The sequence below is a fragment of the Perca flavescens genome, chromosome 15, assembly GCF_004354835.1.
Source record: "Perca flavescens isolate YP-PL-M2 chromosome 15, PFLA_1.0, whole genome shotgun sequence".
Classification (NCBI taxonomy): Eukaryota; Metazoa; Chordata; class Actinopteri; order Perciformes; family Percidae; genus Perca; species Perca flavescens.
The window spans coordinates 16,764,958-16,837,046 of NC_041345.1; the positions used below are offsets into that span (position 1 = coordinate 16,764,958).

General features: G+C 38.8%; 1 protein-coding gene across 1 annotated transcript; it reads left to right on the forward strand.

The window, feature by feature from the left end:
- The first annotated feature begins 30,414 nt into the window (after nucleotides 1-30,414).
- elfn1a (extracellular leucine-rich repeat and fibronectin type III domain containing 1a) lies at nucleotides 30,415-32,760 on the forward strand. Its single transcript, XM_028599268.1, has one exon. The coding sequence runs from the start codon at nucleotides 30,415-30,417 to the stop codon at nucleotides 32,758-32,760; it is 2,346 nt and encodes a 781-aa protein (XP_028455069.1).
- Nucleotides 32,761-72,089: the final 39,329 nt, after the last annotated feature.

Here is a 72,089-nt window from a genome sequence, read left to right on the forward strand (position 1 = left end):
AAAGAGCCCCCAGGTGAATTTGTCTTTGTTTGTGTTTATGTTATATGAGATAGGTAATCCATCACAGTGAGCAGCATGTCATCTTTTATTTACATCATAGTAATCTGTTGCATGCTAATGAACAATTGACACATTAGCAGCAATTCCACCAATAAACTAGGATTATGAACGCTTAGAATTTTAAAGCAATACTTTTTTGTGCTCAATGCATTTGTCAGTGAACACCTAGAGCTTCACCCAACTTATTATTGTGCCATGATTAATTCATTTAACCTAAATATAGCAAATAATAATAGTATAATACAGTAAAGCAAACCAGAAAAGTAATGTATGAAAATACTAGATTTTTCAATTGAGTCAAAAGCATGAAAACGCATTGCAGACAAGTGCTACAATAAGTAAACATTTCTACTGTTTAAGAAAGTGTCTCATTTTGGCATAAAAAAGACTTGTTTCTAAAATAACCCATAACCCAACTGCAGCTTTTTTTGGGGGGGGGCTTTTTCCCTTTATTACAAGTGACAATGGATAGACATGAAAGGGGGAGAGAGATGGGGGATGACACGCAGCAAAGGGCAGCAGGTTGGATTCGAACCCGCGCCGCTGCAGGACTCCACCCCCAACAACGGCAGCTTTTTGAGGAGTTGCTAAATATGCAGTTCAAAAGACAGACCATCATCATTTAAGATATTTGTATTGTGGAACAGACTCCATTACATTACCCAGAAAATAATAATAGATGGAAAATATAGGAACCCGTTTCCAGAATTAGAAAACACCAAAAGTTTAGTTTAAAACACCAAAAGTTTAGTTTTGCTGAACTATATTGAACCCACACTATGTGAATGCTTTAACTACAAATTTCAATTAGAGCATCACACAAGGAAGTTGAGGGTTGGGCATATTTTGGTCTATTATTATTATTATTTGTATTTCAGATATAGAGTACAGCAGATACACTCATCAGTGAGGTCGACTAAATAAGGCTCAGTAAGATTGAATTTTTGTGTTGGTATTAGGTCACACTCACAGTAACCGAGGAAGATTGAAAAATAATTGCAACAAAATTAATAACAACCACTTAATGACAATCTCTAAAAAAAACAGAAAGTAGGCTACATTTAATGGTGCAACAATACAAAGTAAATACAAAGTGTATGAACTTAATGTGCTATAACAAGCACTTCCAAAAGAAGTTATAGTAGTTGAATTCATTCTGCTTGAATAACTGAGTGAATAATTTCGAGCAATGAGTTGGCTGCTGCACAGAATTTAATAACAACTTCAATCCTTGGATGACTCAGATACTGTTTTATGACTATGCACTTTCTTTATATACTCAATCAATTCATTTCTATAAGCATTCTTCATTGCAGCAGAATGCACAATGCAAAGACTTGAACTGACTGCTTGGCTTCAGTGTTGACACTTTAGCTTCATCAGACCCCAAAGTGCATAACCAGCTGCACTCAAACACTTTAATGAATCAACTCTGGCAAGACCCATCAATATGAAGACACTGAATAATGCCTTTAGTGCAGACACTTAACTTGTTACCCTATCCATTCTATAAGTGCTGATTGAGGAAATGGGGGAAATAGCTGCAGTGCACAGGTTGTTCTCATTTATGACGTCAACCTAAAATGCAATTATGGTTAATAGAATTAGTTTGTTTCATGTGATGTGTTATTTACATGTATTTACAGTGCATGGAACAGTGCAACATAAAATGCTTTTGCAAAACTCATATTGAGATTTTTTGTCTCTATGGCACACTGTAAATCAAACCAGGAAATGTTACTGTATACCAGTTTTTTGACCAGGTATCTCACAGACAACAATACCTGTACATGCTTTATTGAGTAGGCCTACTGCAGAGGCAAGCAGGGATAATAAAATGCTCTCACCTGGAAAGTGAGGCTCACTTGTGTGGTCAGGAAAGATTTTCCAAGGCTACGCTTCTCACATTACTGTAAAAAGAGCCAATGAGGTCTGAATGATTCCATATTCATGAGTGGATGAATGAACAGTCGCAGGAATCGTGTCTGCAGAGCCAAATTGATTGTTAACATTTTCCAGTGTTGAATATATGAATGGGCAAGAGCAAGCGTGCAGGAGGTTGGAGCTCGAACCACTTTCTAATGAACATAGAGGGAATGTGTACTGCAGTATCTCTCTTCTGCACGTTCAGTTGAGTGGCTGGGACGTTCCCCCGTAAACTGCTTGAGCGTACTCTCAGTGTGAGGGCACTCTGCAACACTATGACTGCCCTGGTTTGCGGCCTTGCAGGTCTCCGTGTTAACATATGTACAGTGCAGCTCTATGGACCCGACACTCACGCTTCGTGAGTTGAACAGGGTGAGATTACTTGTGTTATTCATGCCAGATCATTTCCCAGATATGCATCACCTACCAGTAAATGTCGGGTGTCTTGCTCAGTTGTACACAGTGACGGTTTCAATCCGGACTGGTTTTGGGATTATATCAATTTAAACATGAGGATTTTACAGCACTCTGTCATCTTGACAAACTATGCAAACAACTCCAAGGCCTTAAGGCTGCTCAACAGCTATGCAGCAATTCCAGGTTTTTACATATCACAGTCCTCCAAGTCTCCTCTGATCTCATCAATTAAATTGCAAGCTCCTTTTTATGGCGGGTTTATACCTTTTGTCCTTTACACAGTAAAGCATGTCTTTAAAGCTATCAACATAACCTGACTGATCACAACAAACATAAGTGTTTCTATTTCAATTTTAGAATATACCTGTATGGCCACTAGCAAATAATGTGAACTGAAAATAAATGCATTAAATGTAAAGAGGGCATCGTATTGAAATGCTGAAATAACCCTGTTTGAAGAAGAAGAAAACTGATATTTTAAACAATTTTTATTAAAATGTTGATTTCACAATGATGCTATCAATTAGACAGGCTATGAAATGCCAAGAGTGAACTGTGGGATTCTTAATGGACTTGTTTTGCAAGCCTCAGAATCACCGTTTGAATTCAGGTCTCATGATGGCACTGATGATTGGACTCATTTTAAATTAATGCTGGAGCTATTGGTGAGATTTTGCTCTGCTGTAGGTCTTAATTTAATCGTGGCATCTGTGCTCGAGATATTCTGCCGCTGCTTCTTGATATGATCTTTACTTGGAAGCCGCTGGACAGGAAAGTCACTGCAACATCAGTGTTTCATTGCACCATATGTTTTTTGCAGATGCCTTTAACGTTCGCTCATGAGAATATCAGAGAACGTGCTAAACATTCAGAGATATGAAATGGGATTATTTCCTGGTAAAATAAAGGTTAATAAATAAATACTGAAAATTTTTAGTGCTGAAAATGAAAACAGTTTGCGCTTTACATGACTTCATGCATCTTTGTAATGAAATTTCACAATGTATCATGAAGCCTTTCTTTTCCTGAAGAGAGCCTCCGTGCATTAGTCTGTCTTTCAATGTGCACTTGTTCAAAACTGTTCTTCTCAGTCAATTCCAGAATACCAGCACACAATGCCCTCTTCAGCTGGTCCTGCCCTGAAGAAAATCTGCTATAAGCATTAAAGGCAGTGGAGTAAAACCACGCAGTGCCCCTGTTATACTTGTCATCCTTTCATTCCACCTCACTTATTCCAAATAATAACAAATTACAGCCTGTGTCACTCAAGATATCTGACTTTAATAGAGAATAAAAGTCATTATGATGCTTCACAAGATGTTCCTGATGAACAATCCTGGAGAGCAAAAGCAGACACGGGAGTACATGTCTTTGTCACATGCATGTGTGCAAGGCCACTTTTGGTCACATAGTGCCATTCTGTTACTATTCATTGCTATTCAGAGCTCGCCTGGAAGCAAAAAAGAAAAAAAATACTGTACGAGGCAAGGATCAGACATTAAATGAATGATTCCCCATGCAAAACAAAACAGCCCCAGAGTTACTTAGTAGGTTTTCTACGTTGTACCCTGGGGTCCACTCTGTTCACAGAGGATAGAAATGGCTTGAACAAAAGATTGTGAATGCACTTCTGAAATGAAATGTCAACAACAGCGTTTCCCTCAATGTGGCAAAGGTTAAGTGCCCAGCTTTTATATGTTAAAACAACACAAGCGGCATCACAATTAGAGTGCCAGGTTCTTAAAGAGATTATTGTATAATAAAATACTGACACAAAGTACTGTACTTTACATTTTTAATATGATGATAAACACACCTTCAAATTCAGGGTCTCTTCAAAAGTGTGCTTACTGTACTTCTCTGAGGATCTAAAAGGCTGTAGATTTTAAAACAACACACGTATAAGGACTGTACAAAAATTACTAGGCAGAGCATAAAATAGGGAGGGTAATGTAATTTTAATTTTTGGTTTGCTGAAGGAAGGGCATTCTAAGTTTTTTTTCCTTTTCCATTTAAGTCCATAATTCAATTTAACTTCATATTTGTGATTTTTATTATATGAAAAAAATACCAAATAATAGCATCAGAAGATGGTTTCCATGTGCTTTTAGGCATATGCAGAGGATATAGGGTGGGGTGAGAAGATATTGTAGTGAACGAGCCTTTGAGAACAGAGCTGCTACCTGTTCGTCACCATTTTGTTATATTTCCCATGAATACATTATTTTGAGATATTAGGAGGGTATTGTAGTTTTTTAAGTAAAAATGTGGTCCAAAGAAAATTTTGTAGGATGTAGTTGTCTTACAGTCCCTTCATTATTTCTTATTTAGAAAAGGAGGACAACACATCGAACAATTGTAGAAATACTAATACAGTATAATTAGGTGAACTATTAGCAGAATCATACAATTTAATATAAATTATTATTTAAATAAATTGCATGTAACTCTTGTAGGATCTTGTAAGATTGTTAAACCACAATGTGCCTCTATCCATCTATTTAATTTTATTTTACATAAAGTAGCATGTACAATTTAACTATGGCAGTTTCTTGCATTAGCTGTTTTAAAATATTTAAGCAAATCACAGTAGATAAATGTCTCAAAATGTGTCATGGTTAATTTTTTAGTTTCTGTAGACCAAAACCTCTAACACGCTCAGAGTAGTGCAGTCATTTTGTACCTAGCAGTAAAGTCTATAACCAGCCATGTTTTATTTTTCTGTCGAGCCATTACATCATTATGTGTGCTCTAGTAAGCATGCCTTGCTACTTAAATATTGAATGAGTGAAGGAATAGCACACCAGTATCTTGCTTTCATGAAGCTATCAGGAAACCCATTCTGTCTCCAAATGTGTTTTTTACCGTCAATAGCATTTTCTATGGTTGAGGGTACTGTAAGTATTACTGCACGTCTATTTTTAGAAAGGCAATTTCAAAGTTTACTGTGTGCATACGCATGCACATGGCAAAGTTAGATGGAAGTATTCTTGTGTGTTTGTGTGCATTTGTGCATGTGTGTATGTGTGTGTGTGTGTGTGTGTGTGTGTGTGTGTGTGTGTGTGTGTGCATGCGTGCGTGTGTGTGTGTGCATGCGTGTTGCTTTGCTTAAGGCTTGTTGTTTGTGGGTTCAACAGGCAGCGCAAACTCTTTTATTCTCCACAGGGGAAACTAGCTGTGTTGCTCTCCACTTCCATACCTTCAGGCTTAACTGAGATTGAGTCATTCAGATGTAAAACCAGGAACTTAAGATCTTGAGTATGACTGTAGCAAATATGTAAATCTAATAACTTTTCCCCCGGTTCAGTTATCTCATGGTCAGTTGGAACCACCTGCATTTTTCTATCCCAACACAGCCCCAGTTAGTGATTAATTTCGTTACATAGAAACTGCTTTTATTTTATTCAATGTTGTTGGTAATGATTCTATGATTCTACATCAGTGGCCCTTTCAAAGACCAGCGATAGTTTTAGCCAGTCTGCTCACTCTGTCTGTTGCTTGTGACTGTGCAACATGCTACAAAGATGTTATGTGCTAGTGAGGTACTGAAATCCTTGAGTAGCAACTCAGGGTTGGTGAAGTACATAACAGGACCACCTAAACCTCGTCATCATGTCAAAAATTGTCTTATTTAATACAAGTTACTCTGACTGAAGTGTACCGCGCAAGGAGCATAAAATGGGTACATTACTGAAAAGCAACACTCTTGTCACATCTTCACACTTTTTACACTGAGATTTATTTCTGTTTGGCCACTGGCCAACGGAAGCTAAGACATAATATAACAAGGTAATATAAACCACTTTAGCACACTAATCTCTTCAATTAATGAAGGGGCACAACAAGATGTTTTGACTTTTTTTTTTTTTTTTTTTACATGAAGATGAGGAGGGCACACATAACTTGACTTGGGGTTACTTCTTTTCTGAATATTTTAACTGCTCTCATTTCAAATAGATTGCACCCGACCAGTCTTACAAACTAGATTTTTTTCTAAAGCTTCCACTTAGGACAGTGATAGCACAGATCAAACGAAATTAACTCAAACATCCTTTATACACAATAACTAAATATTTCTACACTGTGACGGTTGTCATCTCATAGAAAGTTGACGTTGGACAGAATAAATTGGCAGTGATTTTAATTCTGAACAGTTGCGTCAAGCTGTGTATCCCAGCAAGCTATTTTTGTCCTTGTATCAATGTGCGATGCTCTGCACGTCAGCAGCTGGGCAGAATCAGTCAGATCGCTGCCAGTGCTCAACCTTTCAATGCTCTGGGTCAGCTTCCTGGAGATGTGCCAGAAAGCTCCTGAAGACCATATGGGGTCTGTTTCTCCTCAGCATCTCCACTCTTCCCCCTCACCCTGCACTGTTCCTCCAAGGCTGCAACCTGACCAATCGTCACGTACATCATGTCTTATGAAAAGCAACACAAAAGAGGAGAGTCGTTGGACAGTAAGACTGTGTTCAAAAGAGAGAGCATGGTGGATGGATACTGCTCCACGTCTACATAAAAGTGTCAATAATTCACAAAAATAGGGATATTAAAGACTCCCTCTTAGTGTCTGTAAAAGATTATTACAAGAAAACAGATTATTATTATATGAAATGAAGTTAAGTTCCATATAGTGTTACAAAATAAGGTGTTACATACATTATTGTTTGTAACACCTTATTTTGTAAATACGGTACGCTCTGCGATTCCCTGCAATGTCCGGCTACGTCCTGCCGCGTCCTGCCGCGTCCTGCCGCGTCCACCCATGCTCTGCTGTGCCACGCTACATCCCATAACGCCCTGCTGTGCCCGGCTATGACATGAACTACTACAACTACCATTGTAGTCACTGTTCCATTATCTTTATTGTGACTATTACGCCACTGTTCATCACACCCCCAACCGGCCCCGTCAGACACCGCCTACCAAGAGCCTGGGTTTGCCGAGGTTTCTTCCTAAAAGGGAGTTTCTCCTCGCCACTGTCGCAATAACCACTGCTAATGCTTGCTCTTGGTGGAATTATTGGAATTGTGGGGGCTTTGTAAATTATAGAGTGTGGTCTAGACCTACTCTATCTGTAAAGTGTCTCAAGATAACTCTTGTTATGATTTGATACTATAAATAAAATTGAATTGAATAGTAAAACTATTTTAATGAGGTAAATTCACATAACAATAGACTCCCTCTAACTGTAACCTGAACACAGTTGCTACGGTAGTCAAGCAGCATCTATATAATCATTACCAACATCTTACTGTGCATATTGGACACATTGTTTATCTTCAAAGCTTCTATTTGCCAACTTCATGGTGGGCGCCAACGTGACAAACCTATCTTCATCTGATGCACAACAACATGCACGCCTAATGGACTACAGATGGAAATTAGCCCTTGGGCTACAATCTGGCATTTTTACGTGTACTGTTGTACATGTTCATCAAATGTGCATTGTCCTGAAATAAAAAAAATTTAAATTTAAAAATAAATTTAAAAAAAAACATGAAAAATAATTATTTTCTTCCATAAAAGTTGCTTTTCTTTGTATTTAATTCCATTTTGAAGCCACTATGAACATGTGTGAATGTCCTTTGAGGGGAAATTCTTAAACAACCTGTCTGTTAAAACCCAATGGGGAGGGCGGGGATGTTCCCTCTTGGAAATAGGATGGCAGGCAGGGGCAGCTGCAGGACTGACCCTGCCAAGGACAGAGAGCTTCCCATGCCTGTTCAATGCCGTAAAATGGGTCATTGAACAGCTAAATGGAGTCATTATGATGAGTAATTAAAAGAATACTGCTGAAGACTCCCAAACTCGCCTTTTCTCTTGGTTCCGCTTCTTTTTGTTTTGTCACGGGCCTTTGGTGAAAGGCAGCTGCCTTGGGCCACTTAAACTATCACCCCTTTCACTGGGATGCAAATAGCAGCCTTAGCAGCTAATTGAATAACATTATCTATTGTCCTCTCATTTACTGAAAAGGATTTCCATTACTGATTGTTGGAGATTGAATTTTGCTGGTGCTTTTCATCTGATACAGCGTGTCAAACTCTGAATCACAAGGGTTGAGAACACAGAATTGTTTCATTAAAGCAAGAAGAGTAATATGAATACTGATTGTGCAGTAATCTGGAGCTTGTCTTATGCAGATATTACGTACCAGTATGTAGGTGGGAAAATTGCTGCTTGGCATCGCTGCATCAAGACTCAATAAACAGAATCAAAAAAGCAAGAACGAAACATGTATAGAAGATGAGGAAATCATGTTTCATTTCTATTTCACTATTGTGGTAAATACAAAACATCTGTCTCTCTTTAGCACAAAGCTTATGTTTCTCTTTGATTTTAACTTCCAAAACAAAATGCCTTAAGTTGTGCCCATGCAGCCTTCCCAGGGCGTTGTGTGCAGCCCATTCTCATTTACTTTACAGGGAGTCATTAAGATGATAGGTGGGGGGAAACTGATGTTTGATTAATTAATAAAACTAACTTTGGCAAGACCGGGCACTGAAACAAAGGATTTCATGAGCTTCTGCTTGCTAGATAAGGTTAATGAGGTGGTTCAGATATTTTTGAAAAAAAAAAAGAAATTAGAAAAAAGCATGGCGCTAAATTCATTTCGGAGACCGCAATGCCAAAAGAAGGTTATCCTTTGAAGTTGCAGCTTTTTATTACATGCTCCATTAAGACAGGACTCCATGGAAAGACATGTTGGCTTAAATACCTTGTTATATGAAAGTGTTAAAGGGATACTTGGCCGTTTTTTAACCAACTTTGTATCCTAATAATGTTAGTATTAAATGAACTATGTTAAACATCCCTCCATTTTACCAGTGCCCAGATCTTTCTACTCACAGGCCAGCAGAAAAACCTCCAAGTTATGCGTTTTGCGTCAAGAAGCGGATCGAGAGAGAGAGACACTTTGTTTTCAAAAACATATTTGAGCTTACCGTTTAACTGTTATACAAGATTGTTTGTTACCAGCCAGCCGCCATTCTGTGTCAATCGGACAAGCTTGCATTGCATCACCCACCAGTGGGAGCATTTATTGGTCCGGTGCAGCGCAGTGCATTCTGGTAATTGTAGGTTTTCTACCTTTTGAGCAAAAGGGAATATCACAGTTTTTTTTTTCTGTTTTTCTGGTCATATAGCACCAATTTCAAAAATGTTTGCGCCGTTCTACTGCATAGACAGTATAGTTTTATGAAAAGACCCTCTTTACTTTGGTGAAATACTTCTTCACTTGTAAATATACAAAAAACATTCACTTTATTGCTTAAAAAAAAAATCTTAATAGAAAATGACCTAATATGTTTCTCTATCATTTAATTTTGCCTCAGAGTTCAAAAGGAGAAATCAGTTAACATCTGCACTGCTGGAGGATACCAGGGATGCTTTCTCACACTGAGGACTTCAACCTAGATTCCAGAGGTAATTGCATGTATTTCGCTTGCAGCTTGAGTCAACTGCAGCTCTGCATGAGCAAACGGCCCATAAGAGGATCACAGAGAATCCATCTCTAATCCACTGGTCAATACACACGACAAGTACAGTACAGTGCCAAAGACATGTCACTCGAAGGACATGTCATCCTGAGAGTGGACAGTCTGAATATCACTCTGTGGAGTCGTGTTGTGTTCAGGTTCCCTGTTGCTACCTCTGCTTTTTCATTTACATTAGAATGTCAGCTCCACAAGCAAATAGGTTTATTATAGGATTTAGAAGGTGGAGTCTTTTAATCTTAGTGGGAGCATCAGAATGAAAGTCTCGTTTGTGTTCTAGTTCTATTTTTATAACCCACTTCCAACCGCCTGGACAAATGAATTTATAACAACTACTGTGTTACAAATTATATTCCTCCTCTAACGACTAGAATATATGAAATGATTTTTTTCACTATAGCTTAACTTGAATTATTTATTATTATTTATTATCATTTTGCATAATCGTTGGATTCCACAATCAAGGGAATTTAAAGCCAATGTTAGAAATGTGGCAACAAATAGAAGGTGAATTACAGTAGGTGTCTACCTGAGAATAAGGTTCCAATGTCAGAAAAAAAAAAAAAAACATGGAAAAAGAGAGCTGGGCTGTCTACAGTATATCTTACTGCTGTTGGGCAGGTTCTTTTGTTTCAGCTCATATGAGACTTTATTTGTTGCTATTCGAAGCAAGATTATATCAGAGCCGATAACCGCTCTCTTTTAATTTAGGGTGAGGCTATTTGCACCCCTGGTACAATTAGCAGTGTATGCTATTTGCACCCCTGGTACAATTAGAAGTGTATGCTATTTGCACCCCTGGTACAATTAGCAGTGTATGCTATTTGTACCCTGGTGCAATTAGAAATGAATGCTATTAGTACCCCGCCGGTGCACACAGCAATGTGTTCTATGAATACCCCGTCTGGTACAAATATCAATGTATGCTATTTGCACCCCTGTGCATTTACAGTACCTTGGCATATATTTACACACAGTTATCCATACTACTCATGTGTTACACCTTTTTGGAATATTATCGCCCTGACATTCTTACCCTAACCATAACCAATCCCACTCCTCTTGCCTAAACCTAACCAACCCAACCACAGCAGGCATATTCATGAGTCTTCCCCTACCACCCGTCCTGACTTGCGCAATTGCATGCAAATTATCCAATCCAAATTTAAAAAAATAAGATCACCACACAGGGGAATCGAACTCCAAACTCCCATACCAAAGGTAAGCATACTAACTAACTTCCCTAATATGCCAGTTTCTGCGGTCATAGAAGATGAACGTCCGCCATGATTTCGGTGCACGCGAGCAACGTTTTTTTGTTGTTACGTCACAGGGTGTAAATAGCTCAGCTGTGTGGCCGAGGCTATTCGGGGTGCAAATAGACACTCCGTTTAATTTATCGCAGAGAGTCTCCCCTACGAATGCAGCAGTGTGTTTGACAGCTCTGGGAAAAGTTATCTAGAAAACTTATCCAGCTTTTCTAAATTTAATATTTCACATGAAAATGTTAAGATGGAAACATGGTATTATTAGAGTAGCGTGGGTCCTTTCAGGAATGGTTTACTGTATGAGAGAGAGAGCGAGACAGAGAGAGAGAGAGAGAGAGAGAGAGTGATGGATAAGAAGACAGGTGTTGGCGATCAGAGCAGAGAAGAAATTAGCAGTAAAATTGTATAGTAAATGAACAGTGTAACCCCAAAGTGAGCATAACTCAGCCCTGGAGGCAAAACAAAGTCTTCCCTGTCAGATAACTGAAGCAGGAACATTTAACACTCGCTTTGTGTTTCCCTGTTACATATTACTGCTTACTTTTGAAAAAAAATAAGCCTCCTACATTAATTAACTGTCTTGAACCATGTTTTGTGTTTTTGTGTTGTGCTTAATTTGTATGACTATTAATCGTCAACTAAAATTCATGATTGTGACAGCCCTACATATGGGCATAATTAAGTAAAGTTAAGCTTTCATATACTATACTACCCAACGATCCTTTTAAAGATACAACAGTTTTTTTTCTTTGGTTTTTCTGTCCCTTTGTCTTTCCACCGAAAAACAAATGAGTACTTTCATTGGCTGATGTGTGTAGGGTGACAGGAAGAGTAGGTGCACACTGAACAATTAGTGCTAATTAAGAGGCTGTTCACAGAGGGGCATGGCCTTAGAATTTTAATCATCACTGACTCACTTTCTGGGAATACATTTCCATAACCTGCACAACCTTTCTGTTTAACTGACTCACTAGTTACATAGCTAGTCTGTCATGTAAAGCAGAGCAGATGGGGAGTGCCCTTTGGCTTCATTAAGGCACGTCAGCAGCAGTAGAGTTCTAAATTTAACACGTTCTTTTTGCCGGTTACTTAATTGTAGAAGAATAATAAAAAAGTGATCTGTAGGCTTTAATAATTAATTCCTACAGCCCTCTGTGTCCTAGATGTAGTTAAATGAAACTCATAGTAGGTAGATATTTCCACTATGTCCAATACTTAGCTCAGTTAACATGTTAATAGCATTCATTTTACATATCACCATCTAAATCAGCTTGCAACAAGACATTCAGTTTAGGAGTTCTGCCAGAAAGCACTTAAATGGATATTGAATCTTCTTTTTTAGTGTTGTCACTAACCAAAGAAATGTATTTTTGAAGTATTTCTTTCATGTTTACATCATGTTCAGTTTTTGTTTCAAATAGGAGCAGGTATTTATGGCATTTTTATTTAAACTAGAAGTTGAGAGACAATGAGCCTTTGTATATATTCTTGTCAATCATAAAAGGAAAGACGTGTTTGGACAGACTTAAAAAATGAAATCCCCAATTGTACATATCAAATATGTGTTGGAGTGCTGGATCAATTGAATGACTTTGATTTAATCCTTGCTGCCTTTTAAGTACAGCCAAAATGATTTTTTAAGTTAGTGACGAGGCTGTAAGCCTAGAGCTGGAGAGGGACAACAAAACTTGCAGTTTAATTATTTTATTTGTCCAGACCAATATTCTTTAAGGGGACCCATTATGTTTCCTTGTAGCGGTATGTGCTTTTATACTACTGATTTACAGTGTACAGAATGTGCAATGTGCACTACAGGAGGAAAAGTCCTTCCCACTTTAAGAAACACTGGGCCTCAAGCAGGAACATTTTCATATTCTTAACCTATCATCTCCCTTACTTTTTCCTGAGGCTTGCTCGTACAAGTGTTTTAAGTCAGATTCACCAGACTCTCTTAAATGCACACACTTGACTTAAACATAAACCTCTGATGAGCCTGATGAGTGCCACCTGTTAATGAGAAGGTGTGTGTAATGTGTATCATTACCATACTGAATGTCCCTAAAATATGCCAAATGAGGCTACCTGTTAACCTCACAAAAATGTTACCAACAAGTAGACAAAAGGGAGCAGGCAAAGTCATAAAACATTTAGTAGTGTCAGTAGTAGTGTTAAAGAAAACTATTAAAAAAAAAAAAAAAAAACAGAAAAAAAAAAAAACATTAATAGCACAGCTGCCAAGAACATGTCATGAGCAGGACTGTACTGTGAGAGAAGTAAGGAGGGAACGGTTAGACATTAAGTTAAAAAAAAAACATCCTTCTAAAGCAATGACTTATATGAAAGGGGCTTAAGGTGCTATGGCAATAACAGAGATATTAGACGGGATAATATTATAGCCTACAGTAGATGTTGTTACACTGTCAGGAACAACAGAATATTATACTGGACAGTTGCAGCTGTTGGAGTGAGAGAATTGTTCTAGCAACTACTAACTGTATTGACAAATTGACAAAAAAAAGGATAAAATCTTAAAAACTTCATTCAAATCAGTGTTTTGGGAAGCCATGATGATGATAATCTGGTAAACAGGATATTTATTTTGCATCAAGTCTCTTTTTTGTTCTATATTTTAATTTCAGTATTTAGTTCTGTGAGAAAAGGCATGTACATGACTCATACCACACGTCTGGATTATTTATTTATAAATTACGTTCGTACGAGAAAATCCAAAGTATGAGAAAATGATTGACATTCTCTTAAATGACGTGTGTGCCACCTAAGAACTAATCTGTTTGTAAGAGTAGTTCTTGCATGAGGCCCTGTGTTTTATTGTAAACAAACACTACTGTATGCCTCTAGTGTAGGGCTGCAACTGACGATTATTTTCATAGTTGATTAATCAATTAGTTGCTTTGTCTATAAAATGTCAGAAAATGGTGAAAAGTTTGGAAAAAAAAGTTTTTTCCAAAGCCCAAGATGACCTCCTCAAATTACTAAAAGATATTCAGTTTACTGTGGGTCTCACTACATGTAAAACCTATCAACATCGCCGTAGAGTCATTGATCATTGTGATGATCATTCTCCCGACCAGGTCACAGCTAGGCCAGTAACAATTATTGCATAATTGTCTAATTGTCAATTATTTTACATAATCGCGTTTTCTTTGTTTAACCGCAATTTATTGCTAACATTAGCTAAGGTCTTAAGGTGTATGATTGGTAGTTTTTGATATTGTTTAGATATGCCAAATTGTAATTATAGAAGTGATTATTGGTCGGACTATATATTTTAATTGTTGGCACTTGAGCCTTTACAAAAATGACAAGAGGGGATATAGTTAGATATGTTTTATGATAATAAAGAAGCGTTGTTTACTTCATAGGCTGTGTAGAGTGTTTTACATTATCTAGGTCACATGACAGTGATGTAACCAAAATATGTATCCTGGAATTCATTTAGAACTTTCATTTGTTTAAAAAAGCAATACATAAATACATTTTTTTTTTTTTATTTGACTGAAAGAGACAATTATATTGTTAATTGCAATTATTACTGAGACAATTAATTGTACAGCAAAATATGGAGTTGTTACAGCTCTTACAGCGTTATCCCTGTCAAACTGTATAGTGCCAGCTCCTACATCAACCTGGATTCCTAATTGATGGCACTAGAGAAGAGTTACTTGAATGGATTACTGTAAAGAACATCATGGATTAGCCTGTGGGAGACATGGATCCCGAGGGAGCCTTAAATTGGTCACATAAAGTGATTATAAAACATCCGCATGGTTGGCAATTATTGGGCTCCCTCCTCATCAAAGAAATTGAACCCTTCCTCTACATTTGCTCACAGCATTGATTCGACTCCAGCCTGTTATATCTCACGTTGGATGCAGAGGTGTTTGTTGGCGCCCAAGCAGTACAATGATCAATGCCCACAGGAAGGAAAACAACTGGCTGTTTATGTAGTTGCATTTACTAGGATGTCAAGTTGGTAACTATATAAAACCAACCTGTCTGTTTTTTTAGGCAAGATCGATGCAATATACCACATCCTCCATGGCAGAAAACGCCATATTTAAAAGGGAAAATGGCTGGTTTTGGTTTACACTTCTTGACTAACAATGTGATTACATTATTACTGGGATCAACGGTGCTCAACCAGAATAAAGGAAAATACGACATAGTGACTCCTCAGTGGTTCTGTTGTGGTTCTGTATTGGTGCGATTCCAGAATTGAAGTCATCCAACTGCCCTGCCCGGGCTGTTACCAGTCCTAATGTACTGTAATTTTTTGTGATTACTTTACTCACTTGATGCTCCCTCAGTCCATTAATTCCGTGATGAGAGCTACATCTATCAGAAATATGGCCAGCGCAATATTTAAGGCTTTGCCCTGTAGAAGATGAGTGGATCCAAATCAGACCAAAAATGTATTCAGTAAACATCGTGTGCATGCTCAAGTCCCTTTGTGTCAGTCAGTGTTAAAACCTCAGTGTTATTTATGTCTGCAGTATGCAGAAGTATTCAAATGGTAACCCTTCCATTTGCCACAAACTGGGCTTGCACATTTGAAGAAGGTGGCAAAATATAGATTTTGCACCAAATAAGGAACTGGTTTATGATTTGTACATTATATGAGCTATACATTAAAAAATATATATTCCTTTTGATCTCCAAAATGGCATTAACAAGCAAAGAAATGTACAGAGATGATGATGAAGATGATGTTATTCTACACAATTAAATTCAGACAAATTAACACACATTTTGGATATTGAAGATGTTTTGCTGTGTAAAAAGTCATAGTAAAGGATATGAACATCCATCATATTTATACAATAAGGAACAGCCATGAAGTATCAAGGTGATAAAACAATACTGAGTATGTTTTTTCAGCTGTTAATGTGGGTCTGGAACAAAATGGAACAATAGGGTTAAGTAAAAAACAATTACAGCCCACAATGCATCTGTACAACAAATACGTGTAAAAGAAGCCAAAATGATACTCCAGTGTGACTTATGTCATCTCCATGACTTCGATCAAATCCTATATTGTATTAATAAAGACGAAGCAGCCAGGCTGTGACTTAGCAATGAGAAAGGCAATCATGGAGAAAATGGATGAAATTTAAAATAGGGCTGCACAGATTTGACAGACAGCTGTCAGCCATTCATTACAGACTCCTAATGATATTTTTCCACATCACTGATATAGTGCTGCGCTGCGCCACCTTTCTCAGCATGACGAGGGACTTTTCTCACATCATGACACCTCAAATCTTCCCTCTTATTACATGCCATTCATTCAGTCAGACCTCAGAAGACAGAGCTTCCTGTCTGTCTCTTAGAAATTTAAATGAATGCAATGCAAGAAACTCCATGTGCATGTGTTGTTTATAGCTCAGATTTAGGCATGTTTACGATTGAGACATGAGGAGATAATTGGGGCTGTGGTTTACTGCCTACAGAGAATGATTAAAAACCAGAGGCCACCCTCCTTTAAAAAAGGATCTCTGGACAGCAGCTTATTGTTTCTTCTTGTCAAACATTGTCCTTCATTTTTGTCATGTCTCTGACATTTACCTTTTAATTTCTTTTGTAAACCATTATCCAATTTGCTTTGTTTTTAAGCCTGTAAACTAGTACCAGATTTCATAAAGATTATTAAAATAATAGAAGAAAATATGGTGGTAAATGAGTCTTTAAATACATTTAATGAGCATCATTTGTTCACCTCCTTGCATTAGGTAAATGTCACGTAAGTCATTGTTTATAATAAAGAGCAAAAACTGATGTGAAGCTTCCTATGGCACTTTTAATTTTATATAGTGATTTTCTTAAGAAGTTTTCTTGGGTCTGAAAGATAACAAGATTGCAGGAGATAAGATGCTTAAATGAGAAAACTGTCACACCATCATTTTGTCACAGTATAATTTGAAAAACTATTTGCATGTATTCATTGTATTAGCTTTTATTCTCTTTGCCTCTCGTCTTCCCATAACTTTTTAAATGACAGTTAAAAAAAACATTATCTATAATTTCCATTATATCCTGCATGAGTTTGGTTATTTCTATTTAACAGGAATTGACCTTACCATTTCAGGATTCTGTGTTTTTCATTGCCCTGTGCTTCTTTATTCCCTCATTCCTTTCGAAAAGTGCACCTCAAATAGGTTATAGATTGGTATCAGTGTCTGACTGTTCAACTTGGGCGGTAATGTGTCAGGAGTCACTGTGGCACAGTCCCAACAAATTCAAACTCATTCAGTGTGTTTTAAAAACCTAGTTGAAGATGTAATAAATCTATGATATGAAAACAGCACATTAGTAATTTAACGTTGAATATCCTAAAGTAAAAAGGTAGCACACACAGAGATCTTTAAGACAAAGTTGGACGAAGATTCACCTTCGTCCAGGTTTGCTGTAGAGCAGCTGCATTTATTGATTCACTTTGAGCAAGTGAGAGGGAATGAAGTGATTTGAATCAGCAGCTGTACTAGTTGTAAATACTCGGATACCTGAATAAACACAGCTGTGGGTGTTTCATGAATAAAGACCACTGACATCCATGTACAGTGACATAATTTCTACATTTCTAAGGGCAAGGTTACTGTGCCTAACAACACAGAAACTGACATGAACACAAACAAAACTGCCGATTTAGCTACGAGCACATTTTGTAGTGAATATTTTTTTGGTGACCTCCAGATAAAAGGCATACTTATTTATACTAATAGGCAGTGTAAAATCACATGTAGGTGTTAAGGCTATTGGAATGGCACTGATGAAGAAAATAAGCGATGCTCCGGCAATGTGAGGTATAATTATACATATATAAACAATTCCTGAAGTATATCATGAAGACTGGTTATCAAGAGAAGTCTCAACAGTTAGCTGGAATTAAACAAATATTGGACAAATTGTTAAAATAGATAATGGATTAACAGTTGTCTCTTTCAAACTTGTACCTTTTACAAAACCATGCATCTATTTAACAGCACAGTAAAATGCAAATGTATCACAGTGAAGACAAAATGTGTGTGGTCTGACTGACAGCAGTCATTTCAACAGGGCCCGATAAAAGTAGAACGCTTTCATCTGCAAAATGATTAATCACATCCGGCACCTGTCCACTATGTAATATATCTGGTCAAATGACCTTTAGACTTTGTTGTAGAATGATAATTGCCTCTGCCTCATCTCCTAAGTAGGTCATGACAGAGATGACATTTATTGACTTCACACCCTTGTACAAGTATTTTACAAGTGTGCAAAAGGCAATTTAGATGAGGAGCATCTGTGAAAAAGAGGCACTTATTTTTATATGGAGGACTTGCATTATCAATGCTGGTGATGAAACCTGCTGTTGAAAACCTCATTAAAGCTTCTGCTTCTTGAAATAGAGAATGATGTATTCAAATAAAATCTCTGCCAGAGAGGAGGCATGTGGGAAAAACTAAATGGCATTGTTACGGCGGTAGTTTGAATCAACGGAAGTACATTTCCAGGATAATTGACTGACATCTGGCGTGTGTCCCTCACCTTCCGCTCTTTGTGTGTGGCTGTTCTCAAACACTGTTCGCTTCAGCAAACATCAACACACGCTACACGCTGAAAATGGCAAGTTTTGAAGAGAATTTGGATCATGCAAGAAGGCAGGCCTCCTTGGTTCTTTTGGGAAATGATTGTAAAGACTTACAAGGAATACGTTTACGGCATTTACTATCTAACTGGGACGTTTGGGGACCGATTGGTGGGGATTGCTATGGACGAAGTACACCCGGCGATATACTGGTAATGGCAAATGGGGTTAACCATGTATCCAGGAAATTTAAATAGTGAACAGTGAACTTCATTTTATATTATATGTGGCATTTTCTTTTGCGCAGTGCAAATGTTCCACCAAAACAAGTTCCTTCCCGGGACCATTTTGCTGAGCGACTCTTTCTACGTCCAGAGCATAGCTCCGCCCAAGACTATTTTGATTGGTTTAAAGAAATGCAAACAACCCACAGCATTTTTTTCTCCTATCCCAGAATGTATGTGCGGTGTAGCCAGACTATTACGGTGGGGACAACTATAGCATCGCATGTGAGAGCTACTCAAGCACAAGGTGATTTTTTTAACCACTGTTTTACTGCATACACACTACAATACTCCTTTGTTTTTTTCAAAATCAGAAAAGCAAACACTCCTTTTTTCGCCCCCAATGTACGTTTGTGGAGGTAAATTCAAATGGACAACAACAATAAAAATGCAAATTCTGACAATGTCATCAGAGCATTCTAAGTCAGTTTATCTCACTAATGGCCATTAGCATTTAAAGCATTTATTTGCTGCATCCTCCAACCTAACTGGGATAAAAGTCCTCCCAGTTGTGTACCTGTCATCTCGTATTGAGATCTCGTTTATTTACTGTATGACAGTTCACTTTCTGTGGTGCACCAAAAACCTTTTCACTCCTGTGATATTCAAGCACCAGCTTGCTGTTGCATCCTCTGCCCCTTATTGAGCCTGAGAGAATTTGCCCTGTCAGAAACAATAACTTCCCTTTCAAGGAAGAGACAGTTTTATTTCCTAACATCGCACAAGGTGGCTGTTTTCGTTTGCCTTCCCCCGTGTTCCCTATGATTCCTGCACTCATCATAGATGGATCAAATTGTAGTGCCAGTAAATTTGGACTAACATTCTTGCTTACACAGATTGATTTTTATCTTGTCACCTTGTCCAACTGTGATACTCCTTTTTGGCCCTGTAAAAAGGAGCTCACACTGTAGGTTCAGGGAGTCATTATCACCCCACACACTAAACTAATGTATTGAAACTCTTGCTTCATGAATCTGTTGCTACTGCCGCTGCTATCTGCTGTCACTGACCACCACAATCTTAAAATCACCTCCCATGGATGGATTGACAAAATCTGACAAATCTGAGCAAGTTTAACACAGACAATCCCCCTGACAGAGCATCACATAAGCAGAGCCACACCGCCAAAGTAAAATGCATATAGCTGCAATAAATGGTTAAAACCCTGACGTGAGTGTCCTGACTGGATTTGTGTAAATGAGGGCAAAAAGATAAAAAATTGAAATTCCCGGGAAGCCAAGCTAACTCTTCAAGATGTAGATGAATTGAGATAAACTCCTTGTGGAGATAATCTCAAAGTGATAATGTCCTCTTCCTTAATGTGTCAGATAGTCTGTCTGGTCAGACAGATATAAACTTTCAACACAGGGAATGGCTGCTCTTCTGTTCACAGCCTGTCAATCAGAACACTGAGGCAGGTTGACCTGTCAGTCAAAAGCATGGTCCTGCAGTACAGCATAATTGAATTAGCTACAGTCACTTTCTGAAGATTAATTGGTGGGGAAACCTGGGTTCAGCAAGGCGAGGTAATTGACAAAGATAAGGAGAGTGATTCTTATCACAGCTTTTGTCAGCACATTAACTTTTATAAATTCTCTAAATATAAGATATTAATAAAAACATAAAGAAGTTGACACGCAGCAATCCTGTTAAATCCACTAGAGTAGTGAGCTTCCCATAACTTCCTGCTGAGGGCTGCACACTTTAGTTCGACATGTCATGAGTCAGCAGCTAGAGACATTGCTGGCAGATGCTTTGGCTTGGAGGCCAAAATGACGTGCCGGGTTGATGGTCAGTTGATGGCCTGGAAAATTGCATTTAAACCTTCAGGTGTTATTCCAAGTTGTATCTTACTTTCAAACGTACAGAATTAAATTAAATTCTTCTTAGTTCCTGTCCCTGTGATAAATGATCTCTATAAGCTAGTTGCCTTTTCCCCTGTTCAGTATGCATCCTGTGGAGCTGAACTGTTACGGTTTTGTTATAGAATACGGTACAGTGCAGAGATCACAGCATTCATTTTAAAGAAATAACTGTGAAAGGTGGAGCTGGATGCACTTTTCTGCTAACTATTGTGCCAGGCTGCTTTAATTCTCCTGCAGGGTTTCACTGATGCATCGGTCTTCATCAGTGCGATGTGTTTCCACACCACTCTCCATGGCTTATCATCTTGACATAAGAGGTGTCACCCAAAGTAGAGCTTTTAGTTTGTAATGAGATTTTTTGCTCTCGTCGGAGCTTGAATCATACTAGTTCATGAGCCTCCTGAAGGACTCTTGATACACTAAAGAACAATAGAGTGAGATATTGGGGATTTACAAGAGATGGCAGGGCAGTAAGTCATTTAAAGTTTTACAAAGTATGACACCTTTGTGGAATACTAAGTAGTTGGTGGACTGCATAACTTTCCAATAGACCAGTTTCAAATACAGAATGCCTGTGCAAATCTGCATTAGCCCAACCTTAGCTCTCAATACGTTAATTATCCTAAAAGGATCTGGTATTTGACATTTTAGCACTAATGTATCATCAGCATTAATTCAGATCTACCCACACTTCAGCAATACTTATTATCCTGATGCCAATTTGAAGCTAATTAGCAGGGACCAGTAGTAATTGGCAGCAAAAGTATGTTACTTGTCCTTAATTTGTCTCGGCAAAACTTTAATAAATCTAGGATTATTGGGAAAAATAAAAATAAAGATTTGTGTATTCTTTGGATTTGTTTCTTCAACAATTATAAATTAGTAATGTATAATGTAGGGTGGAAATGATAGTGGACACACTCCCCAGATGGGCGGGTGGTCTCTACAGTATTTGCGTGAGCATCATGCGGCAATGACAGTTAACAATAGGCAGCGAAACGACTAGTAATTGTTGCTTGTGTTACTATCTGGTGTTTGGGTGCCGCCTTTTCAGCTTTTTCTTACTTTATTGTGGAGAATTATGCCAACACTGTTAAAGCAAAGTTTTCTAAAAATGTGTGTTTTCAAATGTTCTCAAATCCCGTATATTATGTAAAACCAAGTACAGTACATTATCACTACATTTATTACTTTAGTTCAGCCTCAGGGATTACAGGTGGAAATTAACAATTGTTGCTATAACCTGGCCCAAGACATATTCACTTGTATTACAAGTTTAATGTTTATTTGTGCATTGTCCCGGTTTCAGATAAATACATTTCCATTTCCATATTGAGATAATGCTGAAAGCTTCCTCTAACTCGGTTTTATGTGAGGAAGCAATTCCAATAGTCATGCGGGAATAAAAGGCTTTGTCTATCAAGGTTATTAAGTTGGCATTCAAGATTCCTCACTATATCCCTCACTTAGAAGATAAGTTATAGGTATATAATATATATAGGTTATACTAACTAAAAACTCCATTTGCTGAGCTCTTGTCTACTAGAAAAGACACACTAAGTGTGCTGAACCTTTAGCAAACAGTATTTAATGAAGACAGGACCATCATTTTTTTGCCAGGCAATATTCCCATCGTAATTAATGTATGAGTTTAATATGCTCTGATATAACCCATGCATACGTGCCCTCATTCTCCTTCCCTCAAAAGCAATTCAGTACCTCAATGAGCACAATGTTTTCCTTCCCCAAGAGAAGAAGTTCCATTTAAACTCAATTGATTCCACACTTCTGGTTTCCAATCTTTACTCTATTTCATTCTTCCCAGCAAGAAGTGCATGCATTTTCAATGGCATCAAATAAAGGGCAGTCATTGGTATGGATGAGGAGGGTCCTCTGAGATTGAGGCACCTTCACAAAAAACAAGATAGGAAGCACGGGTAGAAACAAGAAAAAGCAGGGCCTCAAACAGTAAAAACAGATCCTTAGATATTGCGCTTTTGTAGACACTGGGAGATAGAACAGAAAATATCCATTTAGTATGCACGGTGAAATTGTTTTGACGGACATGCTGGCAAACAGAAGGGGACTGAGAGGCAGAGATAGCCAGAGGGCGGTGAGGTGCAGTCCGGTTGGTTTGCATACAATATACGACTGTTTGTTGGGAAGGAGACAAAGTAGTTTCAAGATCGTTTTTCTCAATGTGGCGTTCTGGAGCTTCTGTCAAAGTTTGCCTTGAAGCACTGGCTTTTGTGGCGAGGCAGCACTCCTGAGGCTCTGTGTGAGAGAAGACTTTTGCTTTAAGTTTAAAGACTCCAACCAGACACACATAGAGCCACTGCAGCTGAGAGATTCCCTCTAAAGTACGATCCAACCTGTCACTATCACAACACCTACTTCAATCCTCTCCTTGGAGGCCATATCAGCATTCAAACTCTTGTGTGATTTTTCACTGGACGACTCCAAAAAGAGATAGATTCTGTGCTCAAAGTTAGTTGCTTTACATGTTGGCAGAAATAGTTATATTCAAGATAGACCTCAATACACATTTACAGCTGCCTCTGTGATGTTTTGTAGCCTTTTTTCATAAAAAAGAAGCAATGATTTACTGAGTAGAAGTGAAGTATGAACAGGCCCTGAGCAACTGGAACTGAAATTTACAAGGCAGCGTTTGAATCATTCTTCAAGAGCAGGGTTTCAATAGGTTATCCAGAGAAGAGGAAAATAAAAAGAAAAGCCTTCATTACCCAGCGCATAAAGCCTAAATGGAAAAGAGACTATGGAATGGCTGCCTGTGTCTGATAGGGGAATATACTAGGCTCTGATGCCTTGGGTGTTCTGGCCTGCTGCACACAGGGTTAGCACTGGACCATACAGATTGCTGCCATTATGGAAAGTAGGTTTGTGGTGGCAAGTAGACGTAAGCTCTCATAAGGCCACATACCTTGCCTTAGGCTCCCTTGAAGATCTGCATATACAGTATGATGTGATTTGCATGAAACCAAAGCATTAAAATATATATTTTAATGTCGTTGGTTGCTTTATTTATCCCTGAACAACTCAACACCGCAGGCGTTGTTTTTGTTGGCATATGCTGTGGATTCTTTGGGACACAAGTGCAAGGGTAAAAAATACAGCGTTTGAATTCAAAATCTACACGCAAAAACTACAATATCACCTATCATTGTGAGTATGCTTGTGTGCATTTGTGTTAACCCTAACACAGGGAACTAGCGTGGCTGTAATTTATGCATGGCTTTCAGTGGTGAGGCAGTGAATCATTTGGAGGCTCACTAGAGTGAGTCACTGTAGACAAACAAAACAGCCAATGCGTTGTAAATGAGAGGAGACTGCTCAGGTTTAACTTTAGGGTGAGGCTATTTGCACCCCTGGTACAATTAGCAGTGTATGCTATTCGTACTCTGGTGCAGTTAGAAGTGCTATTCGTGCCCTGGTGCAATTAGTAATGAATGCTATTCGTACCCCGCCGGTGCACACAGCAATGTGTTCTATTAATACCCCGTCTGGTACAAATATCAATGTATGTTATTTGCACCCCTGTGCATTTAAAGTACCTTGGCATATATTTACACAGTTATCCATACTACTCATGTATTACACCTTTTTGGAATATTATTGTTGCAGTGTCCAATATTTTGCACACTTCAGTTCAGAGAGACACTAATACATACACTTGCGTGGGCCACAATATTTTTTTTTACAGGGTGGTAGGGGAAGATTCATGAATATTCATTAGGGAACTCATCACTGATTGGCTCGCCCTGACATTCTGACCCTAACCATAACCAATCCCACTCCTCTTGCCTTAACCTAACCAACCCAACCAGAGCAGGCAACGAGTACTAGCCATTCAGGGATGAGTCCCTAATGCATATTCATGAGTCTTCCCCTACCACCCTGCAAAAACATTTCGCGTTCGCAGGCCCTGACTTGCGCAATGGCATGCAAATTATCCAATCCAAAATGGAAAAAATAAGATCATCTCGCCAGGGAATCAAACTCCAGACTCCCAGGCCAATGTTCAGTGTTCTAACCACTCACCCAACAGTTCTTACAGAGTGTTTGACAACTGTTTACCACTTGATGTCGTCAAACCTCGGTTGCTAGGTAACCATACTGTATACAAAAAAATAGGTACTAACTAACAAACGGTTGTATGCTTTCACTGAAGACAGAAAGTGCAACTGTTGTATCCATTTTCCGCTAGAAATTCAATTGTTATAAACTTTAGAGACAAAACTTTCTTAATATGCCAGTTTCTGCTGTCAAGGAAGATGAACGTCCGCCATGATTTCGGTGCACGCGAGCAACGTGTTTTTGTTGTTACGTCACAGGGTGTGAATAGCTCAGCTGTGTGGCCGAGGCTATTCATACCGGGGGTGCAAATAGACACTCGGTTAACTTTAACTTGCATTTAACCGCTGAAGGATCTTGCACCAGTGCCACTCTGTGAGCAGGTGGAGATCAGGTCAGATGAGTTCAGTCTCTGCCATGCAGAATTTGCAATAAAGGTCAGGTACTGGGGAATAATATCAAGGCACAGGTTTTCTTTAAAAGATCCTTTGCCTTGCCAGATACTCTGCAGTGATGTATTTTTTCATATTCATTTCATGGAACATTTGATTTGGAACCTCTTTCCTCCCAGGGTCTTTGAGAGTGTTCTCTACTTCAACGCTCCTCTGCCGCTGCTCCTTTGTCGCCAGGAAGGTGTTTTTGTAATGGCAGCCTTTGACATTCTGTTGCAGTGTCCTCCACCACAGCATTTATTTCTTCTCTTTATCTGCACTTGAACAGCTTACCAAAGCTTTTACTTGATCATCACAGCAGATGATTTCTTAGCATTGTGTGAACCAAGGAGAATTGCAATTAAAACATGGTTCTTATGCACCAAAATTGCGGCGCTGCTGCTGCTAGCCTTGTCTGAACACATGTATGTTTCCCATTGATAAAATGAAATACCATGTTAAACATAAATATATACTTATTTGATTACAGCAAAGACAACGTCGGCAGTATTGAAAATAGGCTACAGAATATTTTGTTCTGTATTGACAGGTACAATATTAGAAAATAAATTTTTTATTACATTTATATCTGCATTTATATCAAAACATAGAGGCTTTCAAACATCAACATGTCATTTATTAATATGTATTTGTATCTAAACGATATATAAACATCTTTTTCCTATTCTATTTTGCCTGGAAACACTTCCAACACGCTTGCATGTCGCGTGAAAAATAGGCGTTGGTTCTATTTCTAGCAGGTACGTGTCTTCGGCGCGGCTCGAGCCGCGCCTGAGACGCACGTGTCACGCACGTGTCACGCAGGCAGTGTGTAAGCTCTAACCTGTTAACATGGGAGCCGAAATATAAACGGACACGCCACGCAGCTGACACGCTCGCGCGACGCATCCAATATGTAACTGGCCTAAGCGATGTTGGGTGACGTTACTTCTTGTTGACTTTCGAAGTATTTTCAAACAAAACGAGGCTAGCTTGGCCCTCCCTCCTCCTCATCCCTTCCCCTCTCCCTCCCTTCCGTGCTTCTACGAGCACTAACCCCCCAACCCCCACCCCCAAATCCTTCTTCTCAGTTATTGGCTGGAATGCTGGAACAGTTTATGTTTGGTGGTGCAGGTTGGCACAGGTTGTTTTTGTTGCTGTTTGTGAAGCCTGGGCTGTCTACAGAGACCGCATTTTTTTACAGTATGTTCAGGGGACAGGCAGCTCGTAAAAAAAAAAAAAATGTAATAACGTTGTTGAATATCGCAATAACGATATTACTTGCGATAAATAAACAGATATTAAGGTATACTTACTTTTGTGGCTTTCTGTATTCTGCTAAAACACAACACATTGATTGTTGATTTAAAACAAATCAATAACATTCTGTTATTAAAAAAGAATGGCCATTACATTTTGAAGTGCAGTTTTCTACTGATAAAAAATCTCTGATTGTCTTTCGCGATATGTCGCAACCTTTCGTGATATGTGTATTGCGCAAGTTAATATTGCAATGACGATGAAAAAACAATATATTGTGCAGCCCTAATATGGATACAGCGTTGTAGTTAGCTGTAGATGCACAGGACTGACATTCAGTGGCAAGGTCTGCCCTCAGTTGTGGAACTTTGTCACACTCATATTGCCAATAAAATCTTCATGCTAACTGCCACTTAACAAAATACAAATGTATTCAATACATAAACCACATAGCAAAACAGCTTTCTGTATTATGCATTCCTTTACCACATTTGGTAAAGAGTGGGATTAGGAAGGCAGAAAGAGTGAATTGGCAATGAAGACATACCAGCTTCCCCATTTATAGTAAATGTGTGGAATACAATCACAAAAAGGCTAAACTATGAGCTATAGATTCACATATCATCTTCCCCTCTAGGCCAATCTAAATCTATGTGAAACATGCATCAGATTACATCATAAATGCTCCAATGTACTGATTCTGTATCAGTGTATCAGCATACAGCACAGTGTTTACTGTTAGATGGGATTCAGAGCTGCTGAATGAATATTTCCCCAATATCATTCTGTTATCATTTATTATTCGTTCAATTGTAATTCTAATGTAACATGAAGCATGCAGTTCTTATGTACTTTTGTCAATGTGTGTTAGGGTTGTTTGGAAACCACAGGGATCGGTTATTAGTTGGTACAGTGGTTAAGTGGTTAGCAGTGTCACCTCACTGCAAGAAGATCCTGGGATTGAACCCTAATTAGGTGGATTGGTAAAACCCAAAACAGACACACACCCACCCCAGCTCAGTACCTCTGGAAATCATATACATTCATACTGGCTTCAGCACCTGGAGGCATTGGCCTCAGAACTGGTGCTGGTCCCCAGTCAATACCAATACTATTTAGGGCCAAACAAATATGAGAAATTAGTGATTATAATTCAGTGCAGACACTGCTCAAATTGGTGTATGATGAGGAAAACCACGGCAATGTGATATACTTAACTCAGAAAAAGGTCAAAAGACAGCGGGAATGGCCTTTAGGTCCATGATGGCAGGTGGGGTTTTCAACTTGAAGTATATTCTCTCTGCCACAAACTGTCACATGTATTCTATTCTAACAGTGATTATCCCTGTTGTGAAGAGCCGTGTCCACGAAAGCACCTTCTGACCCCCTGTGTCCCCTTCACAAGACAACTCATTTTGGCCTTTGTCAGAGGCAGAACTGGTGAACTAAAAGATAAGAATAGATTACTACACATATCAATATCTCTGGGTTGATGCACATTTTGATTCATACTGTAATTACAATTTAGTGCTTATTACAATATCATTGTAAATACTAAGCTTAAATATTTCTTTAACCCAAGAGTAGTCTCTGTCTCTGTGTAACTACCGTCTCTGTGTAACTACTTAAACAAATACAATTTAAAATGTATGATTTAATATTATCATTATGCTGTTAAAATAACTACACTAGATATGTAAAATGGTGTAAATGATATTGAACAGTGGAGGAAATAATTGAATCACCTTCAGAAAGGGTAGTGTTAACAACTTAATTTAATTATATTTGAACAGTAAGTTGATTTGAGAGCTACAAATAAATCCTAAATTGTCTTAAGAAATAATGAAGGTTCCACTGATTAGAATAAATCTATTAACTATTCTGTGGATGAAACAATCATATCAGATAACAAATTCCATTTATACACAAACATCGTCCAACCTGCAATTGAGTAAAACATCCCCGTGCTGCATTTTAAAAATAAATTTGACAAATTGCTTCAAAAGACACATTATTATTGGTGATTTCAGTCAAGCACTACTGCATATTTGAGCAGCAGGAGGCATTATATTATTTTTTTCATTTAATTTTTTCATGTCAGTAGCCATACGTTGACCCATTAACAATTAAAATGCTGTTGAAGGCTGTAATAATGAGTGATTTAGTGATGGTAGAGAATAAGGTTGGGCTCTGAATCCATATACTGAAAGAACTATAATCACTATACTTTAAAGCAACGCTATAACTTTTGAAAGATAGCACATTTATCCTTTTACAAATTAAAAGTTGAACACATAACAGCGATGTGTTTTATTGCTTAAGTTCAATACACTTAGCTTTTACTGCTACAACCTTAATTGGTCTGGTATGACCACCAGTAGCTCAGAGTGGCTAATGTTAGCAAACATTTGATAGATATCCCTGTGTAACTGACAAAGGGTCAGTTTGCTGACTAGGACTCTTCTTTACTTGTGCTATTGTTACATATATTTTTGTTTATTTAGTATATATATATCATTATCTTGTAATTGTCACTTGTATAGAGAGTGGCTGCTGTTCAGCTAAAATTGCATAGGATTGCTTTGTATAAAATGCAAAGCATTTGCATAAACTGGTATTATAACTGGTATTATCTATTGTATGAGACTGCACAAACAGTAAAACCAGATGATGGGTTCAAAAGCAAATGTTCTAAGGATGTCATATGCTGTATTTTGTATTTGAGAAGCAAGATTAACGAGAAAAGAACAACATAAAAGAAAATATTTTTGGGGGATTTTCTTTCTGCAGTGGCCTCTGAAGATTAGAGAGCAAGAATGTTCCCATTTTTACAACCATGGCTTCTCTCCCTTTGCAAACGAACTTAATTTAATTTAGGATGATCCAGTAATGACACCTTAGGTTCTTTTCGGTTGTTTGTTTCTGAATCAGTGCACAAAAGTATTTCAATTTATGCATGAAAGGTTTTCAGAGGAAAATCCTAAATACATTGATCCAAAGTGTAATTTCATGTAGTGTTGTATAATTGATGTAATGCAGCTTCTTAACATTGTTGCGTCTGACAGTCCTCAGGTTAATGGTGTGAAAACAGGGACCTGCTTTTCCCAACCTGTCAAATGGTAATTGGCCAATGGTTTCCTCAAATTGCAGTCTGCCACAGGGACTGCAAACACCTCTTAAATTGTGTACAAAATAATTGGTGGGACATAAACAAGGAGGGCATGCAGTAAACATGAATCCTGGGCTTTGAATGCAAAATTTCATTACCAACATATGAAGTAGAAGTACATTTCTTATCCTGATAAAATGTAATTCATGTCAACTATGTGTTCTTGTCTTTTGCAGGTTATTCCTCCGTGCACATAAAGAAGAAAGGAAGACAGGGGCAGAAACAATAAGATGAGACCATTTAATGATGGTAACCTCTAAGAAGAAAAGCACAAGCCAACCTGAGACGGTGAAATCTCTTTTAAGCATTACCACAACTTCACTGCAGGCAAACCTCAATGAAAGAAACTCAGTGTAAGGGCAGATTCTTAAAAATTTTTTTGATTGGTACATGGGGACAATACCATCCATCAATGAGAAGGAGACAAATAAAAGGATTGTTTCTGGCCCGGAGAACAGTTGAACAACCAGCTGATTTTCCAGGATTGTCTCAGCTGCACTGAAAACACAGCAGTATCACCCCTCTCATTTTTTTGGCCCTGTACATGACTCTCAGAAAAGCACCAATGGCCTGCAGCTCAGGCATGGTGATGAGTGCCTTGTTTTGGTCTGTAGCCATTGTATATTTGACTCATATTGGCAGAGTCAGTGGAGACTGCTGGTTAATTGAGGGGGAAAAGGGCTTTGTATGGCTTGCAATTTGTAGCCAAAATCAACCACCTTATGAGGCCATCCCACAGCATATCAACAGTACCATTGTGGACCTTCGTCTGAATGAAAACAAAATCAAAAGTATCCATTATTCTGCTCTTAGTCGCTTTGCCAACTTGACCTACCTGAACCTAACAAAGAATGAAATCTCCTACATAGAGGATGGGGCCTTTTCTGCTCAGTTTAACTTACAAGTCCTTCAAATGGGCTTCAACAAGTTGCGGAATCTGACAGAGGGCATCCTCAGAGGTTTAGGAAAGCTGCAGTACCTCTACCTCCAGGCAAACCTGATTGAGACTGTGACACCCAATGCCTTTTGGGAATGCCCCAACATTGAGAACATTGACCTCTCCATGAACCGAATCCAGCAGTTAGACGGATCCACGTTTACAAGTTTGACTAAACTAACCACCTGCGAGCTGTACACCAACCCTTTCAACTGCTCTTGTGAATTATTTGGTTTTGTCAAATGGCTCACCGTTTTTCCAAACAGGACGAATGAGCGGATGGTCTGCGACTCCCCACCTGATGTCTCTGGTTATAGTTTATTGAGCCAGAATCCAAACAATCCAAAATATAAAAATGCGCTTCACATGCTCACCACTGTGTGTACTGAGGACTATGTGACTCCATTTATTTCTGTGCCCATTGAGCCCACAACACCTGTGCCAGACTCTACACTCTGTGGGCTGGAAGATTGTCCCTCAGGCACAGAACCAGAAGACATTACCATCAGTACAACCTACAATGATGTGGAAGTAAACCCTCTGATGAAACTGAAGCAAGTATCAAATACAGGTGCTATCATCACGGTTCAGATTCCTCACCCCTACAAAAAGATGTACATCCTGGTTCAGTACAACAACAGCTTTTTCACAGATATTCAAAACCTGAAAGATATAAAGGAGGACATTGAACTAAAAACCCTTAAACCCCACACTAACTACACATACTGTGTTGCTTCGATACGTAATTCTCTAAGACACAACCACACTTGTCTGACACTCACTACTGGTCCTTGGAATGGAAAGGATAGAGTTGTAAACAATGCAACTGCTACTCACTACATTATAACAATCTTGGGCTGCCTCTTTAGCATGGTCATTTTTCTGGGTGTGGTCTACTATTGCTTGCGAAGAAAGCGTCAGCAAGATGAAAAGCACAAAAAAGCAGGTAGTCTGAAGAAAAATATAATAGAACTCAAATACGGACAAGAACTGGAGGGAGCGACTATTTCTCGAATGTCGCAGAAGCAGCTGTTGGCCGGGGAGAGCATGGCACGTATGCCGTACTTACCATCTGCAGCTGAAATGGAGCAGTACAAATTTCAAGAGATAAGTGATACTCCTAAAATGATGAAAGGAAATTACATGGAGGTGCGAAGCATGGACCACCATGAACGCAGGGAGTGTGACATGGGAATGGCTGGAAATAGCCAGGGGTCAGTGGCAGAGATTTCAACCATTGCAAAAGAGGTGGATAAGGTCAATCAGATAATTAACAATTGTATAGACGCTCTAAAGTCAGAATCCACCTCTTTTCAAGGGAAATCTGGAGCAGTCTCCACTGCAGAGCCCCAGCTCGTATTAATATCAGAACACCCACAGAGTAAATCTGGCCTTCTTTCCCCAGCGTATACGGACAGCTATCACCACTCTCTGCAGAGGCATCGGACCTCTGATGTCTCGCCAAAGAGGCCCAGCACTGCCACAGGAGGGCCCATACGAAGTCCCAGGCCTTATCGCTCTGAATCCAAGTACATAGAGAAAACCTCCCCAACAGGAGAGACCATGCTCACTGTAACACCTGCTGCCGCCATCCTGAGGGCTGAGGCAGAGAAGATCCGTCATTATGACCACCGGCACTCATATCCCGACGCTCAGATAGAGGAGCTTGAAAGATCTGACAGCCACAAGTCCTCCATGTTGGAGCCTCTCACTCACTCCCGCAGCAGAGACTTAGCATATTCCCAGCTGTCATCTCAGTATCACAATCTAAGCTACTCCTCCAGTCCCGAATACTACTGCAAACCTTCACACAGCATCTGGGAGCGATTCAAACTCCACCGGAAACGGCACAAAGATGAGGAATACATGGCTGCGGGCCATGCACTGCGTAAGAAAGTCCAGTTTGCAAAGGATGAGGACCTGCATGATATTTTAGACTACTGGAAAGGTGTATCATCCCAACAGAAGTCATAACCTCTTTAGGGGTTTTAAAATGGACCACACATTGCAGAAAAGACACAAGAACCTCATCTGACAATTGAATCAATGGAAACTTCCATATTATAATCAACTACTCACTCACATTCTCTTTTGACTGTGAGTAAAATGGGGTAAAGAGTATTTAAATTTGTAATATTATGTAAAGCATTCATCGGGAAAACTTTTATCTATTAAAGAGAAAATATATTGCAAATTAATAATATATATATATATATATATTACAATGGATTATAGGTTTTTGGGTATCGCATGGCCAAGTCCTGTGACAGTGGATTTGCTGTTGTGTAATATTAAACTACTATATGAAGATATGTCTAATGAAACCTCAATATTCTTTTGAGGAACTATCTGGACCCTTGATTAAAAATTAACTTTTTCTTTTCTTTCCTCCCTGCATATATTTCATTAAACAAAAACTATGTACAGATATGGGTATCTATATTTGCAATGTTTGCTGTGTAAATTATAAATGGATAAGTATTAGTGGATGAATCAGGTTCGTCAAATGAAGCACTGTTCATTTAGAGTTAACTTGTTGCTGAAGAACGGCCACTTTAAACCTGTCAGAACATTTGTCATTTTAACCGTCACCGCCTGTTTTTTTAATTCTTTTTTTTTTTTAAAGCTTTTACATGCAATTAAAAGATACAGACGATTCAGTTTTAATGTCCCCTTTTTCACACAAAAGAGTATTCACTGCATGGAGTCTGATAGACTTCATGCAGACAAGATGCAGTATATTACATGCTGAAATGAAAGTCTCAATCATCAGTTTCATGAACCATCATTTGTATCTTTAGTACCAAAGTAGAAAAGCTGAAATGTTTACAATATTCCTGCACGGTCTGGGAATCGTAAGAACATACAGTAGTAGGTCCATGTTGACTTTCTTTCCGTTTTTTATTGTACCAGTTACTAAGTGAAAACATTGGGAAACAATAATATCCACATACAGGATATGGTATTGAAAGCCTACTCACTAACATTTTAAAGGGAAGGCAGCTGTACTTTGTCACCTGTCGTTTAGGTAGAGACAGCTGTTGTTTCCTGCAGGAGAGCCCGATGGATGAATGTAACAGATACATATTCTAATCTGTCTATGGCAGCTTTTATGTAAGGAAATATTTATTTAATGCTATTAACAACTGTGTTTTTTTTCCTTTGCTTCAATATTTCTTCCAGTGTATTATATTGCATAATGTCTGATCCGATAAAGGCAGGAAAGTAGTTTGTTGTTTGGATGGGCCTTGTTGCTTGCTGTGAGGTTTCATTTTATTTTCAACTGCTAGGCTGTTAAATCTTTTTGTATATTATAAAAGCTACGTACCAGACGATAATCAACGTGCTAGAGTAAAAGTTAAGAATGTGAAACTGAATCCTCTGACTTACTGGCTGTGAATTTGTATATCATGACTTTTTTTGAGTAAATATCAACGCTTTGTCTTTGTAAGATGTTTTTATAACTTATTCCAAACAGGCTCATGATGACTCATTGCATATTTATGAATGAGCAATACATTTGTATTTCAATTTTCCCACTCATTTGAAGAATTGTAATAATGTAACTTTAAATGTATAGTCGATGCAAGATGTGGGTGTTTTAAAAAGCAAAAAACAGCTATTTAAGGGTTAGGCAGTTATGCCTCACATAGGAACGTTAGGACTTTTATTTCCACTGCGTGGAAATAAATATTAAACATTTCGATATACTGTACATAAATGAAAAGCAGGACAGACATACTCTGCATTGAGGTGAGGATCAGAGTCTGCAATATGATTAGCCTGGCTGACACCAGACCCTTCTCAGTTGGAACTGACTTGCAGAGCAAATCTCAAATTTGCCGCAAGTTCGTCAGGGTCTACCCAGGCTACAATATGATAGCAGGGCTGACCTGAGGGAATGAATTTGTCTGGTGACATGTTTTTTTCATCAACTCTTTTTTGCCATTAGTCATTTAGTATGTAAGAATAACTGCAGGCATTAGTTAACCCATTTGTATTTTTCTGTGTCACAATTCTGTGTCCATTTCATGTAAGTGTGTCATGACGCTTATATTATTCATTGATGTGAAATGAAGCATTCATGAGCCTGATGTGAATGTGTTATGTAAGAACCTTATGAAGTGTTAACTTGGTTGTCTGACTTAATATTTCAACCGCCTTAAGATTTTGGGATATGTGTACAAGTGTAAATTTCCTTTTGTTTCATTTCAATGTTGAAACTGTTGACGAGTCTCCATTTGTTGTTATTTTTTATAAAAGCGTTTCAGTATCTTCTGAGAGCTGTCAGGTTTCTAGTTCATTTAGTTATTTAGCAACATGTTTTTATACTGCATATTGTAGCACTTCTGTGTATAAAAAGAGTGTTGATAAAACCTTTAAAAAGATCAACAGTTGTTCAAGTGCATCAAAACAAACAAGAGCACAAAATATGTTTTTTTTATTTTATTTCTTAATACTATGTTATCTGCTTTCAGACAAAGTACTGTGAAATAAAGTTAAGGGTGCACATACAGTTACACCAGCATCTTTATTAAGACTTCTGGCCAGAATCACTTTAAGGCTGATATAACAGCCATTGAGCACTGGATCCGTGTAACTGCGTAACGTTCATTCTCCGTTGCAGCTGCCAGCGACAGTGTGCTGCCATTCTAGCCGGTGTGGAAATGTCCACTGGCTCTGGCTCTGCAATACGAATGTCTCGCCTACCACTTTCTTCTTCACTCTGCTATTTATGAATTTGATACATAAACACCATGTTTGAACATTAGTTAGTGTTAGTCCGAAGGATGATGTTCGACGGACATTGTGTTGTCACAACAAACATCATGATTCCACACCACATGCCATGAGTGATTCTCATTCACTGAACGTCACAGTTGATAAGATAACAGACATCTTTTTATTCTTAATGGTGGCGGAAATAGCTCCTGTAGCTGGTTTTGTGCCCATCATGATATGTTTCAGTTTGGATGACAGTCAGAGTGACAGACAGATAAGCCTATTACAGACATGCAGCAAGAGAGGACTGGGAGCAAGATGCCTGAATATTAATCCATTCATATCAATTTTGAATTTAAAAGACATCATCCCCATCCCCCAACAACAATGTCAGCATACATCATGATGTTTCACTGTGGACATCGTCATATGCCAATTCGGTAGATATCGCGAAACCCTACTAATAGTCATTACCAGCTGCTGTGCTGAAGCAGAGTCTGACAAAACAAACCAAAGTGCAGGCTAACGACAACAGCTGTGCTGTGTGATCAGCTATATTGCCATTTAAAATGAGTGATGAGTTAGACCTGCTAGACGTGTCCAGACAGCCACGCTATTTTTTTCATCAATGTACAAATGTATGCAGAAAGGTGTTCCATAATCTAAATCAAATCATCTACACTACAGAGCAAACCTTTGACTTCAGTAGAAACCTGTTCTTAAGTAATTAGGACCCATTTTCTGCAGCACAAATTAAGACTGTGACTTTGCAAGTGGATATTTTTTCACCATCCACTTGTGATTTTGTAGTTTATCATGACGTCACGCGCTATAATGGGCCGGGAGTGCACTAAAGATACATTTTATTGCAATTCAGGTAAGTTGGTAATGGTGCACCAATATAGACCTCGACAAAAATCACGTCATCTCCTTTCATGTACACTATGCCTGCCAGTCTCATTTGAGATAAAATATTCAACCAGCAGACATGTTTCCATGTTCACACCATGTCATATGTTTTAATGTGATTGGGATATAATGACTGTTCGGCTTAAGTACTAAACAGGATAAAGAGCTTATTCTTACAAAAATACCTTATATTTTCTGAACCCATGGTAATTTTTCTTGTTCCAGTAGAGAACTGGCCAAACAGACAACATGGTGCAGTTTAGTGGTGACATTTCTATCGATAAAATTGTATTACATTTTTTCAGGTATTGAAAACATTAAATGTCTACCTCTGAAAATCTAAGTGTCTTTCCTCGCCATTATACACCCTCATACAGGGAGAAAAGGAGCCGAAAAACATTTTTCTCCACTCAGAGTAGCCTTAATAGATCATTACACAATGTTGCCGCATGTTGCAAGAGCTCTGCCATTGTCATGAATGCACAGTTGCAACTATGACAGAAGGTAAAAGGCTTCTTTTGAAAGTATTTTTTCGTAATGTTCTCACTCCCACCTTTCACTAAAAGCAAAAGTCCAGGCCCATTCACAGAGTCAAAATCACAATTTTAAAGATTCTATGCGTTTCCTTGTCCATTTATGCTTTCAAAAAGCATATGAGCAGTAAATATCTGCAAGGGTTGCTGATTAATAGTAGAGGCAAGTAAACAAGCCAAGGTACATGTCTAGACTGCATTCAAAATCACAGGAGCAGATCAAAGCTGTATTTTTATGTTGTTTGAAGGTCCAACTGTCTCACTTAGTTTACTTACATTTTTTGTCCTCAACAAACCACAGCCATTTAATTATCGAGATAAACAACAACAGTTCAGTACATGAAGCTAAAAGGGATATATACTTTCTAAAAATGCTATAGAATTCAACAAGAAAGCAATAACCATATTGCTTTACTTTGCTTGACTCACTTCTGCCATCAATAGCGTTGTTTATAGTGCTGCTTTTTCTGCCTTTCTATTGCAATTTGCTTGTTTGGCTTGCCTGGAGGGAAATGAAGGGGAGAGACTGTGGAAGGCGTGGACTTGGAACAGAGGTTAGCATCGAGGCGGAAATTACAGACACAACTTGTAACTCCTCACATGATCTTTGTATAGCAGAATTAGAGCTGAATCGACTTCTAGGAGTGGAAAGTTTTACAGCTCAGAATTTCCCATGTTTACTGTTGTTTGCCAGTTTATGATGACGATTTTTTTGTTTGGCCTTTTGCTGCGTTCATGCCACCTGGGAATAACAGGGGCCGCTCTGTGATTACGTTGTTTTTCCGACTGCCAACGTTCACATGGTCGGCATGCATGTTCTTCTTCTGTTATATTGGCGTTTGGCATAACAACTTGTTGCATGACTGCCACCAACGGTTGGCCGTAGCCTAGATCATCAGGTGTGTGAAAACATGGAGGCCACAATAACAAAAGATTTGCTGCTGTTTTCTTATATGAGCATACAAACAGCACATGGACAGGTGTTTGTTTGTGTTATCTGCAGGACAACAAATGGGAAAGGACATGGATAAGGTGTTGTTTTTTTATACATGGGCCTATTTATGAATAATTTGAAACATGTTATGTCTGTGTATGTTTCTTGACAGAGGCATTTGTCTACAATAAACAGTTTATTGTCATTGAAATATTTTCAGTGAACCAAAGTCACCTACATCAAACGTCAGTTGTCGACAACATGTCACCAACTGGGAAACTCGGTTAGCAAAATCTAGCCCGAGTTTCCCACCTCTGATTCCCACAGGAAGTGACAAATGTTTTTCCGATGTCTATGAACGCAGCACATGTCCCATCCGCTAACATGAAGGGGGCGGGATTTAAGACCTAAACTGCAGCCAACCACCGAGGGGCGATCTACATGTTTGGCTTCACTTTTACAGTCATGTATCAACACCTGAGATGAATCAAGAAACATGAAATTTAAGGAGGGAGCCCTATTATGAAGTTTTCAACTCCTCTGACCACACCAACACCAATACCAATGAAATCTGAATTGAGCATAATTTGCTGAATGGCAGCTTAATATGATTCATAAATGTTCGAAATGCCTATCAAATAACCAATTGAGTATTTATTTTGTATAGGAAATAATGAATGTGAGAACTGGTGACTGATTTCAGACTCCAACATGTCACAGTTGAGAAAACAGGGCGCAGTATACTGATCACAGAACTGGGGCTTTACCCAAGGGTTTATGTAGATCCTGAACTAACAAATATTTTAGGGGACACAGCATAACAGCTAGATAATAATGAAAAAAAAGATCAGCCTAATCCCGAACACATTTGTTTATGTTGTTTCTGGTTTTCTTCCCTGGAAGAGCGACATTGTGAAAAGACTAAAGATTATGTCCATATAGTCGAAGTGGAATACAAACCATAAATGTGACTTTTATTTCATGACACATTTTTCAAAAAAACCTTCCCTGTAAGAAAGATTGCTTTTTGAACATAAACACCCTGCCTGTCATCCCTTCCGCAAAGTTTAGCGATGGAGACCCTCTATCCCTGGACATGACACACACAGTGCATTAATCAGCTGTCAGCAGAGCATGACTATAGCTCAGAGTTGAAAGTATTTTAGAAGAGGAAACACCAAAAAGTTCCCTGCTCTTGTCAAATTCAGTGTCTAACTAGCTAGGGGTGACCAGCTGTGAAGAAGAGAGGCTCTACAGTTGGGCTATTAAATGAGATCTGCACAGAGATCAAAGCTCAAATAGCAGGTGTAATTAACAGATCGAACTTGTATAAAGCTGCTTTAGAGGGTGATCAAACAAGCTAATAACATTTCCAGCACGGACAGTGACCAAAACCCGCCTTGCAAATAGAATTTCAAAATATATTTCAATATGAAATATGACAATCAATTTAGTCGTTGCTTTGCATTCAGCAGTAACATTGTTACATGTAGCTAACTGTGTGAAGTGCTTCCTGCTGTGTGCTTATGCCCCAAGAAAGAGCATTATGAATGAATCTTTCATGGTTTTACCAAGGGGTGTTGAAGCCTGTGATCTATAAGCACCTTCATGTTGATGGGCTGAAACTCCTCAGTCTTGTTAAAAGGAGATTTATGCTGATGGATGATTCCGACGAGCCGGAAAGACCCAGGACCAGCTCATTAATACACGGCACAGCAGCTCGAGACAAGAACTCCAGTGATCGCCAAGCAGAGCAAGTGAATGATCCTTCAAATGAGTGCTGTGCAGAGGCAGGTCACAGGGACCACCAGTCAATACTACTGGCAGGGAAGAGAAGAAGAACTGCCGAGCACATTACATGTTGGAGCAGGAGAGACCCAACGGCTCATTAGGATATGAAAGTCAGAGCAAATCAAAGCGTCTTCACACACTAGAAAATGTAAGACGTGTGCCCACACGGGTCATATGACTTTTGTTCCCGGAACTTTTGCTTCTGGCGATAATGAGCTTCCTGTCTCATCCCCACAGGTACGGTCTTCTTCTTTTTTTCTCTCTTCTTGCAAACAGAGACTTCTCTGATCACAGCGGAGTACAAACGATAGGACGCAGAGCAAAAAAATAAATAAATCAATAGTTTCATTCTTGAGAAAGATAAAAAGCTTTTAAGCTTTAATTATCTCCTCCTCGTAGCTTTCTGAATTTGCTTACCACTCTATTCAGTGGTGAGGACTCCCTTGAACATACTTCCAATAGACTGGATCACTTCATTTCCTTTTACCACATTTAAAGGAGTATGTCAATTATTTTCCTGTATTAAACACTGGGAATCTAAAATGCCTGGAAAAAAAGAAAGTGATTTTTATTTTGCTGTGCTTATAAACAATGTGGAATTGATTAGTAGCACTTTCAATGAAATCAAAATGTAAACATTAATAAAGCCAGTGAGAAACATTTGACTTAAAACTTAAAGCTGTAAATATTGTGTTTGTATTGGTCTATGTAAAAATATTGATTGAATAAAACAATAGGTCTTTGATTATAAAAGACCTTTTGGCCCGTTACAGTAGGAAAAGCACATGTGTAAATAATAACATTAATGAGGACTGAATTCAGCTTAGCTTCAGGGTCCTGTTATTGCGCATGCTGGCTTACTGTAACACAGTGATGGCTTACTGGGAAACTCAAATAGAACAGAGCCATCTTTAACGTTATCAGGAACACCTGTGTTTTTCCTGCTATGACAAGTCAAATTGCGTTGCTGTGAAAAAGGCCTCAATGAACAAATACACAATAACGATCTCCAGTATAAAGGAAATAATAAAAAAGCTTATTATCTGAGAACCACATACAACCTATCCATCTTTATTAGATGTCTCTCACATGTGTTAAAAGTAGTACTATGCAGCAGAGCATGAAAAAAGCATCAACGATTTTGAAGTAACCTAATAAGGGAACATTTCGGATTTCACTGAGGGACTAAATCATTTTGTTTTGAGGGCCGTGTATGCTGAGAAGTTAAGATGCATTATCATTCGGGGAATGAATTCTCTGTGTTGAGTGAAATGATGTCCTGCTGCTGTGCTGTGTTGTCAATGTGTCACTACAAGATCCTGACACTGAGATTTCTTTCTGTCACACTTTGTTGGTGCTTTTGTCTCAGCTGGGAATTCACTATAGCTATGTCCTCCGTGTGATGTCTTTTAATCTCAAAACGCTGCAATCACAGAGGCTGTTCTTTTTCCTGGGGAACGCATTTCTGATTGCTGAGGCACTTGTTATTTCCTGGATGAGGCTCCGATGCATACTACAGTCTTCTAATCTGTCCAGCAATCAAAGTCTCTGGAAGCTGTCACTGATTGCCTTGATATGTACATTATTTCAGAAGATGCCTAAAAAATGTCACTGTCAATGAAAGGCACTTTGGCCTATAACCTTCATCAATGTATGTCCATTGTCCACTAGCATCTCATGTCACTAAAGAATATATATATATATATACACACACACACACACACACACATAACCCAAATTGATTTTCATTGATCTTGCATGAAGATAAAAACACACTAGTCGCCAATTAAAGAAAGTTGTTGTTGGTAGTGGTAATAGCAAGTCAACCTTTATCTGTAGGAGTTATTAGTTGTTCTGAATAATGTTTTTTTTTAGAATGATCAACTCTGAAAGTTCCAGCCTTTGACATGTGAAATGACACATGATGTGGTGCACAAGAGAATGCAATTAGTCAGAGGCTTCATGATTTTGAAAAGCTTAGATTGCAATCCATTAAGAAGTGGCCTTTCCCATCATACGCTAAAAACATTTTGAGAATTCTCGGAATACTTGACACTTTGGTGCATTATTTTCTCTCTTTAGTGAAAACCAATTCTCTATATCCCAATTATATTGCGTGTTTAATCACACAGAAAAAGAAGGAAGCACCATGATTTTCATTAGCAGGAGCTCTCACCCTGCTTCATATTCTGCACAAACTCTAACTATTCCTGTTTATCCTTCTTTCTTTCTGAACGTATGAATCTGAGCATTCATCAGAGTGAGATGGCAACAAGAACTGATACATTACGAAGTTGATGAACATGAATGGAACATCTGCACAGAATCAAAATGAGCATGTACTACTCACAAGCAACTGAAGTTTGAATTTATTAGTTTTCCATGCCCACAGGTCAAATGGGGTTAGAGTCTATCCTAGCATGCACTGGGCGGAAGACCTTGATACACATTAGACAAGTTCCCAGTCCATCAAAGCCAGACAATTATAGGCAGAAAAAGGGGGGATGGAAAGGGGGGTACATTTGGAAAATTTGTAAAAGAGGGAAGACCATGCAAACTACACTCATACTGAGGCCATATATGCTCACCTATGAAATGAGCAAATACTCAAATGATCCTGCAGTTAAGATTGCATTGCACTTGTATATTTACATTGTAGGACTAAAGACTGTGTCACTGCTTTGTCACTGCAACAGAAACTAGTTTTGAAGGGTGAAGTGTGAAAAAACAAGTGATAATTACAAATGAACCTCCTCTCCTTCTACTAAGCAACAACACTCTTACTGCATAGAGAATGAGATGCATCAGACCAGGGAATGGTGTGTTAGTATGCATTGTGACTGAAATTAAGCTTTGTTCTTCATTTTACACCCTTGGCATGCACAGAAGTCTGAATTCTACAGAAAAAGCTCTTGTAGGTGGCCGTGCATGAATTCATTACTTCTAGTAAAAGCGTTAACAGAGATCCCAACATTTGTGTTGTATAAAAAAAAGGGGCTCTAGGTTTCTATCTAACAGAAAGGTTCCAAAATAAATGCTGATGTGGAATCAAAGCAGGACAATGAATGGATTATCTAGGGATTTGCACCTTTTTATACTATTTATTGATTGATAGTGGGACAAAAGTCAAGTTTCACAGTATGATAATTAGTTGTATTGTGTCTGTGTATGTTCTCAGCGTGTCTGCATGTTTTTTTCCTGCAGGTGCTCTGGTTTCCTCCCACAGTTCAAAGACATGCAGGTCAGGGGAAGGAAATTTTAAATTGCCTGTAGGTGTGTACTAGCCCTGAGAAAGACTGGTGATCTCTCCAGCAGTGTACCTTGCCTCTTACCCAATGCATGCTGGGATAGACTCCAGACCCCCACAACCCTGAGTAAAACGAGTCCGTACGGATAGATGGAGAGCCATCTGAAATATCTGAAATGAAAATTATTTTAGAATAATTTGTTCTTTCATCATACGAGAATCTTGTAGAACCTGTTAACATCTAAATAGTTATTTTCTATAATCATCTATAATAGTTATCAGTTTTGAGGAATAACATTTAAAAGCCTCAAAAGGGAATTTATGTATAAATAATGTATTTTTGGAAAACCTTTTAAATGACATACTATCCAATCTTTTGATGTAAAGAACCTTGTGGATCCAGAAAGTAACTCATTCATTCATTCAATCAATCAATAATTCATCCAGTTTACCTATCAGGCCCCTGTGGCTGTTGTCAAAGTTTGCAAATGACAATAAACCAGGATGATCCTCTGTCAACCTCTGCAGCTCTGTAACTCTCTCTCTCTATAACCCTATGTATGTTTTTGTTTAGGAACATTCTCCCCCATTTACCAAAAATAGCAATAAATATTATATTAATGGAATTGCATGAATTGGTTTAAGGGTGCTGATAGCGTGAATGCTGGCTCACTGTCCGGGTTGATTGTAAAATTAACAAAAGTGTGTTAGGGTTGTCTGGTTCTTTGATAACAAGTCAAAGGTACAAGCCTGTGTACATAAACATTTCCAGGGAGAAGTTGACTACAACTCCCAAGTTTTTTTTTTTTTTTTAAATATCATTTTGTTTTCTGTAATGTGTTTTTTTTTTTTTCAACCTTTTATTTATTCAGGGAAGGTTCACTGAGAGAAGCCTCTCTTTTGCAGGAACACCCTGATCGCATTTACACAGTTAGCCTACACATTCATACCTCACAGGTTTTGCACCTCAGGGCCACCGTACAATATGTACTAGTATAGCAATTCCAGCTATAATACAGCCAGTGAACCAAAATGTACTTTCTAGACATTTTTAGACAGTAACTAATGACATTATTATGGCTCAATTCCATTTAGATATTCTAGCTCCAATTTCCTGGTATTGTGCATGCTGGCTCAAGGGCATGGAAGACTGGGACACCTTAAAGGTCCAGTGTGCAACGTGTTTAGTTGTTCATTATCAAAATCTGTGTTGCCCGTTCACAAACTTGTCCGTTATCATGAATATTTACTACCACCATCAATTCCAAGTATTCCTTTTGGCTTGAAATTTTACATTTGCATTCGCATGAACTGGGGTAGATGCTCCATATTCACTCACCGTCTTGAAATATGTTAGCCGGTAAGGGACATACAGGACATACTTCTCCGCCTTTCGCATTTTCACATGATAAACTCACAGATGCTGCTAATGCTGCTAATGTATCGTAGCTTCCCGGCTCTGGCATGTTTGAAGAAGGAAACATGGAGGACCACACATATTCAAAATCCAAATTTCAGGAACAGGAGTCTTCTTCGCCCAGAAAAAGAAAAAGGATATTGAAAAGAGGAAGAGACCGGATTTTTGAAGCGTGAAGGCTACCGTACCTGTAATAAGTACTTTGAACTGCGTGGTGCGAGAGAGTTGATTGCGATACATACTGTATGATCTCAACACTAGATGGGAGAAATTCATACACATTGGACCTTTAATGTAACAGAGCCATCATTAATATTGTCAAATACACCTGTGAGTTTCCTCCTGCTGGTATTTGAGAAAAGGTTGGTTGTGACAAAAATATTAAAAAGTTCAGTTAATGACAAACATTTTTCCTTTCAGCAGTTATGACACATAAATAGGAAAGTGAGAATAACAATCTAAACAATCAATGTCATTGTTGCCAGGATAGCGCAGGAATTGATTAAGACAATTAGATCCACCTGCTCGGGAGGGATCTGATAGTCGAGTGGTCAGGGCGCATTCCATGGGCCATTTGCTGAGTGTCATACCCCTACTCTCTTTCTCCACATTTCCTGTCTATCTCCACTATCACTATCCAAAAAAGGTATAAAATGCCCACAAAAAAACATCCACCTGCTCTCTGCTATCCCGTGTCCCTAATGCTCCCCAAATGCACTCATTGATTAGAGGCTGAAGGCAAAACAGTCTCTATACAGCCTCTATCTGAACAGAAGACTACTGTTGATGAAAAAGAGTATTTTTCATTGGAGAAGCCTATGGTCCAGTTTTTTGGTGAATGATCCCAGTGTGTGGGAGTGAGCGGGTCAGGTACCCAGCTGTAGTGGGATATAGTCACTGAGAGCATGCAGGTATTACTTTATTGTGAAGTAGTGTGTCTGACTCTACTGATTGATCTTAATTGACCTATTGCTCAGACCAGCTAGACAGAGAGAGGCCAGGGGAGAGCTGCAGAATGGATGACATTCTTTTTTAAATTTTGGCCCTTAAGTGTAATGGGTAATACACATATAACCTTAAGAGGTTATTTGCTAGGATATTCATGATCCCCAGAGGAGGTCTCCTATTTTTTTGGTAATCCAATGACATTTGAATATTCAATAAGCTTTCCCTCAAGCACTATCTTTACGATCAAGATGACTCATAAGCTAATGGGCAGATTCCTATTAAGTTTCACAGGCACATTAATGTAGTGATGAAATGATTATGCAATTAATTGATTAGTCAACAGGACAATTTTGATAATTGATTAATCATTTATGTCATTTATCAAGCAAACATGCCAAACAGATGCTGGTTCCAGCCACTGAACTGTGAGGCTTTGCCGCTTTTCTCTGTTTTATATCATATCACATTCAATATATTTGGGTTTTATACTTTAGTTTGAACAAAAAATTATTTGAAAATGTCACCTTGGACTCTGAGAATATGTGATGGGTATTTCTTTTGACATTTTAGGTTAGTAGATTTAGTTTAGTTTATTTATTTATTTCAAATTGTTTTTCAATTGTTGGTCCAGTTAGTTGCATAGCCTGCCACCTTTTAATTTTTTTGCCACTATTATTAGGAGTAATATTTCTGCCTCTCGGGGTTATTAGAACTATTCATTTTTAAAAACATTTTTGTCCCTGTGGGATGGGAGATCAATGGTCTTTTGCAAACCATGTTACAGTTGTCCTAATCCCAGCCTTAATGGATACGCAAAAATAAATTTAGAAGTTAACATAAAAGTGTTTTTACGGCAACAATCAATAAAGCAATCTGAAAGTATCTGATTGTAACCGTTCTTAAGACACAGTGTCCTGCACAGAGGTTGAGGAGTGATCACCTCATCCACTGCCCCCTTTACTCCTACCACTGTACTCTTGGTCAGTGCTGAGCACAGATTTGGTCTGTGTACAGTATGTATTCAAACTCTGTCAACACTTCTTCACAGTAGCAGCACTCAGAAACATTAACTATTTTTCAATGACCTGCTTTGACTATAGGCTCTTACATACAATAATGGTTTGACTTATAAATCAGCTGGTGTGGTTTGTTTTGTTGCAGTAAAGGGATTAAGAAACAGCAGTCACATCAGAATGAAGTTTTAAGCATAAATATTCATTGATATGGTACAAATAAACGTTGCCCTTGCTAGATTTTTCACCCATTATGAGGCTCACAAACAGCTGACATATGCTTATTACTAAAGTAAATGAAGAGCAGCGGATAAATTGTCAGGAGTCATTAGAGTCAAAGCCACTCTGTTTTCCCCAGAGGACCTGTTAAAAGGTGCAACAGCATGAAAGATACTTGTTCTACCACTTGTACCATCCAAAATAAACAGAAGTGATACTTACTGAGCATGTCTGGCAATCTGTACCATCTTTTAACCTTGACTTGTTAAGAAGCATCCTCCTTAAATTGTCTCTTTCCTTCTTTTTCAGTAATTAATTCAAGCAACTTTATGTTATACAGAAAGTAGAATAAGGACAACGAATACAGTGTGATATTGTTGTAACTTTCTATTGACACTAGCAATACAATGTTGTACATTTTAACTGATGTGTCTCCTGCTCTAAAAGTAGTAAAAAGTCTACCTATTTGACCCTAAAATAAAATAAAACAATAATTCAGAATATTCCTCCCCACCTGTATTCAGGTTGACAGAAGTCTGTACCTACAACTGATACAAAGTGGGCAAAAGGATGGAAACACTCTCCACACACTGTCAGTCTGTGGAAGAGATAGCAAAGATAAATACTCCACCTTCACATCTGTGGCCAAGAAGATGGATTTGAGTCTACAACTCTGACTTGCAGATCTACTGAGAGGAAACCAACCCAAACATGAGCTGAACTTGCAAACTTCACTGGACTTTCTTGTGTTTAAACAGAATTATAAATCACATACTGAGTAACAACAAGGGGAATAGTGTTGTCACAATAACAGTTTTTACTCTGACATGCAATAATATTTTATATCTACCACCATTAGCAAAGCCACAGATAAAACACTGTGCTGCAGTTTAACAAGATGCACCACAGAGAGCATCATCAAAATAATTGAAATGCCCGAGCACATCTCTGGCCAATATACTGCTAGCACTAATTAAAGACAGTGACACAGAGTTGAGACTTCTGCTAATATGATGTGCAGTTATTGACTAAAATGTCAACTGTCTCCAAAACAGAACCATGTTAAACTAATTTGCCTTTAATTCATTGTTCAGGTCAGCGCGTCAGTCACTAAGGAGCTTTGACTCTGACAGCTTTGTCCTTTCTGCCAGCTCTGTGAACAAAATGGTTTCATAATTTGGCTCTTGGCAACAGCCTTTTCAAAAGAAAATGTAGGTGGACTGAGGTTCAAAATGCGGTGACTATGTGATGCTCTTGCAATGTTTTTCAGCTTCTGTATTTATCCACTCCGTTGCCTTCTCAAAAGGACCGGTGTGTAGGATTTAGTGGCATCTAGCGGTGAGGTTGGAGATAGCCCTCACCCCTGCCTTTCCAAGCGTGTAGTAGAACCTACGGCCTTCAGTTAACGTAAAAACACTAAAGGGGCCAGTGTTTGGTTTTTCTGTTCTGGGTTACTGTAAAAAATATGGGCGGTGGAACATGGCGGCCTCCATGGAAGAGAACCTGCTCCTAGATATAAAGGGCTTATTCTAAGCTAACGAAAACACAATTCTTAGTTTTAGGCAGGGCTGGACTGGGACAAAAAATTGGTCCTGGCATTTTTTGGCCCAGGCGGCCCACACCCACCGTGATTGGTCAGACACGTTCCCAGCAGACAGTCCTCTTAAAATAGGCATGCATTCTATGATATGAGTTGCCTAGTGTTCTGCCTTCATGTGATTGTTTTGGATCCTTCAAGAGGGGTCTCAAGACTAATCTGTTGATCTTACACTTAAATAATTCATTCATTCTTAGAGTTATGATTTGTATATTTATGGTATTTTTATTATTGATATTTGATATTTTATTGCCATTATTAGCCTACTATTTTGCTTAATATTGGCTTAGCAACTTTAAAAACTTTTGATTTTATAGATCACAGACTTTTCAACTACCCAACAGGCCAACCGCTAGCATTTTCAATGTAAGCTTAAACAGTTGTTACCTGACAGCCACTAACTTTAATGTTACAGCCAAGCTGCTTGTTGTCGTTATGAACACACACACACACACACACTTAATTTGCCTACACTTAATTTGCCTACTCCTTATCACGTCATCATCTAGCCTACTCTCTCTTCCATCTTTTCCTCACTTGCTCCCATGGCCCTGTCATGGTCACTCTCCTCCTCCTCGGCTTCTTCCCTGTCATGATGTTGTTTCTGCTTCTCTGTACAGCCAGCCACCTCTCCTCTTCCTCGGCTTCAGGTAATGCTGATGTTGAAGCAGCTACTACAGCCCCAAACATGTCAGAAATTTTGGCACATTTTGAGGAATCCACCTGTAGATTCTTAATTTTCTTTCTTCCGTAACTTCTCTGCACCTCCCTTGCGCTTTGGTGGTTGTTTGTCCATTTTAACGTGGATGCTAAACTTCCAGCATAACTATTACAGCTCGTGTCTCAGGGCCGGGAGGCGTGGCCATAGTGGGATTTGTACATTTGCAGCGCAGAGTGGGGAAGGGGGTTCCTGGATTTGATTGGGTCAGGCCAGTGCCAATAAAGAAATTAACCAATGGACCGCTGTGAGTTCTTTATGGGCCAGTGCGGCCAAAAAAACTAAAAAAAGCCCTATTCATATCGATGATTCGGCCCAAAAGTGCGTCGGCCCACCGGGAAAATGCCCGGTATGCCACATGGTCAGTCCAGCCCTGGTTTTAGGTTAGGCCATTATACACTAATGAAAACATAATTCTGAATATTGTATTCCATTTCTGCCTATAGATCCCCATAAATCCTACACACTGCTCCTTTAAGCAGGTGAAATGTCTCTAATAAAATGCATTTTAAACTTCAGCACAGTACACTTACTGACACTAAAATAGCAAAGCTGACTTCATGCTCACGTTTGCAGACCAACTTCTGAGAAACCTAAATTTGCTAAATGTTTCAAATGTACCGTGTAGGCACTGGAAAGATATTAGGTAAATACATCTCAGATCAAAGCCTCTGGCGCAGCAGTGAATAGAACTAAAAATGTCTGTGGAGGAGAAAAAGCCATTTCTATCCTCTGAGATGTGCAAAATCTCAATAACTCTGGTGTTATTCGTTTAGGGTCACATCCTTTTTTGATCTAATAAATTTCATTACACTTTCATACCATGGTCGCCATGAATACTCGATTCCGAATGACTCGAGGGGTGTTGATTAATTTCAGATAACGGTATATAGCTGTGATGGAGTGGTCTTATCACTGTTGTATTTTAGTGCACCATGATATGAGCATGCTGTGAAGCCATCAGGCTGATGCGAAGAACTGTGGATCGACATGTAGCCTATAAATCCAGAAAATTATTATGTTTCTTACAGCATGACAGAATCAGGTTGCAATACTTATAGTATATAATATAACCACTGCTTTCCCCAATTAGGTCTAATGTAGCAACATTTTTAAGTGCTCATATTATGCTCATTTTCAGGTTCATAATTGTATTTAGAGGATATATGTTATGTTATGTTATATATGGTTTAATTTTCAAAAAACACCATATTTTTGTTGTACTGAACATTGCTGCAGCTCCTCTTTTCACCCTGTGTGTTGAGCTCTCTGTTTTAGCTACCGAGTGAAGCATCTCACTTCTGTTCCCTCTTTGTTGGGAGTCATGCACAGTAACTAGGTAAGCACTACTAGCCAGTCAGTAGCAGAGTATGAGGGCGTGCCACACTAGCAGCTAGGCGAGCATTATAACGTGTGTTACAAAATGACGCACGTTTGTCACGGAAGTAAAGGCTGGACTACAATAGAGCTGTTTGAAGCAGTTTGTGAACAGTGTTTTCTGTTGGAGATGGTAAGTGCCTTTGGGGTTGACTTTGGGTTTTTTCACTTTGTAAACCTATAACATGCACAAAAAAGATACATAACACAATAAAGAAAGGGAAAAAGCCAAAATGCATAATATGAGCACTTTAAAAGTAAAGTTGGGAGGCATTAAGTATTTTTACCTAATATATTACTAATATTACTGTTTACACATAGAAGAAAATATTATTTTACTTATGAATCATATATTGTATTCAGTATTTTGATCCATGAAAGTCTCAAGATCTTCAAGTTCAGGGTGCATTCTGATCACCTCCTAGTATTGCATAAACTGTGTGTGCAAAAATAGTGAAAAAAGTGGATCATTCTCTGCTTCCAGCTTCTTTAATGTTGTAAGAATTGCTGCTTTTCTTAATTGTTTATCATTGTAAATCAAATATCCTTTTTTGGACTGTTGTTTGGACAAAACAAGGGCTGCATTTTGAAAGTCAAAAGAATGACCTCCTTCTGTCCTTTACTGAGCACTTTTTCTTAACCCCAATGGTAAAAATCATGAGGTCAAGGAAAAGGATATGAAGAAGAATTCAAAAAGGAATTAGGAAAGACAACCACATTGCAAGGAGAATCTGACTGTCCTTACACTCATGTTGTTTCATGCAGGCTCTATGAACATGGACAATCCAGTGGAAATATTACTCCATCACAATTTTATTTTCCATCTTATTTTGCATTAATTACGTCAATTAATGTGAAGCACTTGGTACGTGTCATTTTGTTATTGTAAAGCACTGAGCTGTAGGCTATTTATTGTGACAGGTGTTATGCAAATAAAGTTTTTAATCAGATGTTGCTCATGCTCACTCTCCTATCCACTCATATTTATTCACATGAATCCTGATAGAAAAATCATTCTTACATTTATGCATGATAAGCATAACGTGTTAGGCCTACGAATCTACTGTGCATATTATTCAATTAAATTCAATTCAATTTATAGTATCAAATCATAACTAGAGTTATCTCAAGACACTTTACAGATAGAGTAGGTCTAGACCACACTATAATTTACAAAAACCCAACAATTCCATTGTGACAGTGGCGAGGGAAAAACTTTCTTTTAGGGAGAAACCTCGGGTGGTGAGGAAAACTTCCTTTTAGGGAGAAACCTTGGACAGACCCAGGCTTTTGGTAGGCGTTGTATGACGGTGCCGGTTGGGGGTGTGATGAACAGTAGCAATAATAGTCACAATAAAGATAATGGAACAATGACTAGAAATAGTAGTTGTAGTAGTTCATGGTGTAGCAGGGCACTGCAGGGCATTACAGGGAGTAGCAGTACGTAGCAGGGCACTGCAGAGCATAGCAGGGTGCGGTACAGGACCAACCATGATTTAGGTGCCACCCTAATCCAAGGAAAACTGCTGGGCAAAAAAAAAACATGAAGACTCCGGGGAATAAGCTCCCCAGAGCTAAGTTAGTAACAAGCATTTCTGGGACATGGATGCACACAGATGGAAAGAGCGAGGAGAGAGGAGCTTGGTGTGTCAAAGGAAGGAAGTCCCCCGGCAGTCTAAAACTATAACAGCATAATTAAGAGCTGGTGCAAGGCAAATCTGAGCCAGTTCTATAAGGGTTGGTAGATGAATCTGACAACTATGAAGAGAAGCTGAGAAGAGGTGGTGAAGGGTGCCGTGTCTGAAGCTATACACCCTCCCCCACCGGTCTAGGCAAACACTGTAACAAATCACTCCCTATATAAGCTTTATCAAAGAGGAGAGTTTTAAGTTTAAGGTGACGGTGTCTGCCTCCCGAACACAGACTGGGAGCAGGAGGGGAGCCTGATAGCTGAAGGCTCTGGCTCTCATTCTACTCTTAGAGACTCTAGGAACCACAAGTAACTGTGCATTCTGGGAGCGTGCTCTAGTGGGACAATAAGGTACTATGAGCTCTTCAAGATATGACGGTGCTTGACCATTCAGAGCTTTGTAGGTCAGGAGAAGGATTGTAAATTCAATCCTGGATTTTACAAGAAGCCAATGCAGAGAAGCTAATATAGGAGAAATATGATCTCTTTACTTAGTTCTTGTCAGAACACATGCTGCAGCATTCTGGATCAACTGGAGAGTGGGACTTATTTGAGCAACCTGATAGTAAGGAATTACAGTAGTCCAGCCTGGAAGTAGCAAATGCATGGACTAGTTTTTCAGCATCATTTTGAGACAGAATGTGCCTAATTTTGGCAATGTTACGAAGGTGAAAAAAGGCTGTTCTTGAGGTTTGTTTTAAGTGGGCGTTAAAGGATATATCCTGATCAAAAATAACACCTAGATTTCTGACAGTAGTGCTGGAGGCCAGGGCAATACCATTCAGAGTAGCTATATCTTTAGATAATGATATGACATATATTATATGGGTTAGATGGTTACGGGTGTCTGAAAGAAATACATCATTAATAAGGACAATATTTCTAAACTGTAAAGATAGCAGAGCAAAGCTGTCCACTGCTGCTCTGCTGGGCACATTTACGCATAATGACAGCAGTCAGCAGCGTAACTTCATTGACTATTTCAGAAGCTTAAGGATTAGTTCCATTTCCTCTGTCAAGTAAATAACAACACTTTACAACAGTTTTGCTACTTAAATGTCCCACGATATTAGCTGCATTGGCATTACTGCACGCATGAAGTTTACAGTTACTGAAAACAGCCTCTCTCATTATTCAAGTAAGGAAACAGTCACACATCAGTACAATACATAATTTAAAAAGCAATAGCTTACAGGGACCGTAGAGGGGGAGTGAACATAATTCATTTAGGAAAATAAAATGTATGAACGGTGCATACAGGGTTACGACTGGCACTACTGCCCACGAATGACCAAATGGTGATGCTGCCGCAAGAAATTGTGGGATGGCATTTAGGGCTGGGCGATATATCGATATAAAAAATATATCGATATATTTTTAAATGTGATATGGAATTAGACCATATCGCATATATCGATATAGTTCAAATTTGCGCTGTGATCCTTGCTCCAAGCAAGCTGCTGACCCGATGCTCTCTACACTGCTCCTCCGCCCCTCCTCTTTCTTGCACAGAGGGGGGAGGGGCAGGGACAGACACTCAGCCACTCTTCAACAAACATGGAGGAAGCAACAACGTCTGTGGAGCGTGCGGAGGAGGAATTGGTTAGTAAAAGAAAAAGCAGTGGCTCAGTAATTTGGAGGTGGTTCGGATTCAAAGTATCAGATGAGCAACAAAATCACGTTATATGTAAGCAGTGCCATAAACAAGTTACAGCCAGGGGTGGAAGCACTACAAATCTTTTTCACCACCTAAAACAGCGGCACAAACTGCAATACGAAGAGTGTGTGAAACTGCGTGCTGCAGAAGCCCCAGTCGCAAGCCATCGACAACCCAAAAAAGCTCCAGCACCAAAACAAAGCTCACTGCAAACTTCATTTTCCCGCAGAGTGCCTTATGAAAAGAAAAGTGACAAGTGGTGTACTATAACTAAAGCGGTGTCCTATCACATTGCTAAAGATATGGTCCCTGTTGCAACTGTGGAACAAGTCGGGTTCAAAAAGCTACTGAAAACTATGGACCCGAGATATGAGCTTCCCAGTCGCAACTACTTTGCACAAGAAGCACTGCCACAAATGTACACTTAAGTCAGGCAGGACCTTGCTGACCGGCTCGCTAACGTGACCCATTTTGCGTTGACCAGCGATATGTGGTCGAGCAGGACGTGTGAGCCTTACATGAGCGTGACAGTTCACTTCATTCAAGACTGGCAGATGAAAACAGGGTAGTATCATAGTGATGTATTGATGTGTTTACCACTTTAATGTTACAGCTGGTAAAGGTGAGGTAATTATGACTTTAAAATGTTGGTTAGCCTGTTGATATGATCAAGGTAACATATATTTAGCTATTAACTAGACTATAGTATTTTCTCTGGATTGAAAGAGCAAACTGCAAAGTAACTAGAAACTAATTACACATAGGCCTAAACATTGTGGAGTAAAAATATGAAGTATCATTAAAAAATAGCATAAATACTAAGAACAACAACAAGAACAAAACATGAGTAAATTGTGTTGATTAAAAAAATAAATGAGAAAATAATATCAATGTAGAATATTTCTAAAGCTTGATTTTGGAAAGCACTTAGTTGTATGAGTGTGTTAAATTGAAACCAGAGTAAAAATTTTCGCATTAGCACATTGTTTTAATAGTTTTTTTTATGATTCGGACAGGACATGGCATGAATGACAAGCGCGTCACCCGGGCCATTTCTCTGTGCAAGAGAATTGTAAGCTGTTTTTCGTACAGCTGGAAGAAAAGGAGACATCTTGCTGAAGTCCAGATTCAGCTGGGTCTGCCAAGTCACCAACTCATAACTGAGTCTACCACACGCTGGGGATCAAGGCAGCAGATGATAGAGAGAGTCCTGGAGCAGGAAGGAGCACTGGCCAAAGTCCTGTCTAATGACAAAAAGACCAGGCACCTTATCCCTACCTGGCAGGACTTAGAGGTCCTAGAAGCAGTCCAAAAGGTCCTGAAACCTCTCCAGGACTTTACCAATGCTTTGTCAGGTGAGGAGTACGTCACTCTATCATATGTGAAACCTGTGCTGCACCTTTTTAACGAAAGTCTCCTGGCATGTGAAGAGGGTGATAGCGAGCTTTGCAAATCGATCAAGACCAGCATTGTTGAGTACCTCAACAGCAAGAATTCTGACCCAGCCGCTACTGACCTACTAGAGATGGCTTCATTTGTGGATCCACGGTTCAGGGCCACCTATCCCAAGTGAAAAAGTCGATGCATTGAAGCACAGCGTTGTCTTGGAGGTGGAGACGCTACTGGCTGATCAGAGCAGTTGTCAACCGCCTTACCTACATGTGCCCACTGTGCCTGAGCCTGCAGATGGAGAAGCAGCAATAGCACCAAAGGCTAAGACACTGGCAAGCTTCTTCAAGCAGCGCAAAGCCACCACCACTGCACCAACCAAGAGAGGGGCTATTGAAAATGAACTGTCAAGTTACTTGCAGTCAGCAAGTGTGGAGAGTGACACTGATCCCCTCAAGTGGTGGAAGGATCATGAAGTTGTCTTTCCAGCTCTGAGCCACCTGGCGAAAAAGTATCTCTTGGTACCAGCTACCAGTTCACCCTCCGAAAGGGTTTTCAGCTGCAGTGGCAATAACGTGACCTGCCACAGAGCATCTCTGAAGCTGGATGCCGTCGACAGGCTGGTGTTTCTCGCACAAAATCTTTAAACGAAGGAGGACACGCTTGTCTGTCTTTTAATGTCTACCTCAAGACAGCATTACTGTTTATCAAAGTAAAAAAAGAGGGGTAAAATGTTTATTGAGTTGATAGTCTGTTTCTTGTCCAACTGGTTGAGACTGTTCAGATAAGAAATTGAGTTAACAAAAAGGAAAAGGTTATTCTCAAGCTGATGTTTAAAAAAAAAAAATCTTAAACTGAGCACTTTATTTTGTTCTGTCTTTATATATAAATGCTGCCCTCACTAGGGTTTGTCATATTTTATTCTTTTGTAATGTTCGTTATTTCCATCTGTGGATTTGTAAGAAAAGAGAAAGAAATCTGTAATTTGATTTTAATAAGCCATTTATAGTTGTCAAACTAAAAACATTTTGATATTGTATTTTTCTCAAATTTATTTCAGAAAAAGATTGGCCTATTTTATTTTATAGGCTATTTTTATTTAAGATATTTTTTTTTATTTAAATGTGCACCTTATGAAGCTTTGATTTAAAAAAAAAAAAAAAGGTACTCCTGTCGTTATACAGTGTTTGTTTACATTTTATTGTTATTTGAACAGCTGAGCATTTAATAATGAACCAGGTGAAGAAACCTGTTTATTATTTATTCATTTGATTTTGCAACTGTTCACTGAAATAGCCGGTTTCAATAAAACTACTTGTGACATGTCATATCTGCCTTTGACTTTGACTGAACATTTGCTCTCACTTTGCGGAAAGAATATTGGGATATATATTGTATATCAATATTCAGCCTAAATATATCGGGATATGACTTTTGGTCCATATCGCCCAGCCCTAATGGCATTATCTCCTTTTCTTTCGTAAAGGATAGTCCAGTGTATCCTATGCTAAAGGAGATCATAAAAATAATTGAAGCACCTTTCCTTAGCACTTAGACAATCTGAACGGCTCTTAGCATGGCTGCCACTTAACTACTTCTGGGTCATTTCACTCTGTTAGGAACCTTCTTAAGGAAGAAGATATTTAAAGATGTCGCCTTGGACTCGAGAAACAAAAATGAAACTTTTTTTCACCATTTTCTGACATCAATAAATAATGACAATAATCATTAGTTGCAGCCCTAAAAGGTTCACACTGGGTCTATCATGTTCTACAAAGAGTTTTGGATGTCATTATTGGTAATAATCAACCAATTATCAAAATTAGAGATGCTGAAGTACACACGTTTATGAGAGAACCAAGATAACAGCCATTGCGTTTAAAACCACAGTGCAATTTTTATTTCACTTCACCTGTTTTGTGTATGGTGCACTTTGTTTTGGTCACTCTGTTTGTGCCTTTGCAGAAGTATCAGTTTTATATTCATCACCTGCCAACTTGGCTGGTAACCTGAGGACACTACTTGCTTCGATTAATTTTTAAACATATTTGGAGGGTGGGCAGGTGCTAATTTCAAGCCCTGGTGGGCACGCTCAGTCTCATATCTTCAAAACAAGCTTACAGACACCGCGGTTATCTTCTGAAAATGCTTCTGCTAAGGCCAGATGAATGCTTGGCTGCAAACTCTCCCAATGTCTTCACCGCTTGTTTGATGATTTCCCTTAACAAACTATAGCCTTAGCATTTTAACAAACTATAGCCTTAGCATTTTAACAAACTATAGCCTTAGCATTTTAACAAACTATAGCCTTAGCATTTTAACAAACTATAGCCTTAGCATTTTCTGACTCAACTGCAATATAATCCATTTTATATATTTGATCTAAGGTCTTTAATAATATGACAAATGAAGTAAAGAAATCACAAATTAGAGGGACAAACAATAATTATTTCACAGTAAACTAATGGCATGAAAGTTATTGGTGTTTGTTGTTTTAATCCCCCAGCGTCATCTTCCAGGCAGCGCTGCCTGGAAGGCGACGTTGGGGGCTTAAAACACAGTTGAGCAAAGTTATTAGAACTATTCCTTTGGCATAAATGTTAACATCATCCACATAGAAATGATAAGATACATGACGAAGCACCTAATAACAAACTGAAATACAGAGACAAACTAATACTTTGGGGAAAATACTTTAAACGCATCCTTAAAGTATGTACTGAAAAGAAAGTGGCTTCCCTATGATAGTTTCAAAACAAATTATCGTTGTAAAAGTGATGATAATAGAAATAATGTTTTTGCTTTCATAATGTCATCTTAAAATATGTCTTATAAAGGACTTAGTGTTCAAAGCATGTGTGAATCCCAATAAATATGCAAGTCTTTTTATTGCAAATGAGAATGCAATTAAAAGAAAAAAAGCATCACTTCATTTGACTGTGATCCATAGGGGGTTCCTATACAGCTTGGTATTACACAGCATGCTGCCTAACAAGATGGTCAAAGTACTTATGACTTTATAATGAAAGGCCATTAGAAACATGAAAGCACATTTCTCATCATTGGGCATGTCCACCCACCCTTTAAAACTGCACTTGTGACAATGTTTCTTGTAAGGGATTACACTGTGACTATCAATATGTTGGATGGCTTTTGATAGAGCCAATGTCTTGGACAGATGTTTGCTAACAAATATGGGTAAAAAGATCAATTTCTCAAATCAGAGAAATTATAGTTTTTATTTCCCCATGACAACCAGAGGCAGTTTTAAAGATTCACAGTTGTTATCTGACTGTCTGACATGAACCAGTTCTCACTTGTCTTTTTACAGACTCTGATTTGTTCCTCACTTTTTCTTTGTGGTCACTTCCCACATCTCCCTTGTCCTTGCATAATCTAACACTCACTATAATAAAAGGCCAGGATATTGAATTGGTGGATATGTGCGAGCAGTGGTGGAGTGGTGGTGGCTGTGAACAGGACTTGCTTTGAGACAAATACCCAAGCAGATCTGTGATAAAGCACAGCCGTGTTTATTTTTCCCTGCGCAAAATAAACTGCTTAGGCATGTGTGGTAAAATGATGACCTTGTTTCACTTCATACGTTATTAACCTTTTTTTGTTGTGAAGCCTGTCTTGGCAGCTTGAGTTTAAGGAATAAAAACTAACTGGGGAATAAAAATGACAAGCTTGTCTGATTTTTATATTTGAGCTGATAACCTTAGGTCACCACTTTAGAGATCCTAAAGAATACAAGAACCACAGACTCACTCAATTACACCGTGATAAAGATTAAGAAAGCATTTCACACTACCCTTCAATGCTAATTGAGCAATTGAAACAAAGAGTAATTAAAAAGACAATTTACAATAGATATTATTTCCTTTTGTCAGATTTCCTGTTCTACTTCACTGCGGTCATTGTCTCACTACTATGCCACCAATCACCTGACTGCATTAGTGGCCCTACTTAGCGTCAGCTCTATAAACCTGACTAGATGGGAGAAGTGAAAATCAAGATCAGCCAACATAAAGATGTAAAAGATGGGATAACATTCAACATCCAACCTAATTTTGTCTAGTTTTTTCCTTCATTAAATCATAACAGAAATGTGTGATCTTAGATATGCAGTTCTAAAAACAATGTAGCGGCCTGTCCGTGACTCAGGCTGTTGTTTCCTTTTTTTGGTCGTGTGTGTGTGTGTGTGTGTGGAGTGAGTGGGTAGGTGTGGCTTTTTCCTCAGGGCAGCTGGCTCTCCAGCGCAGCTGCAGGTGATCTACTAATCAAGCTCCAGCACTAGTACTCCTGTGATCCAGGCAGCCAGCGCCAGTTGGTTTCAGTCCACCGAGTGGTAACTACTCTCGGCCACACACGCTAGTTCTCTAGTAAAGCTTGTGCTATCTAAGTTTTTTTCTTTTTATTAACACTGTCGTCTACCTGTGTGCAGACGCTGGAGGTCTACCTGATCTTCGCTTCCAGCCAAGCCACCAGCCCTGTGTGTTTTCGAGCCTGCCTTGCCTACCTCCACTCCATTTGGATCACCACCCTCCTATGTTGAATTACAAGATTTCTGTTCGTATGAACTTACATTAAAGAACTGTTGTCAAATCCCAACCATCTAGTATGTGTTCGCTCTTGGGTCCAAACTAAGACTTGGGTCCCTAACAAACAAATTCTGGAAAAAAAAACATAAGAGCATATACAGTATATTGTTTTCACTGCAATCCTAATAATATCTTTGTTTTACAGTAAAGTTGTGAAGTAGTATTATTTTGCCTATGGCTTGAGGCATAATAATAAATGCCTTTATTGCATTTTTTGACATTTTCCCCAAATGTCCTAAATATTCTATAATAAGGAGGCAGCAGGAAGCTGTAGGCTACAGAAGGTTACACATTTGAATCCCCATACTGCCTCTTCCTCAGTGACAACTGTCAAAGTGCATTTGAGCAAAGTGTTAACATCCCTAGCTGCTCTAGTGGAGCTGCTAATTTGTCTAAAATAGACACAAGAAAAAAAATGCTTGGGCAGCTTCCAGATGTGAATATCTGTAACTGTGTGACTATTAAGCTCAACACTGGGGCACTGAAGCTCACTTTTTATACACAAAGGTAAACAAAACAAATGAATTGAATAAAATTGATATAACACAAAAACAAATGCTAAAATGATCACACTGGCAATTCAATGTGGATAGAGGACTGTATGAAAATAATTGGGGTGTTTTAATATTTTCTCTGGACCCTCTCCTTGACTTAAAAAAAAACTGCAATGCCCTCCAATATCTCAAATCTGTAGGTTCATCACTACGAGATTCTCTTTTCCCCCAGTTATATTGTTTTCACGTTGTCATTTGATACACTGTTACTATAGCTGCTGTAAATTAAAAAACTATTTTTCAAACTGAAGCTCAAACTCAAATTACTGCTACTTTTGCTAGGGACTTTACAATGAAGGTGGAACTGCAGGTGTTGCATCATTAAACACAGGGCCACAGGGTAACACTACAGAAAAGACGTTTTTCATTTCCTGGGACCTTTAAGCCTTCTGAGTTACACAGGAGCCATTTTAAATCTGCCAATACAATTATGTTTACTATCTGAACATTCACGTTGTATTTAAGTACAATGTCTCTCAGGAAAATACCACTCTCGGTTGTTTCAACATCACACAGCTGCCCCACATTTTGGTACAATGACCTTTTCAGCCCTCATGAAAACCATTTGTATTATATTCCCTCAAGCAGAGTGGCATTAATTCATGCTGAAACTCTATTCTAAACTCTGGATTTAAACTCTGTTGCACTCGTTGCAAGACCTCTTACCTCTGCTGTTTTTTTTTACTCTCACCAGGTCAGCTGAGTGACAGAAGCCTGAAGCCCATTTAGTTCATCAGGCTTCCTGCGAGGCGGCCGTCACCATACCATACCGCCCCCCCACGCAACACCTTCACTCTCTTTAGATCGGAATGTGTCGCTCTGATGAAATGCCAAGTGTCAGCGTCCATGAAACTTGAAGTGTGCTGGTTCCTATGTACTCGATATCATGATTCTAATAAGCCACATGAACTTTAGGCGTTTTCTTACTCTAATTACTTGAACATCTAACAGTAAAGACCAACAAGGCTGCATTCATTACCACGCTCAATAAAATTAATGGGTTCAGCCATGATTGTGCAGGAAACACAGCAACACAAGCACACAACAACATAAACACACGACACAACCCTTCAAAATGATCTGAAGCGCTCGTTGAACAGATTGGGTCATCAGAGAGATTGTATCCAAAGTAATTTCTATTGCTGGACATCTTTAATGTTAACGGCCAATACAGATCTCTAATCAGTCTTTGAATTTACAGAGATGGGAGTGCCTGCTCCATTTACACATGTTGAGACACCAAAGACTGAACAAAACAAATTGTAATATCAAAAGAGGCTACACTTGGCTATTGGCGTTATGTGTGCCTACTGATATCTTGCCTAAAGTGGACACGTGTTGCTTCTCTGCTATTTAGGAACGTGCCAAATATAAGCTAGTTGTAGATTCTGAAATGTGAGGATTTGCTGCTTTTTTGGTCCTATAGGATTGCAAATTATTTGGGTAATGAACTGTTGGTTCTACAAAAGAAGCAATCTGAAGATGTCACTTTGGGTTTTGGGAAATTTTGATGGCCATTTTTCACTTTTTCTGACATAAAATAAAAACCAGGAGGTAGAGCGGGTCGTCCTTTAATCACAAGGTTAGTAGTTTGATCCTCGGCACCTCCTGTCTGCATGTCAAAGTGTCCTTGAGCAAGACACTGAACCCTAAGTTCCATGTTGCTCCGATGGGCAGGACATTGCCTTGCATGGCAGCTCCACCACCAGTGTATGAATGTGTGTGTGAATGGGTGAATGAGGTACAGTACGGTACAAAAGGGACTATAGATAGCTATATATAAACACAGTCCATTTACCATTTACATCATATGCACTTTATGGCATACCGTGACACTTTAAGTAAAGGTATGCCAATAATAATAATAATAATAATAATAATAATAATAATAACAATAATAATAATAGGCTGGTCTGAAGAGGTTAGAGGCAAATGCTTCTTGAAATATGTTTAAATAAAAATAATAGAATTTGTCATATATATCATTTTTAATTTCACTTCAACCAGTTTTTTTTAGAGGGTCATTTATTGGAACGTAAAAGAGACCAGATTACCGATATGGCTGATCATTGTGTATTATTGTGTAAAGACATTTAAGGTTAACACATGTCATGTAGTGTGAAGTGGTACAATGATCAGAAGACACCCACAGTGAGATGGTGGTACATACTGTACTGTATCAGCAAAATCCACAGCTCCACTTGATCAACCTGTAGGAACCTGCCAACTATCTATGGCCTGAATGAAAAAACTGTATTGTACTAACTCTTCTTTTTAGGAGTGTCTCTATTGTGTGGTGTGAACAGCATCTCAAGCACAAAGCCATTTAGTCTGAACTGTCCTCAACAAGCAGGATTTAAATAGAGTCCAACCTTGGCTTTGGCAGCATTCAGGATAGAACTCACTCCCTCTTGAGATGTTTTAAAATGAACATGCTCCACATCGTAGACCCTGCAGAGAAACCCCTTAACAGATTACTTGACTATAAAGAACGAAATAAGATGCCTCAGGCTAATAATTTTTCTTCGCCATAATGCTGAGCTGCATTATGAGCTGACATACACAGAATGAAGGTGCTGCTAAATATAATCTGCCCTCGTTTACATCTACAAGTGCCTGTCCAACATGTGTGTGTGCTGGCCAAGCTTGGTTAAACACACACACCAAGCAGGTCATTTACTTTGCCACTTTCATCCACGCTCAGCTGGCTACTTTCAGAGGTGGGGCTCTGTGTGTGTTTTAACTTTATAGGCCAGTAGCTCTATTAGTGACTCTGTCAGTAGCCATATTTCAGCATCTGTATGTGTTCCCACCCCTCAGCTCCCAATAACAAACACCATAAAAGGTATCAATTGAATTATGAGCCCTGGTTTCTGCCTACTCATTTTGATAATAGATTTTGAGATAAATCACACAGCACTGTTTGGTGAGTAATGCTCGGCTGACAGGATAACAAAGGACAAAGCTTCCATACTCTGTAACGCACTAACAAGATGCTGCTGGATGTTTTCTCACAACAACATTTTGCACAGGAGACCGTGTATTGAATTTTTCCACTGCTTCCAAATCCATGTGTGTTAACTAGAGACAGAACAGAGAGTCTGGTGGTAGCTTGGCTAAGCACTACAAAACATTAATACAAAGCAGGCAGGGATCTTTCCTGCCTTGGTAAACAGACCCTGTTTAAGCCCACAACTCTGCAGTGACAGTTTTGTTTTGTTCATTCTCCAATTAATAACTTCACTGTGAAAGGTTTGCGGGCAGCATGCATTGATTCTTTGTTATTAAAACTCCCAATGCTACCCACTAAGTCTCTCAGCCTTCGCCTGCAGACTGTTGAACAGGACCCCCCTTACCGTCTGCTCTTCTAATTTGGGCTGTTTGCTATCGATATTGATTACTTCTTGAGATTCTACAGTTGGCCTGTCTGAGACGCTCTACTGTAAGTCATTGCCACCCACATGTCAATTACTGTAGAAGGGGAGAGCAGCACTCTGTCTTAATGAAAGCAGATGGACTGAGGAGTTAAACAGTTTGCTCCTGCTGCAGATATAGTAAAGGGCTGTGTTGTTGAGGAAGTGAGGAACTAGCTTCTTGTGGAAATTGTGCCCAGCTACTGCTGCAAATAAAACTGTAGAGTGATCATGGTGTCAACACAGTGTGTTCATCCGATTTAAAATAAAAAAATTAGGGCTGAAGGGGATCTACAAAAGAAGTCTGTATATGAGAATGGCTCTCTATAATATTATACTTGTGGACAAATGTAATGTTTCTGACATATATTCTATATATAAGTTTATTCAGTGGTTCTGGCATTTCTTGTGTACCGTTGATGTATGTTTTATTAACACTTATGAATAGAAAGAGAGGAAATGGGAAATAAATGAGAAACTTCATGCTGTAAAGCCGTTCCATTAAATATCAATATGCACATCTTTAAGTCCTCCACTCAAAAATGTGTTTTACTTATTGTTACATCACTTTAATGGTTGGTCTTCACTGTGCAGAATATGTGCAGAGTTTGCTCAACTTCAATCTGAGTTTACTTGTTCACTTACAATCATGAGTGTATATAACCGACCAATACTGCATTTTGAGGCTGACACAGATACTGTATACATAAATATGATAACAATATATGGGCCGATGCTAACAAGTTTGCCATAGCAACTTAAAATATCAATGTTGTATTCACAATAAGGGATGCCATTGTGGGGAAATGTTCACTTTGACACCAAATCCTTTGCCAAGTTTCTCGATACGTGATTCTGCTGCTGTTGCTCTACAGAGTGGAGAAGACACTTTCAGTTTATAATTGTGGCGTCTGCCGTCCGACTATTGATACCACCCTTAATATTTTACAAATTAGTTTTTTTTATTTGATGAACATGGGCACAAAACACTAATACACAAAAATAAACTAAAATGGACTTTATTTCTATAAAAATAAAAGAAGCAAAAACAACAGTGGTAGGCAAGTTATGTAATCGGTGTATCATGCCCAACCACCGTCTAACACTGGTAACACCGACTACCACAGCAAGCCTTATCCACAACTTGTTTATGCTTGCCCAAAGTGGCAAAAAATAATAATAAATCAGTAATTGCAGGTTTAAAAAATGTTTAAAATAGTAGGGCTGTCAAAATGAACACACACGTGTTCTGTGATTTGGGCCTCGGACCACTCCGTAGTTTGGGAAATGAGGAAGCAATGCAGCAGTAACATTGTGGATGGCTAGCAGAAACAAACCTCCTTGAGCAGAAATGGATAAAGAAAAGGGTGTTTTGAATGGCAAGTTTAATTTCAAAGCCCTTCCAGATGTTTCTCTCGACAAGACTGAAGTTATTTCAACAGAGATAGCTAAATGGGCGGCTACAGCATGCAGGCCAATTAACATTGTAGAGGACAAGGGTCTGCTTGAAATAATTTGCATCCCATCCAACGACTCCACGTATGAATTGCCTTCGAGAGCCACCACTGTATCCAAGATACACAACTTGTATGAAGACAAGAAAGCCAAAGTGCAGGAGGCGTTGGGACAGACAAACACAGTTGCCCTCACTGGAGACTTCTGGCCTTCTCTCAGTAATCACAGTTACCTCGGGGTCACAGCACATTATTTTGACAGACAATGGGAACTTTGGTTGCATGCTTCGAATGTTAAGATACAGGAGAGGCATTTCGCCGATGCATTAAATGTAAAAATGTACAATTAATGTGCGATTAATCATGAGTTAACTATGGAAAATCATGCAATTAAACATTTTAAATCAATTGGCAGCCCTATAAAATAGCTAATTAAGCATTGTTGTGGAAAACTCATATCAGAAGTAATTATTTACTAGAGCAAAGTATTTTGATGTCTTGACACCCACGGAATGCTAAATAAAGACTTTTATCAAACCTGCATACTAACTCAAGACAAGTCCGTCTCCAACACTCTATTCTGACTGTAGAAACAGTGAGAAGCTAAAGAATAATTATAAATGACAGGATGAGCCGGTGCTAGTGTGGTGAATATTAGTCTGCATCTGCTACAGTATTATTGTGAGCAAGCTAAAGACAAGGATATCTAACCATTCACCAGAAATAGCACCAATTACACTTTTGACTGTATATTACATTTCAATTATCTATCACACATCAGCATAGGTTCTGAAAACATTTTATAAATGCACGGCTCAGGAATCAAACACAGCCTTATTAGGCATCGAAGTTGAAGTATGTGCAATCATGATTCCTGAAAGCAGTTATTAGCACAATTTAGTCTGATGAGCTATTAACACATGTCAATGGAGATAATTGCTGAGATGCACATTTCCTCACCACCTGCTGCATTTGATTATCACCGGCAGATAGGCGGAAACACCATCCTGAATTTCAAAATCAGAATCTTAATTTGAAAACTTTATAAACAGGTACAGTATGTGGACAACTCCATAAAGCTGACACTTTTGTGCAAACATTTTTTATTATTTGAGTTTAAGTTAGCAGTTTTTTCTCTGATGAAGAAGCTAGAACAACGTTTTCAAATTGGTTATGTATAGGTTTTTTTGTCAGAGATGAAGACTTTTGTCAAATTTAATGAGGCCATTTTCTATAAATCCTATCTTATTGCAGCAGCTGAGCAAGAGTAGGATTACTAATGCAGGAAGACGTGAATTAGTTAATTGCAAATTAAAAACCCTATTATCAGAGATGATCATGAACAGAAAGACTATTTGGATGACAGACGTAGTGGGCCGGAGGTCACTGAAGGCCCACTACTGAGTCCAAGATGAAATAAGAAGGGAAAAAAAGAACCAGCATACATCAAATTACTCCTTAAAAGCCCCCTTGTCTTTTCTGTGATGTACAGGAGAAGAGAACATCAGAGAGATGCTGAGAACTCTGAGAGGACTGGGGCGATAATATTAGAAATAGGTGGGAGCTCTACATTCTCAGCCATGATAGATAATGGCATTTCAACCAACCTCCCGTGACTAGTAAGTATAGCTCTGCCTCTTACCTATTCCATTACATCGCACTCATGGCCGCCGTCAAGAACGCTCTTTGGGGGATTTTATGGCTGTTATACGATACTTCAGAAGATGGACCAAGTGTGTACATCCAGGCAGAATACTCAGGTGCAGCAAAAAAATACTTATGCTAATACTACTGCAGAGCACAAATGAGGTATGCACACTGTTAGGCAACATTTCGATCTACAAGCTCTTTGCCTTAGGAAGATATCATAGATTGAAACATTGCCTTGGAAATATAAATAAACTTACTTAATTTATTTGGAGCATAACAGTGTGCAGACATACTTTGTGTCCTGCAGTGTTTTATACAATACTTGCCGTCAAATTTATGCTGGCTGAAAACCTTGCAACAAAGCAGTAAGCACACAAACGGAAAATGTATGACAAATCAAGAAAGGTTCCTGCAGCAGCTTCCATGTTACCGTCATGGATGTATAATAAGAACTGGAAACCGAGTTTGAGGCGGAGCCCCGTTTCTTTTCTATGAGAGTTGCTCAGTGGCTCATGAAGCTATCATGGAAAATTACCCAGATGATCGGCACTGCTTCTCCACCATGTTCCGCACTTTGGCCTATAGAGCAGGCACACTAGAGACTTCCGCTGGCCGAACTGACTACTTCTGGTTTAGCACTCCGCTAACTTGAATGGGGATAAAATAATTAGTCCACCCCAAAGGGACTTACCATCTTCCAGAGAAAACACTGTTCACAAACTGCCTCAAACTGCTCTATTGTAGTCCAGCCTTTACTTCTGTGTCACTTTGTAACAGATGTTATAATGCTCGCCTAGCTGCTAGCATGGAACTCCCTCATGCAACTGCAACATGTGTGACTCCCAACAACCTGAAAATTAGCATAATATGAGCACTTTAAAGTCTCATTCCTGATTTACAGTATGCTGCTGCGTCACCTTGCTACTGGCTTTGACTTATTAGTTGAACAAATATTTCCCTTTCAAACTGACTTCAACATTATGTGTATTTATATCTCAAAATGATAAGAACTGTATTGCATGTAAAGTAAACTGTGCAGAAAACTGTCTCTTCACTTTGAGTTTTAGCATGATGTACAGATGTGCAGATACTGAAAAATCTGGTTACACATCTCTAATTTTGACAAAAATGATTCGATCAAAGCTTTATACTCTGCACAATCTGCATTATTTTTAAGTCATCAGCATGTTAAGAAACAGGATGTAAGCAGCTCTGTGGGGGGTGCAGGTGATGATGACGGAAGTGGACTTGTCTGAGAAACGGACCGCTGGGCCATCGATCTATCACACCACATCACTCCAGCTCCATTTACAGAACCAATCACATCCCCTGCTGATTGATGTGCGGATAATTGAGCTGTCACTAGGGTTTTCATGTTTCTCCATAGCTTGATCCAGACTTTGGTAATTGTATTGTATTTTACTAAAACACCATTTACAACAAAGGACATCCTGATGTGTATTTATGTCAATATTCTGCCCAGACTGCTGTCAGGGAGACAGAGAGATGCTTACTCCTGCACGGGGCATAGTCCACTAGCCTGTCCAGGCTAATTAACCTCAGGGGCCAAGCCTCCTGCTACCCTGCAGGTTTAGCCGGCATGGCAGCTGCTTCATCCTGACATCACGCAGTCACAGGCTCTTCTCTGGCTCTGACTTTACCCACTACTAAAGTTGTGATCTTGAAGTAATCACATTCTTTTGTTGTTGTTTTTCTTTTTAGACAAATTGTAAAGACTTTTAATCAGATTTTTCTGATTCTAAAATAAAAAATAAAAGGGTATTATAAATCTCTGTATTCATCTCCAAGTCTCTCCTGTATTACTTGTAGGGATTATTGCTAAAAACATATTCACAATTTTGCCTGAAAGTGAAAGTAAAAATGGTAATATGTCTGCATTAAGAGCCACAACATTTTTGCATGACAATATATTGTCTAGGGTTGGGTACCGAAACCCGGTGCTTATACGTCACCGGTGCCTTAACAACCGGTATCTACCGAATAGTAACACGAATTTCGGTGCCTCATTTCCGTGCTACCGAAATGCCAGGTCTGCCCTCTGATGCTCCAAAACGGACGTCGCTGCATGTGACGCTAGTAAACATAATACACTTGGCAGCAGGTAACGTTAGCCTACCGTTAGCTATAGGGTTGGGTATCGTTTGGTTTTTTTGATTCCGGTGCTAAATTGATACTTTTAAAACGGTGCCGGTGCCTAAACGGTGCCTGAACCGGTACTTTTCAATAAAGTTAAAAAAATAAAAAAAATAAAAAATAAGGGTAGTAAACAACAGTCAGAGACTTGTTTATTGTTAAGGCTATGGTCAAAATTATAGATTTAATAATAACGTAATAACTATAACAATAACAATAACTTATTTCACCAGTAAATTGCTGTTGAACCCCAGATGGGAAAAGGGTATTTTACAATTACTGTCAATGCACCACGAGGCTACCAGTTTTAAGTGAATCTGTGTTGTTTAATTCCGACAATGGCAGCTGCAAGTGAACGCACCGTCTGTGTTGTTTAATTCCGACCATATAAACATACTGTATATCTATGAATTGCGACAACGGCAGCTGCTGCGCTGCAGAGCAGACTGTTACATCCCGCTGTTGAAGTCCTCCACAGTGAAATACAGTCACACTTTACACTGTTTAATGTTAGCTGTCAGCATTTTAACCTTGATTAATCCAGCTGCTAGCTAAAGGTAGGCTAACGTTAAATGCTGTCAGGTGTAGTGTAAAGTCAGGCACTGAAATGAGGCACCGAAACTTTCGTTCTTATTTGGTCTCTTTACTACCGTTTACGTCGGCACCGGTTCCCTATTGGCACCGAGTTTCGGTACCCAACCCTAGTTAGCTAGCAGTTGGATTAAACACGGTTGAAATGCTGACAGCTAACGTTAAATGGTGTGACTGTATTTCACTGTAGAGGATTCCAACACCAAGACGTAACAGTCCGCAGTTGCCGTTGTCGGAAAAACACAGACGGTGCATCACTTGAAACTCGCCTCACCAGCCTCGTGGTGCATTCAAAGTTATTGTAAAATACCCTTTTTCCATCTAGTGGTTGTTTTTGTCGTTTACCAGCAATTTACTGGTGAAATAAGTTATTGTTATAAGTTTTTGACCATATGGCCTTAGCAATAAACAAGCCATTCTTAAATGTCGGCGACATATACATATTTTTTTTAAATCTTTTTAAAAGTATCGGTTCAGTCACCGGCACCGTTTTAAAAGTATCGTTTTAGCACCGGTATCGGAAAAAATCCAACCGATACCCAACCCTAATATTGTCACAAAATACTAAAAGTACTGTGCAGCTTTAAAAAAGGAGCTGGTAGACAGACTTTTTTTTAACTTTGGTCAGAGTCCAGCTAGCCATGCTATTTAGACAGAGGGATCTGATAAGAGCACTGTTTAGTAGCCTGCTGAAGTAACATACACAGTTAATTTATTCCACAGCAGGTATTTGGCCCGTACGCTGTTAGTATGTAACCTCTGTTCTTTTCTTCCTAGCACAGACTGCCACAGTTTTGCCACAGAGTGTTTCATATCCACTGATCACCTTTAGCTTTTCCTTGGTTTTAGGAGTTTTTTTTCTGGCTTTGCTGACATTGTGTATTACAGTATGTGCAAACCCAGCCATCTGTAAAACCAGCTTCTTTTCTTTTTAGTTCTCAAACAGGGTCCTATCCAGGTGACTAGTCCACTCCTTTCACTGCATGCAAGTATGCAGTTGGCTGCATCGGCACTTTGCACTATTTATGTGCACAAGTTTTGCTGTTTTTACATTCTTTTCTATCCAATTTTACGTCCGTATTGAAGTTTATTTTTTGTATAAATGGAAATCTACTGTTGTTGCTCCTTTATCACCGTTTTTAGGTTAAACAAAGTTCTTTGTACTGAAAAATTAAATACTGTGTTCCACACCAATGCTCAGTTATATGAATATTGTGATTATTATGTAAATATGTATACTTGCTAAGATGACATGTCAAAAGCTTCAAAAATAAATGCAACAAAGAGAGCACAACAAAGAAAACAGGAAATCAAAATGAGTTTCTTTCTGTGCTGGTGACAACTAGGACAGATGGTAGTTTACAAGTGTCTGGGGCAGCTAGAATTTACATGAGTCTTGTCACAATGATGATGAAAATGAGTTTTCTCTGTGGTCTGACAAGTGCCACTTTACAGAGCGCATTACAGCATTAGAACCTCCTATGGTGTCTTTCCATCTGTGAATGGCCAAGCAGCAGGTTAACGCTGCCCACATGGAAAATGCTGTTGCCAGAGTATTAATAATTAAAGAGACACAGCTTCTCTCCTCTTGCATTGTTCTCCTCTTGTGATGGCCATAAGCAATTTGATTATCCTTTTCAGCGTCGACCCAGCAAGATTGTCATCTGCTGCCCGCTGATACAGCGGCCATCACATAAAAGCTTACTTTCCAGCAAACTGCATCATTGCTCTAAGGTAATGACAGTTTCATCAGAAAACTCAGACATGCACTGACTCTCTCTCTCTCCACACACACATACACAATGTAGCAGTGGCCTTGGCTTCCTACAGCCGATCTTAAATGCCAATGTCATTATTTTCGTTAACATATAATAAATAATAAATACATGCATGGGGTGGGTGACAAAGACAAATTATTTAACAATATAACTTGCCAAATTGGTTTTTCATGTGCACAATATTTTCTTTGAATGCAAAAAAAACTGCCCATTTAAAAAGGATTTATGAGGTGTAATACTGCAGATTATAAATCTGTTCATCTGCCAGACTATCCATGGACCATGGCACTGAATCCCTGTCAGGTCCAGGATTTTTGTACTGACACAGATCATGGCCTCTGACCTTTGTAGAAAAAAAAAAATTCTAACAACTGATAATGTCAGTCATTTCTTTTGCTATATGCTATGAGCTACTGGGTGCTTGCAGACTGAGTATCAATTACTTGCACTGATGAAACTGAGCCTGGGTTAAACAATAGCGGTCAGGTGGTGAAGAGTCAGTTTAAATTCAGGGATGAGGGGACCTCAATGGGTCACTGAGTCTAAACATTGGTACAGTAGGTGGAGGCTGAAAAGTTACACAATGAAGCACAAGTACACTGTAGGAGAGAGAGAGGATAGAATACCATTTTAATTGTGTTTGGCTTATTTATTTTTTAAGTGTAGTAAAAGCAATTAAATAAGAGTGTCGGAGCAACTAATGGGGCATTACACAACATGGTGACCAGGTTAAAGCTTGAATGCAAAAAGAAGAAAAACAAGAGTCTACAGCCATGCTAGCGGCTCAGAGAGGATGTATTTGGGCACAACTATTTTTTATGCTAAATGCTAAGGTTGGCATGCTACCATACTCACAATGCTCACATGCTGATGAGCAGGTTTAATATTTACAGTGTTTACCACTTTAGTGGTACTTGTTGACATGCTAATATTTGCTAATTAGC

Excerpts from the sequence above, each read along its gene's own strand:
- elfn1a (XM_028599268.1), top strand. The coding sequence starts at position 30,415 with ATGGCCTGCAGCTCAGGCATGGTGATGAGTGCCTTGTTTTGGTCTGTA.